This window comes from Acanthochromis polyacanthus, chromosome 15, assembly GCF_021347895.1.
Source record: "Acanthochromis polyacanthus isolate Apoly-LR-REF ecotype Palm Island chromosome 15, KAUST_Apoly_ChrSc, whole genome shotgun sequence".
NCBI lineage: Eukaryota > Metazoa > Chordata > Actinopteri > Pomacentridae > Acanthochromis > Acanthochromis polyacanthus.
In genome coordinates, this window is record NC_067127.1 from 15,292,972 (window position 1) to 15,364,859 (window position 71,888).

General features: G+C 42.0%; 3 protein-coding genes across 4 annotated transcripts; all 3 read right to left on the minus strand.

Annotated features, from left to right (window-relative positions):
* Window positions 1-17,647: 17,647 nt before the first annotated feature.
* ly6pge (lymphocyte antigen 6 family member pge) lies at window positions 17,648-22,689 on the minus strand. The gene is made up of 3 exons (XM_022192330.2): window positions 22,158-22,689; window positions 20,005-20,121; window positions 17,648-19,229 (listed from the first exon to the last, which is right to left on the minus strand). Exons 1-3 carry the CDS (start codon window positions 22,216-22,218, stop codon window positions 19,036-19,038), a joined length of 372 nt encoding a protein of 123 aa, XP_022048022.1. The 5' UTR covers window positions 22,219-22,689; the 3' UTR covers window positions 17,648-19,035.
* A 1,238-nt stretch (window positions 22,690-23,927) lies between these two features.
* Window positions 23,928-43,728, minus strand: tacc2 (transforming, acidic coiled-coil containing protein 2). 2 transcript variants are annotated; one of them, XM_051960429.1, is made up of 18 exons: window positions 42,925-43,728; window positions 37,346-37,452; window positions 35,461-36,895; window positions 35,228-35,263; window positions 33,831-33,888; window positions 33,526-33,733; window positions 33,099-33,148; window positions 32,843-32,952; window positions 32,432-32,585; window positions 31,881-32,027; window positions 31,432-31,524; window positions 28,395-28,541; window positions 28,225-28,301; window positions 27,091-27,134; window positions 25,593-25,753; window positions 25,364-25,470; window positions 24,944-25,064; window positions 23,928-24,855 (listed from the first exon to the last, which is right to left on the minus strand). In XM_051960429.1, the coding sequence occupies exons 1-18, from the start codon at window positions 42,981-42,983 to the stop codon at window positions 24,790-24,792; spliced, it is 3,180 nt and encodes a 1,059-aa protein (XP_051816389.1). In that variant the 5' UTR covers window positions 42,984-43,728; the 3' UTR covers window positions 23,928-24,789. The 2 variants fall into 2 exon arrangements, with proteins under 2 accessions (XP_051816389.1, XP_051816388.1); XM_051960428.1 differs by lacking the exon at window positions 42,925-43,728 and adding an exon at window positions 38,143-38,616.
* Window positions 43,729-43,855: 127 nt separating this feature from the next.
* Window positions 43,856-59,885, minus strand: LOC127537626 (microtubule-associated protein 1A-like). Its single transcript, XM_051960427.1, has 4 exons — window positions 55,246-59,885; window positions 53,916-54,539; window positions 49,476-49,766; window positions 43,856-44,632 (listed from the first exon to the last, which is right to left on the minus strand). The coding sequence occupies exons 1-4, from the start codon at window positions 59,610-59,612 to the stop codon at window positions 44,626-44,628; spliced, it is 5,289 nt and encodes a 1,762-aa protein (XP_051816387.1). The 5' UTR covers window positions 59,613-59,885; the 3' UTR covers window positions 43,856-44,625.
* Window positions 59,886-71,888: the final 12,003 nt, after the last annotated feature.

The window sequence follows — 71,888 nt, forward strand, 5'->3', positions numbered from 1 at the left end:
CATCCCTGCAGGAAATGTCCCTGCAATGTCAGTGAATAGAGTAAGACAAAAGCTGTGAATTACAAAATAACTACAAGGACTAGCTTAATAACTGCAAACTTCAGAGGGGAGTGCAGTCACTACAACATGCCGAGTTTATTATTTTAGTTTGATTGTTTTTAACACTGACTGTGTTATTATGTTGCAGGTTGTAAGACATTACCTACATTATAGCACTGATAAAAACAAGTGCACACTGGATGCTATCAAGGCACAGAGGATTACAGTGTACAGTGACTCATCTCTGCTCTCCTACCACCTCTGTGCTCCTTTTTTCTGTCTCCATAGAGCAGAAAGCATCTGCTGTTCAGCCACGCTCACACAGCGGATAGAACATCCGCCGAGTGTAGAGGTGGAAATGGAGCGATCAATTAGATTTTAACAAATGACTTTCTGAGTATTACCCAGCAGCTGTTAAATCGGTCAACCTTAGCACACTCCCCTCTCTGAGGGGACGGAGGAGAGGGCTTGTCTACACTGCGTGCTACATCATGGCAAACTGCAGAGAAAGTCAGCCTTGGCCTCGGGCAGGACTGTGCTACGTGCAGCGTGGCCGTGGACAGAGATGGAGTTAGGGAGGACGGAGGATGGAGGTGGGTCAGCTGGATCCCAGGGGCCCCTGGTGGAGATGATGCAGGGACTGAGGGCCAGGAGATGGGTTCACTACATATGGAGGTCCATAGTTACCTCAGGCAAAGGGCGGCCAGGCCATTTGTTCACTTCCTCTATTCTTAAATATATAAATAAATTGTATCCTGCTGTCTCTGCTACACATTTGTTCACTTACCACACACACAGGCATACCAAACACACACACATATATATGTATATATATATATAAATGTACACATACGTACATGAGTGCAAAGACAAGTGGGCATGCCGAAGCACAAACTCACTTCACAAAGGACAGACCCACTTTTAGTCCTACTGGGCAACCTCAGTCTTTAAGGGCACCAGCACAGCTCAGCGAGTCAGCTCCCTAAATGATGCAGTTTTATGGTGAAGTGCTACTAATGGCTCAGCAGAACATCTTAAAAGGCCACTTAAAAGCTAGCAGGCCCATAAACTGTGTGACACACAGCAGTGGGATCTGACCACACAATACTTTTTGGAGTGACTGAATGCATGGCAGCGGTTGTGGCGGCAGTGGTGCACGCGCATGTATGTGTGTGTGTGTGTGTGTGTGTGTGTGTGTGTGTGTGTGTGTGTGTGTGTGTGTGTGTGTGTGTGTGTGTGTGTGTGTGTGTGTCTGTGTCTGTGTGTATGTGTGCGCCTAGGAGATATGGAGGGTGAGAGACCGAGGCAGACAAGCTGTGTATAAGGTGTGAGTGCATTTGCAAGCACAGTTACACCATTTCACTTGTCTTGTATTGTCACCTCTGGTTCACTCAGGGTATATTTTCCAAAAGCTACCAGATTGGAAAAGGGTGCGAGCGCTTGGATGTGTTATGATGCAGAAGGACTTTATTCTCACCCTGGGTACATAGATAGATCCATAACACATCGGCCTTCTGACATACATGTCCCCATCTCAGGTTGGAGGACTCCATTTCCAGAAAAAACACAGCACTTAGAAAAAAGATTTTTTTTCTGGTACAATTTAGAGCTGTAGTCAATAGTTAAATCAGTAAAAAAGAACTATATCTTTGCAATTGCACATCACTGCACAGGCACTGTAATCACCGAGCACAATAGAGCAAAAAGCCTCCACTTATGGAAAGTACTGTATAATGGCAGAGAGGTTGGTGAAGTCTACCATTAAGTTTTGATAAGTTGGTTGCCATGTAACCCTTACAGAAGCAGGAATGAAAAAAATAAAAGCCATATATAGTTGAATTATTTTTCCTCATATTAGCTTATGTTATATATGCAATTAAATCACAAATTCAACCCCGCAAATTATGTGAGGGCACTGGGGGCATTTTGCTTAGTGCATTTAAAATTGTGCATTTTTGATGTACTTGAATTTACTGGAGTATTTCCAGGTTATAGATCTTACTACTTCTGCTCTATTTTGAAGGCAAACATTGCATTTTGTACCCCTTTATTTTAAAGCTTTAGTAACTAGTTATTGTGCAGATTTACAGCATTGATATATACCAATAAATGAATCTATATCATAGATGAAGCTATCCAGCAGGATAAGTGAGCTGCAGCTGCAACACTGAGGTGATGTACACAATAATGAATGAATAAATAGAACCCAACAATATGAAATATGTCATTTTAAAATGCGTTATCCGGCATAAAGAGTACTTTGACTTCAGGCACTTTAAACACATTTTGATGCCGATAGTTTTGTACTTTTGCTTGATTTGATTCTGAGATTTTGCATGCAGGACTTTCACCTGTAACCAAGTACCTTCACGACGTGATATTTCTGCTTTTACTTATGTGAAGTGTCTATCTTCCACCTCTGCGGAACAGTTTAAACATTTATCATCTTCTAGTGATCTTGAATGTTTATGAATTACAGCTGCATAAGTTAAGTGACATAAGCAAAGCAATCATTAAAATGTCCAATGTAATTTCTGCAAGATTGTCTTTGTAGTAAAGTGATGTCACAATTATTTCACCTCTCCCTAATATTCCTGCTTTTAATCACTTCGCAGGTATGTAAGGTAACAATTCTTTTTGAAAAATAAGCTTTCCAGGACCTTATAATTGAATTTGCTTCAGCTGAGATACAGATTAAAGCTGAGCAGCAAACATGGCAACAACTAAAAAGGGGGGAAGTTATTTGATCACACTGAAAAAGCAGTGGTTACAAGAAGATTTCCAAGACACTTCAAGTTCCATGAGACACAGCTGGCAGCATCACAAACACGTTTAAAACTCCTGGTTTCAGAGGCAAACCTCCCTGGGCTCGGAAGAAAGATGACGACTTCTCCTAGGAGAATCAGACATTTGAAAACAGCTGTGGAAAAAGCTTTATATTTTTTTTATTAAACAAGGACAGTTTGTGGCTGTACAGGAAAAAAAATACTAGTGAGCACGTGGAGCAGGCAGGCAAAAATTCCAAAAGAGACACGTTAGGAGCATTTGAGAAATTGTTAGAAGGATTTAGCAGAGGTCATAATGGTCAGAGGATGCTCAATAAAATTTAGATTTGGAGTAGGATAATTATTTTCATGAGCTTTGCCTTTGGTGAAAATTTAATCTATTTTATTGTAGCAATTTTATTGCTATATATATATAAATATGTGTATACAGAGACTTATGAGGATAATACCTTACAGAAGCTGGTGCCTGGAGGTTTTCTTAGCCTCCCAGTAACGACTAAATTTGATTTACTTTTTTTAAAAACAGCTGTAGTTAGAATTACCTGCTTGATGTTAAGCTTTTATAATGTCTCTGTGATGTGATTTGCTTCCTCTGGTTTTTGTGTATGTGTTTTTAGCGCTCGTAAACATTTTTTTTCCCAAGAATTGTTTGCTTTTCTGCGAATTCCATTAAATGCACACAACTGACTGACTGACTGACTGACTGAAATGAATTTTTATACCCCGGCATTTCAAAACCTTCAAATTAATAGCAAGCTTATAACAGATTGGATTCTGTCTGAAAGTCATTCTGCCCACAGAGTTGTAGCAGTGGAGAGGGGACATTCGCACAACAAACACTGCCGCTCTGACTCATACTGATAAAGCGAAATGTAATTTTGTTTATGATGAGAATTACTCTCCAAATTAATTTCCACAGCAATTAATCTTGATGCCTCACCTATAACATGCATTCTGCTCTTTGGGAGAGGTGATAAAATGCAAAATAATTGAATTGATTAATTTTATATTTTTGTAATGACCAAGCTGTAATGGTTTTCTCTTTTTAATGGATTTTTTTTTTTTTTCCATTATGAGTGGCCTATGTTGTCTGTCATGTTCAATAGCCTGAGGGCTCTCAGATACTTAATAAATATCCCTTTATTGTGCTTTATTCCATAGGTGAAGCTCAAGTATTGCCTCTCGTGTCTAAAGTGCCTTTCATATCCCCCTCACCCATTCAGCCACCAACCCCCAAGCCCCACAACCCCATAGAGGAGCCTGCCTTAATTAAACCTTTATTTATCCACTTGATTGGTATATCAGAAGGCACAGGGTTAAGTCTGAGATTCCCTCGCTCATATTGGGAGTCGAGTGGCCTCAGTCTTAAGGGAATATATCTTTATAATCTGAACATTGGGCTCACGAAGTTCTGTAGTTTGCATAGCTGTGAAAGAAAGGCACTTAATAAGAGAGAGGCAATGCAGCTAGTTGTCCTGTGGAGGGATGAAAATTAATGGCATGAGGTATGTAAAACACAGGGAGGAATAAAGATGGAGCGGAATGATGAACAAAAAAAGAGCAATTCACAGTTGATAAAGATTCTCATATTTTTACCTATAGGATGAAATAATGCAAAAATGCATCTGTCTGGGACTGAATCACAGCACCGTCAGACTAAAACACCGGGGAACAAAAGAAAGCCTTATTACTTTGGACATTTTATTTCAATGGCTGAGGGCAGAAAGCAATTACACTAACAGCAGTGAAGAACAAATCTTTGGAAGGTGAACAACACAGAATTTCAATATTGGAATACTCGTTCAGAACTTGGTAGCACTGATATGAGACCTTTATGTTTTTCCCCAATTAAAACTTGCAGCACTACTATGAAATATGCATCAAACATCAGCAGTTATTGGCTCAGATTTGTTGATGGGTTTCTACACAAAATTATGCCGACTGTCACTGGAGTGGACACATTGCTGCTCCCTAGTTTGCCAAATTTCAGCCTAATTTATATTTGCCTGACCAACGTGTTTGACCATCAGTGGTGGGTCACAGCTGGTCTGGATTTTACAAGAGTGAAAACTTTGCATAGAGGCTATCTAGACTGAATGCATAAACATTGAGCAAGCTAAATTAAGGGTCTGAATATTTATTTGAGTGACGGAGGTTTTATTTTTAAGACATTTCTAAAAACACATCTGTGGTCATTGTCATTTTAATGCAGGCAGAAATTGGCAATTGTATCCATTCAAAGTGAAATGTACAACCCAGAACAAAGTGCAAAACATGAAAGGGTGTGAATCCTGAATCCACGTTATGTTTGTATTCTTTTTGTCATGTTTGCGTGTGCTCTAAAACCTTATAGTAAATGGTTCATTCCAGAATTAGAGGACATTTGCTCTTCAAAAGTTGTAAAAATAAAAAGTAACCTTCTCTTTCATAATTTTCTACAACATATTCATCAATAGTTGGTCATAAACTAGCAAAAGCTTGACTGGCTCAGCTTACACATCAGCAGTAAAATCTTTCTTCCGTGTTTTTATTTGTTGTTTGCTAACCCTACTCTAATCACAGTAACAGCGTTGCTAATCCATGCTAATGTTAGCATTTTCTCTGAGTAGAAGCTAGATATTTAGCTAGCTGTTACTGCTGACCAAGAGCACAAACTTAGTGATGGAAAAAAGTAAAGAAAAAGGTAAGTAATAATTTGTCTTCTCCTGACAATATGCATAACAGAGAGGTAGCATGAGGTAGAGTGAGACATTCAATCAAGGCTGATAATATGAAAATCAGAAGAGAGGACAAAGCTTTGCTCTACCTATTCTTTTTTGATAATGTCAATTATCATGTGATTCATGTTTTTTTTCTACTTGCTAAAAAGGTTATGGTAGCAGGGTTGCGTGCATGTTGTGGAACACATATTCCATGCATAATAACTATTTGTAAAAAGTATTATGTTGATTAAAAAATGCTCTCACAATTACATGAGACATCAATGAAAAAGATAACACCAAAAAAGGATTTACATTTCGTTTTTAACAGTTTTATTTGGGATTCAGTTTAGTCATCTGGGGATGGGACAAGAGAAAATGGCATTTTAGGAGGAAATCCAGACTTATTGGTATTTCAAAAAATATTTTTCAAACATTCTTTTCTCATGTTTTGTTTTTTAGATATGGTGGAGTACATTTACACAACAACTACATGTTTTAGTATTTTGCTCATGGATTATTTGAACTTTGATGACCCATATACTACTTGGCTGTTCCATGGTTCTCCTCCAATCTCCTCCATCCATTCCTGCTTCTCATCGCTCCTTCCATAATCCACAAACTATAACATAGCACATCCACCGTTCTCCATCCATATTTCCCAAGAGAACATCACCTCATCATCCAAAAAGAACCCACAGTTGCCACACAAGCTGTTGCTCAGCAGTCAAGTCTTCGCCTCCAGCATGCTTTCAGGGACAAAACTATTCAATTCTACTGAAACGAAAATAACTTCTCAACTATCTATTTTTACCACTCAATCAGCCAGACACTCCAATCCTCCTGCACTTGCAAGTTTCCTACCAAAGCACCACGTCTACGCAGAAAGCAGCAGAGCTACACGAGGCTTTTTGAGCAGCCACTGGTGAGGGCCAGGTCGTAACACCTTAATGCCCACCCCCACATCTCAGTTGTTCAGTTTTCTTAACTGCAAGCCTAATATGCGCTCCTCTATCCCAGGATCCCTTTTTACACCAGCCACTACTACCATGCTCCATTTCTCACCCTTATCCGACCCCCACAGAGATCATAATAAACTGAGTTTGCATCCCCAGTGGCATGCTCTTTGATTTTGAAATCATTATTAAATTGCATTAATTGACTTTTTGGTCACTTGGGGAAAAGTGTAAACAAAACATGGCTATCAAGCTATGAAGCTGATATGGCTGATGGGGTTAACAATCAGTATTTGCAGTGACCATGATGGAATGAAGTCTAATTCACATCTGCAGTTTCTGTTTTGGTTTCCACAGACTCCTGAGGGAAATATCTGGTTCTGCAGCTTCACTATTGTAAATCCACCAGTTAGGTATTTTGTCTGTATGCCGTTTTGTGTTTCACGTATAGTGTATTAGAACTTTTCAGCAGACAGTGAACCAAAATATTACAGCTGCAGCTTAGCGGAACTGCAGAGAGTATATTTGTATGACCTATTGTTAATATAAAACTATTGACTGAGTGGCTTTAAAGCTGTACTCAAACCTGAAAATTACTGTAGCTATTGTAAAGTCTTCACAAAAATGGATGTGTTTTTGTCAGTTGATCAGTTATTTAGTCACAGCATGTCTCTCAAACTGGGTACCTAGCATTTTTTAGTCACTGTATTTTGGCTCCTTTACTGCAACCTCCAGTCTGAGCACACCGCAACACTACATCAGTGTCAGATGGAGAAAGAAATAACTCCAACTGGAGGGAGAGACTAATTTTCTTGGTGAGTAACTTAAAGGTTAAACTTTAAAGGTTAAGGCAACATTAAATCCCATATGGCAGAAATAGTTGCTGCACTGCTTTCTGTTGGTATAAACTTTTAAATGTGCTCCTGTCCTGACCTGTTTTGTCAGTTACAGCCGATGGGAAAAAAAACAAATACTGCTGTAACATCACTAATTGAAGTGTGGCTAGAGGTGTGCAACACTTTTCAAAATCTTTTTTATCACCTATGATACATGATGATAAAACCACGTGTCTTCTTTTCTTCAAATGCTGTTAATGATTTTTAGTCTTTAATGGTTCATAGCAGTTTTGTCTACCAATAATCTTGCTTTTGTGGAAGTTGTACAGCAGCATCACAACAGTGTTAAGCAGAGACCGAGATTTAACATGGCAGATAAGGGAATTAACCAGCAACTTTTCACTCACGCACGGCTTGTCTAACCTTTGCAGGACCGTTGCCCAAGAACAGAACACAATATTAACATTCTGTATACAAAAGTGTTGCTCTAGTGCAAAACCATTTGAATATTAAGCCCGAACATTGCAGATCTGCACTACTTTAGCTTCATTTAACTCATTTTTTTGGTGTCCTGTCAAAGGCTAAGGCTATGGTTTAGCTGCAATGTTCTGACCAATCACCAAATTTTTGAAAAGATAATTAATCTCAGGCAGGTTGACAGTATCCAGTGTGAGTCAGCCCAGGGAGAACTAGTGCATCGTGCAATGCAGCCAGTGTATTTTGTTCTTTTGTCCTTGCATGTGTTCTATGAATACACAAATGAATGCAATTTTCAAATTTAGTAAACTAACCGTATGGAATTAACACTGTCAACAATGTTAACAGTGCTGATTGGGACTAGATCATTTGAATACCGGCTGTGATTCACTGCATGCTACTTTCCCTATAAAAAACACATTAAAACACCATGAATGTCACAGGAACAATATGAACCTGATAAGTGTTGGAAGTAATCGGCTGCTGAGCTATTACCCTTATGTGCAGTGCCTGTATTTGATAGTTTGTGCTGAGCTCAGTGTAACTATTTGAAAGAGCAATACATTGAATGTACAACTGAATGAAAGACAATCATGTTTTACAGGTTTTATGTACTGAAGTTATTTTTAATGTGTTGTGCAAATGTGTTGCTCCTGGAAAAAAGTACATGAATTCATAACCAATCAAAGACTAGGAATTTTTGAACTGGACGTAATAAAGTGATTTCAATCAGCAAAATTATTCATGATGTCAACTAAATTCAGCAGTCTGTCGCAGGGCTACATATACAGAGAATCACACTCACATTCACACCTACAGGCAATTTAGAATAATCCATTAACCTCAGCATATTTCTGGACAGTGGGAGGAAGCCAGAGTACCCAGAGAAAACCCACGAATGCACAGAGAGAACATGCAAACTCCATGCAGAAAGATCCCGGGCTCAGGCCGGGACTCGAACCAGAGATCTTCTTGCTACAAGGCAAAAGTGCTAACCACTACTCCAATGTGCAGCTCCAAACAAAACATGCCTGCACAATTTCAGACAGGAATATTTAGGAATATTTTCAGCTGTAAAATGACCAAAATTAGACTCATATTTAGTCGTGAAATGCATCTGTTCACCATTCAGTTTAGCATACAAGTGGATAAGAATGCGTCATTTGACAAATCTGCTCAGCTGAAGAGGGCTTTTGATGTTTATCATTTTTGAGGCTGTTTAAATTTGTGTTGTTTTTGCTTTCAAGTTTTAAATATTGTGTGTTGAAAGACACAAACTGCAGCTTAAACATTTTTTACAACAACTAATTATTTTTCTTAAAAGCTGCTACCTGAATTTAAAAAAAACCATTTAAATAAACTAGAGAAAAAAATCTAATTGGAGCAAATTAATTTTTAAAATGCTTGTCAACTTAAAAAAATGCATTCATGATTGCAGCATTTAATGACACACAGGTATTCTGTTTCAATGATGTGGGGAAAACTAGCTGTATAACTTATATATTAGTAATCAACTCAAATACTTGTGTAATGCTACTAGTCATTCAGTAAGTGCAAATTAAAACTAGAAAAGCACTCAGAGAGTGCAGTACTCTGCCAAGGCTGCTCAGTTCTACACTGTTGCTGTCTAGCAAAGGATGTGTCTAAACTTAGAAGCACATATCGGGGACAGGCTCTTACGGTGAAGAAATGAGTGAAGGACAGAAAGGTGAATTTGTGTTCAAAATAAGGCTGACAGCTGAACATAAGTAAAGGCTTTGTGAAACATCAGGACCTTCACCATTGTCTGGCTGGGGTTTGCTACATTGTGTGACCTAAATATGTAGCGGGCGACAGGAATTGATGAGACTCAGAAACACCCCACAGTGTAATCATTTGTTCCTTGTATGATTTCCAACTGATAAATCATGATCATTTTGTAATAGCATCGCAATCATGTGATCATTAGCAGGTAACTGACACAGTGTTCATGCTTACAGCTACGCTGTGCCGGCAGCTATATCTCCCAATGGAAATCCTTAATAAATCTGTGGATCCAGACTATAAACCGCATCACTGCCAAAATCTAATCACTTGGTCCTTGTGTCATTTCTGACCTTCCCTGAAAATTTCATCCAAATCTGTTGGTCCATTTTTGAGCAATGTTTCACACAGACAGACAGATTCACAGATTTAAGGACAAATGTACGCCGATCGTCACATAACTGCTGTTCCTTGGTGGAGTAATTACCTTTGACTGCAGAGGAAAAGCTAAGTCGCCTAACTCAACATAGTTTGTCGGGTAAAGATATTTAAACTCAAAAAGTTTGATGCAAACTGCATCAGAACAAATGTAGTCCACCTATCCCTGTATTATATAGGAAAGGGCCCTGAGTTCTTTGGACAGTTATATTCTCATATGGAAGGTCTTACTTGACTCTCTTTAGCTTGTGGATCTATATAGCAATTTCAACACTTTCACACCTGAGCTAAATTATTCAGTAGAAGATGAAGAATAAATTAGTTTATTGGCCCTCTAAATAAATAACTGCACCAGAAATAGTCAAACTAAACAATCCCACTTTAATTAAACCCCAAATTTGTGGTAAATGTGCATAAACCAACATAGTCACAAGTCAAAGCTTCACAGTAACCCAACTTCATAGTAATAATTATAATAATGGTAAATAAAACTAAAGAAATCAGGTTAACAGTCTTTACCTTCTTTGAAATGTCCTTCTACTGATGGTGTGCACACCATTAATTAGTCTCTAAGCTACACTCACCAAAACACGACCCCAGTCAGTGATGATGCTGTGCTTTCCAAACACAGTCAGAGTTTTGTATCTGCTCAGCCCCTGGTGGCCAAAATGTGAACCTGCATTAAAACCTTAAAGTATATGTCAAGTAACCCCTTGTTCAACATTCCTCCATCCTGCCACAACCCTCCCAACTACTTACCCCAACTACCCTCCTCACCCCCCGCCGAGAACAGCTTAGGTCATTACAGTCTGCTGTCAAAACCTGTGACCGCTCCGCGTCGAAGCCGCCAGGATTAAGGGCTGTGAAAACAAGAACAAGGAGGGAAAGGAGGTGAAAGCTGACAGAGGGAGCAAGGCCTTAAATATTTTCTCTTTCGACCCTTCTTTTTTTCCTGACCGCGTGCTGATTCTTGCAGCTACTTTGTGGGGGACTGCACTAATGTGAAGCGATATGGAGTCACATGAAAAACACGGAGAAGGAGGCAGTGGGCAGCAAATGCTTCCTGACTACTGAATCAAAGCTTCTTACTTCATCCTAGTCTCACTATAAAGCTGAGGAAATGCCTCCTTAAGAAATTTTAATTCTCAGATTTGACTCTTAGTAATATCATTCTTATTTGCTGATGTGGGGCTTTTCAAAGAAACTTAATAGTCTTGGCTGTGATTGTATAAGAAACATATTGAGCTGTTCATAGCAGCCTGAGATGCTGACAAATCATTTCAAGTTATTCTTCTTACTTGCTTGGCATACTAAATGGATTCAGCCAATTAGTAGCAGAAGTATTTACTCGTTTGTTTTTGACCTACTACTTGTCTAAGAGTATGAGATTTGTTCAGGTTGCGTACACATCACAAAAATGGTAACGATTAAGAAACTTAGGTAAATTTTCAACTGAGATTTACAGGAATATGAAGCAGTAGCTTACGGAGGTGTATGTGCATGCATACCGGCGTGTGTGTATGTGTGCTTCTGTTTTATCTCTCATCCAGGAATTGTCAAAACTGACAACAACAGCAAATTGCATTCTGAGTCAAACTCTTAGGGGTTGAAGGGTTGAGGCAGCATTCCAGCTTCAGACCCATGTGTCTTTCTCTCCTGCTGTACTATATATGTGTGATGTTATCTGAAGACAGAGATCAAGCCATGCAGGTGTCAGCAGGCACTGGAAGAATATTTGACTTTATCTCAACCGTTTACTTCTGTGTTGACACCATCAGGAATTCAATTTCAGCTCAACAAAAGATCATCCTTCCTTGTCTTGCTGCAAGTACAGTATATATAACTGGATGCATTGCTTTCACGTTTCCGTTTTAAACCAGCTCCAGCAAATTGGACAGCATAAAGCCAGACCATGACTCCATTACCCTCCAACATTAATTTGAAATGAGTGTGAAATCATTTGTCTGTTTGGACCTGCTGTCCTGTGGAGTGGGCCTGTTTGGTGTTTCATTTACCGTCACCTCAATGCCCAGAACTCTGTTAATCCTCTGTTTGTGTTCAAACACCTTAGCTGGTTGCTCTGCGTCAGTCCGTCTCCATGCTGGCTGCTGTGAGCAGTCTGTCTAGTTGGCTGCCAGTGGAGCTGATCTGGCAGGCAGCCTGCTGTTGGGGACGATGCCTGATTTGAGAGATGTGTGACAGTGGATAGTCGATCAGTATTGTCTGTCTGCCCCGCTGCCTGCTTTTCTGTCTGTCTCTCTGAATATGTTTGTCTGTTTGAGGCACATCTTCGTTTCTGTCCCCTATTCTGTCTGCCTGCCTGTTGGTCTTTGAAATTTCAAAGACAACTTAAACATTTTCATCAAAAACCTCATTCATTGGGCAAACTTTTCTTAATTTAATTCATTCATGACTGAAAATGTACTTAATCAATACAAATCTCCATCTCCTGAAAGGCTTTGAAGACTCTTTTGACTGAAGATGATAGGAAATCTAATTCTTTCATATGGGAAAGATTACGCAGACCCTGAAATCTTCAACACAGCTTTCTCCTTTCCATAAATATGCTGCTCTGCTTTTCAACCTGTCGCCCCCTGTAGGCCGTAAATGTGAATCGAGCCTGTCCCATGGGCCCTTTGGGGTCATCAGCAGGCCCCATGTTCTGGCTTTGGTCCTTCCCCTCACCCCTCTCCTGAATGGTAGCCCTGATTATCTCATAGTTTTGCTGGATATTCCCTCATCTCCCCTTTAAAAGGACTGCATTACTTCCAGCTCCCCAAACTTGTCAAAACCAATTTGCTTTCCTATTATTCCCTCAACTGATTTCACCATGACCCCTCCTCACCGCCCTCCCTCCGCAAATCCTCGACCCTCTGCTTCCCTCAATCGAAACTCCCAACACGACCTGTGCAACCCCTAAACTCCCACCACCCCCGTCCTGTGGACTCCTGTGATTTTTTTTTTTTTTGAATCCACCCTCTTCTCTACCACTCTTAACTGTCTAAATGCCGCAGCCAGTTTTCTTTCAGCTCCTGGTGAACCTTTTAGAAGACACACAGCAAACAGCGGTGAATTAGCCCATCGTTTGCACACTAACAGGCATTTGTGCGGATGAAAGCAGACGGTGAGTCAGTGACTACTTTATAAAACCTGTCTAATAGAGATCGGTGAACCTGAAAAACTTTTCTGTTGCCAGCGTAGGCAGCACTTCCTCCATCATATCCTGCACAGCCCCACAGCCCCCTCCCTGCACCCACCTCACCATCCCTCTCCCATCAATTAGCGCCTCAATAGTGACAACACAGAGGATCTTCATTAGTGGAGAATGCTCAATTATATCAGTTGATATTCCTTTCCAAAACTAATTATCCCAGTTGCATGGTACGGCTGACTGAGCCTGCCCTCACCCCGGGGCGCAGTGGTTACTGATGTGATTTGGTTTTGGCTCCAAGGTTTGCTTTCCTCTCTTCTCTTTTGTTACCCTTTTCCCCCTACACTCATTCAACGCACTTCCAATCCCTCTCCACATTTCTCCATAATATAATTGACCCTCTTTGTTGTATTTTAATTGTACATGATGACTTGTCAAACTTGGATTATCCATTTTCCCACTAGAAAGGAACAACCTGTGTATATAGGTGCACGTCTTCTTTCTCCAGTAGGACACTTAGAATTAACTGAAGTGTGATAATTCTACAAAAAAAAAGCTCATCACAGGAAGGCTCTCTCTATATAATCCTGCTCCTTTGTTCATCCTGTGGGGGATAAACAAAAATAGACAGCCTCTACTAGAGCTATAGCTGAAACAGAAATGGTGCAAACACTGTCTTCTCATGAGAGGAGCTTGGGAAGGAGGTGAAAACTGCAGAGAACATATGGTGGAGGTGCTGTATGTTGGCTCAAAGCATGTTTACTTGGAATTAATCCACTAATGCCAAGCTAGACATGTGAAATGTGTTGTTTATGAGAAGAATTGGTCATGCTGCTCACAAAATCTTCAGGAAAGAATTATTCTATGTTCTATCATTTATTTATTGAAGCTCCAAAAAATTATCCCATACATCTTACTACTAGGTTAAACATAAGTCAGTGTTACAGAATGGGAAGTGAGTCAACTATTGCACAGACTTTAAAAGCAAAAAATAAGATACAAGGGGTTTATTTTAATAGAAAGGCTTACTTTTCTTTCATCTTTAACACATTGCTTCCACAATAATCACTTTGTTTCATATTTAAAAAAGAAAAAACTTTAATAGGCATCATCTTATCAAAAGCGTGCTGTACACTTTTTGGAGTCTTTGCACTATTTTCTGTCAGCTTCGGATTCTCCCAGTGGGCTCCTCGCTGCCGTCAATCCAGGGACCAGCCTCACGGAAGGTGGGCCATTTAGTCAGATTTCAAAGTAGCTCAGGCAGGAGAACACACTCATTATACCTAATTCTTCTTTTCCTCGTTCACTCGGCTCCCTCTATAGTCGCCGCACTCGGCCCCTCTCATTCTCTGTATCTTCCCTGTTTCAAAGAGTGAAACCTCTTATGGTTCTCTGTCCGGAGTCCGGAGGTAGATCACTTTAATTCTGCTTCACAGATCTTTTTCAAAAAGACCTGAGACCCGGAGACCTCAGAACCGGTGACCGTTGGGTGAACCCGGGCCGACCAGCCAAGACCCGGGCACTTGTAAACACAGCCATCGTCTCACACGCTCTCATTCCCCCCGAATGCTTTTGTTCCCTCCCCACAGTGGCGCAAGCATTTGATGTAGAGCGGTGTGTGTTCTTTCGGCTCAGATGTGTTTGTTTTAGCAACCATCATGTCCTCCAAGACAGTGATATTGTCTGTCACTTGACTGAGAGCAGCCGATCGATGATCTGAGGTAGGCTGCTGGTGCGGACACACAACTCATTAAGTCGGGGTTGTTTTTCACGTTATCTTGAGCAACTGCATCCAAATCTCAGTGCTTCCAACACAGTCAGACATGTCCTGGGTTAACTGAACACTGTCCTAGATGAACAGGTTTGCTTACATGGGCACGACCTGGATTCCACCAATGGTTCACAAGTTCATTTCATTGTTTGGGAGGAGCTTCAAACCAGACCATCTGCCTGATGTCATCAACCCAATTTATGTCGAAGCTATTTGAGCACAAGAAAAAAGTGATCATTACTGGAGAACACAATTGCCTTCCTAAAATGTTCTCTTTTTGTACCATTTGCACATTCGTATTGACTAATCTAATCAGTTCTGCTGCAGCCTGCTGTCGTTACAAACAGGTCACGCAATCAATGTACAAGGCAAATAAATACTGCAAGAAAAAAAAGCAAAGAAGGCCATAACTGACAATCTCACAGCAAAAATGTGGAAGCGTGACTGTTTGTGACAGCAGACGAGTTCCTCAGAAAGCTGTCAATCTTTCCAGGGCATGGCCAAATCAAAACATACCAATTGATAAATCCTCTCTGATAACAGCCAGACACACACAAACCCCCATATACACACACAAAAAATAATCACGGATATGTCAGTGTGTTGGACATTGAGTGGCATTCTCAAGGAGTGAAACCTGTCTGGTTTACTTTAGAAACCACTGTAGACACGACTTTTCTACAGCCTTGTTACTTTCGTACAGCCTCCCTTAAAGGGCAGCCGGCTCATCCTTTTGATGACTGACGGTGGGATTTGCAGTGATAATGTCTTCAGGTGCCAGAGGATTGGGATTAAACATACTCCAATTTAAACAGCAAAGTTGCCATGGCAATGACCTTCAGTTTTAGCTCAGACAGCGGTACATGTGGGGAATAGTGACTGGTGTTGTTGTCCAGAGACGCTCCAACTCAGCTGGGGCTTTGGCCATGATTGCACTTTCAATATCGCCATCAAATTAGAAACTCTGTCCTCCAGTCTGTCGGCTGGTGACAAGAGCAGGTGACATTTAGGTGACAGTCATGCAGCAAAGATACAACACAAACACTTCTAGTTGCCTGTAACACTGTTGAACATTCTGAATTGAACTATGGGCCCTTAAAGACAAACTTTAGACACCCTCCATGTGCACCTTGACCCACCACCAGGCCTTCACGTTTAAGCAAACCTTCACCACCCATCCTAATTAAAGTTAAAGTAAATGAAGCCTTTCAAATAAAGCTGATAAGGACTGACATGGGGCCACTCTTTAGGCCGTCTGCAGACATGACTAGCCAGAACATGCTCCAGCTGAACAATCCTGGAGACTCACGGTTTGGGGTCAGTGTCTATCCCCCTCCAGGGCAATCCGTTCACACTCTCACACCTGCCTGTCAAAGGAGAGAGCAGCAAGACATCACGAGAAAGAACAGAACCGAAAGAGAGAGGCTTTAAAAGCAAGAAGCAAAAGGAATAGGGTTTTTCACATAAAAAAGAAAAAACACAAACCCCAGCAGACAGCGATGAAGCGGTATAATAATTATCGCTATTGACTCAAGCCAATCTCAGCAGCACCCATGAGGTGTGGTTGGTCAATATGAACTGCAAGAGTCGTGTAAATTTGATGGAATCTGCTGAAGTCACAAGTGTGGTTGGACTGCCCCACAGTGGAAACAGGGAGAACTACAAGAGCAGACATAATCTGGGAAAGATGTTACTGTAGATGCAGGGAGCATTATATATATGTTACATTGCTAATCCAAACTCTCTGTTCACAGTTAGAAGATAAGCTGATCCTCATGTTATGCTTTACATTGCAAACTTTCCTTCTGCTATTTAATAAATAGTTCTCTCATATCTGTGTTTAATACATTTCTGGTTGTAGCATACTAAGTTCCCTACTGTTTACTGTTTAAATGATGTGTTTTATATGCATATCATTGATCTATCAGATGTCAGTCTTATATCTCCTTCATGCAAAATTATAATATATTTACATGGATCAGTCAGATAGCAGCAGTTGTTACCAACTGCTATATAATGGGGCTTGTAAATATTAGGATTGTGTTAATACACAGCTCATGGAAATTATATACTAGTTGTTCACTTTTGTTGTGGGCACATAAGCATATTCACATACAGCAAATAGTTTCAGACTTGCCCTGTGTTGCATTAGGTTGACTTGATCTTGCCCAATCACATACAGTAGTACTTTTCCTTTGTACTTTTTTGTTTTTATTGCCAAGTATGTCTCATTATTTAACACCATCAGTATTTTTTGCTTACTCACACTGGAGGTACCTCAGGTTTCCAGGACAGAGAAAAAGCAAAGCTTCCTCATACGACTTTGCTGGTATCCTGTTGAAACTATACTCCAATAATATCAAAGTACACACCTGTTTTCTCACAAGCATTCCTGATATAAATTATATATAAATAAAGGAAAGGAATTAAGCAAACCAAAGTAGAGATACTAATATTATAAACATTGCATGAAAACAATATAGTGTAACACTGTAGCTTAAAAATATAAAAATACCCTTTCGGAAGACTGAAATTTAAGTTTTAATAATTAGTTAGTAAGGTTGATTTTTTTATTAGCACATAAATGTTAACTTTTGCTCAAGTGCAACATTCATTGGTTCCTAAAAATGACAATAGAAAGCAAAAACCAAGTTCTTCAAACCAGCAAAAGGATTTATTTTTCTTAGAAATGAATTGTGCCAATGAAATTAGGTTAATCCACTTGATCCGAGTGCTGTTTGTTATGTTTAAAGAAGTTCAGACAATCTCTCACCCCTGACAGTCTTCATAATGCTGTGATTTTTACTAGTGAAAGAATTATATTCACACAGGGACAGACGCCAAAGGACTTTTATATTGGTTGCATTTACGTAGGATTATCATGAGTTAATCTATACATTCAATAAGAGTTTTACTGTGCGGCTCAGTAGTAGAATATGCGTCCATGCAATATATTATACACAGTTTAGAAAAGACAGTCGTGTTAGTTATTTTTTTTATCATGAAATTATGTTTTAATTTAAAAAAGTACTCATAATGAGAAATGTACACAAACCCAGTGTAAGAATGCAGCTAAAGTTAAAGTAAGACATTCTCAAACTTATTATAGTACAGTATAATGCAACTTCTCGCTCATTTAAATTATTGATAGAACTAAAATTGCACAAAGACACCAACGGCTGTGGGTTATGTATTTAATGTACATCACAACATGAATTCCAAACAAAATACTGCAAAAAGAATTACACTATAAACAGTGTGCAGTCACCCTCTGGGCATGTCTTGTGGTCTTTATGCACAGATATATATTTTTTAATATAGTTGCCTCCACTTTTATGAGTCATCCATCAGTGAAGTGTGTCTCTTTATAAACTTGGTAATTCTTTAAGTGACTTCAAACGCAGTGGATTAACCTCATCAGAGCACCACACCTGGCCACGGGCATGTTAAAGGATTATGTGGATTTACAGTGCATGAGAAGCAAGCATTTTTTTCCTCTGCCTTCCAAAATATCTCATAGAAGTCAGCTGTGTGGCAGACAGGTAGAAGGCTAATGATGTAACAACACTCCAGCTGAGTGGGGTCTCAGTGATAAATATAACCACAACGACATCTGCTGCAGCACAAGCCATGCTGAAATATTTGTGCGTATCAATATGTATGACAGGAAAGATGCAGTAAAATATATTTTGATGGGTGATCGTTAACAGTCTAGTTTCTATTATCGTGTAGCTTCACAAATTGTGTGATGAGCATCAAACCAGGACATGGAAGCTCTTCCTCTTATAAAATAATAAATGGTCTCCACCTGTTATTCCAGCGTTTCCCTCAGGATCTTCTACTTATTGGCTTAGTGAAATCCATTGAAAGACGCATCTACTTGAGTACTTCTTAATGGATTCAGTCCAACGTGGTTCATATAATCCACACAGTCACACCTTAAACCGTACTCTGCCATGTACGGTATCTCCATGATGTCTACGCTTGTGTTCGGATGCATAAAATAAATCAGAGTTAAGTGGAGTGGTAGTGAACAGGATGGCATGAAGTGTGAAATGAGGCAGGTGTTATTTGGCAAAGTCGTTGGCATTTATGTTACAGGTGGAAACTTGTTGGCGTGATTCAGCTGAGCTGTACGTCTACTTGAATAAGCAGTGGAACAACAACGGCAGGAGCAGTAGCGAGTAGTTGAGTCCGGGCAGGCGGGAGGCAAAGCCTGTGACGTTGCAGTCGTCACTGTAGCAGCAGTGAACTTTGACACCTGGAGCTCTGTAGCCCTGGCTGTTGGCCTGACTGCAGAACGATCTGTAGGAGCACGACTTCATCACGCCACCTATCAAACGGACAGAAATAGAAGCCAGTTACACCGATTTAGCAGCTGTCCTACATGGGTCAACCAATGTAAGATATTTGTTGCAAGAATGAACTGTCCTGGCTGACTAAGTCTTGAAATTTTTTTGTGATTTTATTGATTTATTCTTCATTATCTTAACTACTCTGTCCTCTGTCTAATTCAGTTTTGTTATTTTGGTGTGCAATAGCCTCTTAATCTATTTTTACCATCCTATGATTTGTCATTCACTTGCAAAGTGCTGGAATTGCATTTTATTTGCTTGGGAAGATTGATTGATTGATTTTTTTTGGATATATACTTTTTCTCTTTCATGGCTCATTGCAAATGAAAACCAACGGCCTAAAAAACTGCTACTGCAGGTTTTACCACAGTATTTGTATAAATAAATTCCCCTAAAGATCGTATATGTTGTAGGATTCTACCTTTCCTAAATTTAGCCCAAATTGCAAGTGAAATCAGTTAAATAGAAATATCATTACTACAGCTCAATACAAAATGAAATCTTGGCTGTGACTTAACAAATCTGTCTTGGTGCCATGAACACATGGCGTCCTAATTAAGGATGGTCACTGAGCAGAAGTAGAAAAGCTCTTCATTTACTTAAAAGCCTCAGACCCCCTGCTGACTGAGATGTGGCTCCAGACGGCAGCCTCTCCTCTATTTAACACAGTTTTATGTATTGTTGCTCAAAACTAAGGGGTAGAAAATAAACTGGTAAAAAGAAATGCTACTACACTGTCACTGTTGGACTCACTGTCATGGCCCACCACTACAGCGCAGGCATCAGAGTAGCTGGGACAAGCTTTGGAGCCTTGCCGGTTGCAGTCGGCGTTATTAGAGCCCATGCAGGTGTAACATCGCAAAGCATCAGCTGAATGAAACAGAAAAGAAAAAAAAGGCTTTACGTTCACAACAAGTCAAAGCATAGCATGTTGTTCTAAACAGTTTATTGATCTAGGAAGCACAGTTTTATCTTTGCAGTGTGTTCTTTAGAGATATGGTGCATCAATGATGGGAGAAGATGAAATTGTGATCACATAAAATACTAAAGATGAGAAACTGCACTCAAAGCAGTATCAGGAAAGCTGAACAGAGACAAACAAAGCTAGGCTGCTACAAGAGCACATTTAGGGGAAAATATAATAGTACTCTATTTAAATAGTAAGGCTCAGTCATTCTTGGACCGGCCAGATGTTACTGCTTGAGTTGATGAGAATTGTTTACAATGGTAATCTAGGATTTTCCAACAAATAACTCAGCGATGGGAAAAAAAAATGCATGTGTCAGCTGTATTCTAGATGTATTCTCCCCTTGAGGCACAACTAGTTTACTTATGGCTCAAGTATGCTGCAATGTTTGTCCTTTAAAATCCCATATTTAGACACTGGTGCAAGTGATTCTTATCAGCCATCTGCTCTCACACAGTGAAGTCTGCACTGTGGCATACTGAAGCTACGTCAGCCTCTTTTTATCATAACTTCAGCACCATTGTTAGTGAAGATCAAGAAAGATCTACAAGGGTCCAAGTCCTTTTCTCGACGCTTCAGTCATGGAGCAGATGCGTGAGTGAGCAAGGATCTAAACTCCTAATATTTTCATCCTTTATTTAAACAGGATCTATGGGATTGATGAACATGTACATGCAGGCCTTGTAAATTTCCGATGTGGGAGTTTGTTCTGCAGGCACAGAGAAGTGAAGAGACGGTGCTAATTAATCACTCTGTTCCCTCAAATCTTCCCAAACCAACCAAAGAGGTAAACCAGTGCTCTGATATTTTAAAAATGCATCGTTGTAAACTTCAGCTAATGCCTCAGGAGCCCACTTCAGCACATAAAACACATTTAAAATGGATTTCTAAAGCTCTCCCAAGGAAGGGGAACAGCTATTTGAGATCTAACTGACCTTTGAAATATTACTTTAACGCTTCCTTTTGAAACTCTCCATCCATCTCCTAAATTCCAGACTTTAATGCTGCCTCCTAAGAGGATCAGAGCAAAAGCCTCAAATATTCTTCACAGCAGCACATCTCTTGCGTTGGCCATCAAAATAACCTCCGTCAACCCCAAATGTGTCTGTCATCATTCTGTTGTGATGGCAGGAGGACAGAAAAAAAACGTAAAAATGCTGTTTCCGTGCAGATATAGACCAAAATTTCAAAACAAACCAGCAAATCAACACAAGCAGACAGAGTACTAAATTACTCATGTCAGATTTTGAGCTCTTTAACTGATAAAATGACAACTTTTAGAGCAAAATTTTAAAAACACTAAGAGAAAATACTTTGAAATTGTGTAATTGGCTACTTTTCTTTCCTGCTTATGCCCTCTTCTGTGTGTTGATATGTCATATAAATGCCCCCTACTGTTCGCTGTTGACCCCAATCTATCCCTACAGCCACTGCACACACATGCTAGGAGTATTAGCCTCAAGGCCTATTAAGAGATTAGCTGTTAGGATTGCATGGTAGTTACTGTAGAGGATGATGGACTGAAATGAAACAAAACTCAGAGCATCCCCACAGAAATGCACAGCAGTTTGCAAATATGGCCTAAATAAAGTGTCATTATAAGGTCTCAGTCTGTTCTAAAAACATGTCAGGCAATATCTGAGGAAATAACTGCAGCAGGGACAATGTTTACTCCTGGTGTCAGAAAGTAGAGCCATTTCTAACAGCTATTCACTCAACAGGTTCCTGCCTCTCAGACAAAGACAAAAAAAATACAGAAAAAACAATAACTGTGAAGGACTCTTGGAAATTCAAGTGTGCCGGGTGAGAGGAGTGTCTGAAGGAGGACTCAAGTCGAAGTGACAGGTGGACAGAAGGCTGAGGAGGGATCTAATGGGGGAAAAGGAGTAAAGGAGGATGGACAAAAGAGTGGTGTAGGGAAAGAAAACCAGGTTCTTACTGTGGGCTGACAGCAGGACCAGGGAAAGCAGGAGCAGCAGACAGTACTGGATAGCTCTCATGATGATGGTCCTCGCTCGTCCTGATCAAACACTGAAAAGCAGGTTGTTTGCTTCTCAAGCCCCCTGAGCTTAATCTGGGCTATCAGATGAGCTAATAACCTCTCCTGCACCAACCATGAGATTACCGGCCCTTACACCGGGGCCCAAGGCTCTGTACTGAGTGTCAGTAGTTATACTAGTAGTCAGACTAGGATCCAACCTAAACCTTTTACCTTACCTCTTTGCTTTGGCCACACCCATCCTGAGGCTGGCTCTTCCCTTTCATGTCCCTGTCTGGTCCAGCCTTTTATCATCCTACTGCACCTGGATTGGTCACCACAGGAAAATAACTTTACCTGGAAGTTTTCTCAGTGGCGGGGTCATGTGCCACAAGACTGATGATTGTTTTTCTATGATGTACATTCACCTGTGTGAGATCATTCAGCTGCATTTAGGTATATATTGCCATTATTACACCATAATCTTGATGCAAATGTTGTCACTTCTTCAGTTGGACGTGGAAAGAAATAACAGAAAGGGAACATTACAGTCACAAGAACTGTTCTAAATCATTTCAAGTAGGCTACCATCTGTCTCGATGACACTTCTGTTCTAAATATATTATTCCAGTCGCTGCCAAGATGCAGCATTTGTCAAAACTTTAACTCTGCAATGTGCTGAAGCTTTAGTTCCAAATGGTTTTTTTCGTGTAACGTACCCAACAGACCTGTCAGATCAAATCAGTTACATCTACAGTGATACCACTCATTGTGTTCTTTCAAACTGATTTTAAACTGAATGTTATTTCAGCACAGTTCACTAAATAAAAGCGATAAGAGAGAAAGTGATACTGGATTTGATATATGGGCCTGCTCTGGAATTCTGTATTCATAGTGTTACCACTCTGACTCTCAGTACCTTGCTGTTCAAGCATTTATCCCCAACTTCCAGTGTTCTTTTTCAACATCTGCTTGCTTTTTTAACAATTTTTTTTTTTTTACGACAACCGCGATTACCACAACAGATCAGCCTCACAGGGATTTTCAGTTCCACAGAAGATTTGTGTTTACTTTGCTCCTAAAAATGTGTGGATAAACATGTATATTTTGCTTTTTTCTTTCAAATTAGCATTTTCCCACATGCCCCCTAGCAAAAGCAAACGCTGTGCTGCACGTATCGTAATTAAAACTCACTCATTTAAAGTAGGTGGAAACAAGAAAATGACACCAAACAAAGGTCTAAAAAGCATCAGTGCATCATTTGCACACCAGCAATACACTCATGCCTGTATAATTTGTTGTTCTCACTTGAATCAGCTTCACTTGGAGCTAAGCCGTGTAATACTTTAACATACTCTCTAAATTTTTGTTTAATCTTGTCTGTACTTTCACTAAAGTCTACACCTTAATTTAGTTTATACTTTGTAATAAAGTCTTTTATTTTCACTTCTTTTATGTTGAATTTGAAAGTTTTAATGTTGTTTTTTATTAGAATGCACTACATAAAGTACTTTGAATTGCCTTTGTGCATAAAATGTGCGACACAAATAAACCTGCCTTGGCTTCCTCAGAGACCGACTGGAATCAGGATATTGTCAAATACCCACAGTCGCATCTTAATCCTGATTTATTATTCATGCCTGGTCCAAAATCACTTTCACTATATTCCAGGCAATGCAAATGCAATACCTCACCACGTGGAGGGAAAGAACCAGAGTAAACACGGTGAGCTGTATTGCCATCTTTTATTGCACTTTGTAAGCAGATGCTGTACAGTAGCTGTGCAGAGAAGTTATCCCTCAGTGTGACAAAGACCATTGCAGGACTAGGACATATCCATCCAAAATTAAATTACTCCTGGTCACAACTGAATACAGTCACAATTAGTTTGCTTTATATCAAAATAAAATCCAAAAAATAAAGTTCCACGATTTCATCCAAAAAAGCTATGACAAGTATGACAAATATCTACAAGGTTACGTGAGGGCAGCGGGCGGAGGGTGACAGAGTAACTATCAAAAATGCAGATGAGTCTTTTTCATACTTGGAATTTCCTACGGTATATACAAAGGTTAACATTAAAAGTTTTTCTTTCTCTCTCACATGCAAGGAGCTATTGTGATAGTTTGTGTTCTCTTAGTGCATCGACATTTTATGAATAAATCTAAGCATCTGGTCTATCTTTCTCTGGTATTAACAGGAGACAATAACAGGAGTGGGTAAACAGTCTTCTCCCTCAGTGGCTGTCATGGCAACATCATAATAGATAATTTAACCCACGAACAATGCTTGCACTTTCTCATTATCATACGCACATTCTCACACACGCGCGCACACACACTCATTAATGATATGATAAATTTTCTAAAACTTTAAACCAGACCCCCGATACAGCACGATACACTGACACATCAAAAATGTACAGATTAATAAGAGGAAGCCATTCCTGTGGATCCTGTATACACAAAGTCAGTAGGAAAGAAAAACCCCAAGACCACTTTGGCCTTAGAAGTCAGTCAGTTCTTGGACGAGTGATTCATTTGAAGAAACACTCTTTTTATCTGTGATATTTGGCAAGGATGTGGTGTGGCTGCTAACTCTTCCCCATCTTGGCGATGAGCTCATCACAGATCTTTGTCAGCTCCTCGATCTCTTTGTTCTGCAAAAGATGCGTTGGAAATGACAATTCAGACACTTTGATGTGTATGGATTTTTCTTCTGATGTATTCTTACATCCCACTGCTGACCTTTTGCTCCAAAGTGCGCTCCAGAGAGTCCACCTTCATCTGCTCCTTCCTCAAACTGGCCTGGTAGGCAGCTTGCTCCTGCTTGGCCTTGGCCCGCACCTGAGCTATCTCCGAATTGGCCCTGGAGAAATAAAAGTAACACAATGAGAATCAAGTCACCTCTGCATAACCCACATACCCATAGGTCTAATAAAACCTCACAGCGGCAAAGCCAATAAAGAATTCATCTTTAGAAATTCCAAGTAGGTACAATATAAGCGATCTAAAGAAGCAGCTAATTACATTGGCCAACATCCAAACATATTTCCTCTGGGCACTGAGTTATTGCACAGTTAGTGTATTGTGGTGTTCTTGCTTTGGGGAAAACAACACAGTCATTATGGAATCAGCGTGACATAATGAGAGTATGTATAGACTCACTTGTCTAATTTCTCCTCTGCATGAATCTTCAGGGCTTGATATCGCTGCTCCTCCTTGCGCACTCTGGACAGATACTCCTGAGCGCACTTCTTCAATACGTCTTCGTTCTGAGCGGGGTGAAAAACATTTTAATTACTTGCCACAAGGCTGTCAAGCAAAATCCGAGATGAAGTACAATGCGGTCATGCTGAAAAAAACTCATTAGTTGTGAATAATTTGTGTGTGTTACCTTGCGGAAGCCCTCCAGCACGTCTTTCATCTTCTCATAACGACGGAAGAGGTCGGCCAGAGACTTCTCCACGGAGTTGAGGTCAGCCAGGGCCTGGTCCTTCTCCATGATCAGCTGCTGGATGGTGTGGTGGGAGAGAGATTTCTCTTTCTGGTCATCCTCTGGTGGACACACACAAACACACTGTATATTATCACTATCCACTGAGGAGTCCACTGTAGTGGGCACATACACCATTTAACCAACACACAAACATATGTACAAACACTGTTTTGATATTTTTGACAATATATCAAAATGGATTTGTGGGTTAGTATGACATTTTTCACTACACTATATGAGTATTTCTGTTAAACCAGTGTAGCATGCAAACAAAAACACTGAACAATGAGGAAATTAAAAAGAGACCTGTTTACCAGAGAGGCAGAGCTGGTAGCTGGTTTGCTTTGAGTGGCTTCTAGACTCTTCAGTATTAAATGACAAAGCCCCTCATGGCATATTAGCCCCCTCCCAACTTTCTCCTTCCTTTCCTGTCACAAGCTTAGACCTGCTTATCTCTGTAAAGCTGCATGAAGGACTTTCGCAACCTTCTTCTGTCGTGGGCCAAGTCCAGATGTTTATGTAGAAGTTTCTAGCGTCTGATCAAATTTGTACAATATCGTACTTCGCATCAGCAACTGAAGGATTACAGAAAGGGCAGGTGAATAAAAAAAATGCCAAAAGATTCTAAAACTAAATGTCACAGCTTACAGGATGATATGCAACAAAATGGACAAACAAAATATCACTGGATGAGATGAAGAAAGTGAGCACATCTGCTCCCCTCTCTCTGACGGACGGATGGATCGATGCGAGCGGACGAAAACAAGTGAAGGACAATTACGCGTTACTCACCTGGCATGCCTGTCAGGGTTATCAAATAGTAAGGGGCAAAGATGGGAGCAGAACAGAAAAGAAGGGACTGTGTTAAGTCAAGCTGGGAGGGCAAGACACGTGAGAGAGCCGAGTGTTAGACATGAGCAGAGACAGATTGTTCCTTTTTGTGACAGTGCCTTAATGAGGGTAAGAAATGAAAATAGACTGCAGCAAAAAATCAAATCTTCAAGAATGTCCAGAGGTGACAAAGATGTAGGTGAGAGCAGGAATAATGCAGAAAGTGAGCCTGCAGTGAAATTTAATGAGTCCAGAGAAGTCGAACACGAGTGGGCAGAGGTGAATACCTCCCCCTCCATTGACACTAGGACTCGGTCCGTATCAATCAAAAGTATGAAAGCAAGCACATAGAAAGCTAAGTTGCTGCAGAGGATAAAAAAAATGCTCAACTGTCTGAAACCAGTGGATATGGTGGATAAGGGCTCACAAAGAACTTATACAATATATTATGCTGGAAATAAGCAAGTGTAAAAATAGTGGCATAGTAGCTGCTTTAAAATGTGCTCTGAAATCAATGCATGGGTTTTGTTATCAACTGGAAAAGGATATTTAACCATTAACTCACCTATCATCTGGGCAATCGTCTTCTCATACTCGGCAACAATTCTCCTATGAATGAGAAATTGTACATTTTCAGTAAATGGATGGGATTATATAGCACATTACCAGATATTTCTGAATGTGTTGTCTTATTTTTTGCAATTCATATAAGCATTTGTTTTGGCCAGCAAAAATAGACACATGGATGAAATCTGGATCTGAAGCTACCGCCAGACCGTTTCTATATTTGGCCAAAGCTTTGACATTGCTCCCATATGCTACTGCAAACATATGATATTTTCAAGTAGAAGTGGAAGTAAAAATTTCTGATATATTTCATTCTAATTTAAGTAGCTGAGAAAGGAACAGAAACTGCTATTCAGTGTACAACTTTTTAAAATGATTTTTTATGAGAAATGTCAGAGTTCCAAGTAGCCTGAAGTATGAGTATTATATTTCTACATATAACGTTGCTGCTCGAGGCAAAATAACATCAGGGCCTAATAGGAAGTTTTGTTTTCGTAAAAGCAGGTTGCCAGTAGTAAGAGGATTGATTAGCCGTGCCTCCACCTTAGCCTCTTAACCCCTCCTTATCCAGAGCCCAATCAGTCAAATGAATTAAGCTCTGTCTTAGCCACACTAACACAGCCGTGGCCAGCTGGACACACACCACCACCTGCTGTGAGAGAGAACAATGTTTCTATGCTGGATCTCTCTGTTTCCCTGAATCCTAATTAGTAACCATAAATAGAGTGATCATCTGTAAATGAGTGTAAATAAGTTTTGAGCTGCTGACAGGCTGTTCGTCATTTATAATGGCCACTTAAAACACATTTTGTCATTGACGAAAGACTCGTGTGTAACTGTAAAATCTACATATCAACCACACTTATTCTTCTCCGCTATACCTTGTGCTGATTTCAGACTCAGAGAGACGTCTTGTTCTGGTCTTAACTCATCAGTTAACTCTGCCTTTGTTTGACGGTTCAAGCGAGATAAACCAATTGGCAGGCTAAAAGGTGATAATGGGTGGAGTCTGGCAGCTCTAACTCTCCTTACACTGTTCGCCAATCCAGACAGGTGTTAAAACCATAGCTGTAGTGTTTGCATGGGCTCCATGGTAATGAAAGCGATAACAGCCCCCGGCCTCTCTTCTTACCTCATCTCCACCACTTCCTGCCGACTGTCTTCATACTTCTTCTGCCACTCCAGCACCTCCTTCTCCTTTGACACAATCTGAGGAGGGTGACATCAGTTGTTACAGTCTGAGATGATGGGTTAAAGCAACTTCACTATGGCTTAGAATTAAAGAGAAACATTTTAGGGCACCTCCTCTCGCGCAATTCCCAAAGAGTGGTCCAGTTCTCTGGGCAGGTGGGGACTCTCCCCTTCGATGTAGTTGGTGTTGGTGGTGTTCCGGGCGTACAGTGAATTCTTGGACACCGCGCTCTCTACTGAAGACGCCGCATCTCTGTGCTGCTTCCAGGAACCAAATAGGAGGGAAAGGAATGGAAACATACCCAGTTACAAACCAGATCAAGCTACCGACAGAAAACCCTCAACGTCGGGCTCACACACACATTCTCAACAGGATTCCTGAACCAAACCGCAAGGCAGCATCGAACTATATCAAAATGTACCACACAGCAAAATTAATATGTAAATGAGGGCAAGCTAATGATGTTTCTTGAAGACTTGGTCAGCCGCCACATGATTGGATGAAACAGTCTTCATTGCCACAGTATTAGCCATGTGATTGGCTGATGCTGGCCCCAGCTGAGCGGTCACGATCGCCCGCTGATTGCAGTAGCTTGAATGTGATTGGGTCCAGGCAAGACAGAGGGGAAGGAGGGCAGCAGCTGATCATATACAGGAAAGGAAGGATAGGGGAGCAGACTGGGCAGCAAGGGAAATATATGTTAGTCTCATGTTAATGTTACAACATTGTAAAGTGGTCTTACCTGTTGTGTCTACTATGGTTTACTTCAACCTTTTCACAAAGTTTACCCCGATCTTTGCACAATTACAAAGACAATGATGTGAGATGAACCAATTCTCAGGATACATAATTAGAGAGAGTTTAGTTACAATGTTGAGGTAGGGACACTCCAAGCCCAAACCCATATACATGTTTTCATGAGGCCTTCGCAAACTATTAAAATACGAACAGACAGAACTGAATAATTCCTCATATCATACATATTAAAATGCAAAACCCATCCTTGCTCGACTACTACTTTTGTTCCCCTAAAACTCTGCTCTGAGGGGGATTTAGTCATCCTTGGTAGACCTGGATTACAGGAGGATTTAAAGAAATGGTGGGGGTCCACGGGGAACAAGGAGACAGAGATCTGCTAATACGTGGTCTCACTGGAGCAGTAATTTGATTATTCGGCTGAATGTAAAGACTGGTCAAGTTAAGGTAACCAAGGGCATCTTTGTTTATACTGATTTGGCTTACCCTGCCAGTTCAGAGAGGTTTAAACTTAAATCCAAACCTGCCCTGCGGTGGTTTGACTCCTAGCAGCTTTGACTTTAAGCTCTGTGTTACAGAGAGAATCCCTTGTACCAAAAGTACCTTTACTAAATCATCCTGGATCACATGTCAGGTAAACTGTAAACAATTTAGTTCGTCGCTTGTAGGAGTACTATCGGGGACAATCGTAGACTTGAGGATAGACTATTTGAAGGTACCCTGTGAAGTGTTCTTTTTTGAGTAATAATAAGGAACAGTCTTCTTGTAGCACCCTTTATGATTGTCTTACGTAAACGCAGAAGGATACACAATTTCGCTTACATTTTTTTTAGGAAGAATCTGCTTTGCAAGTGTTTTCTGAGGAAGGAAGGACATTCATCACATTTGCAAGGATGCCCACGAGACAGATATATAACTTTTGCTTGCTTATTGGAATACTCCACAGGGTACACGGGTAGGTTTAGTATGAACAATAAAGTGGCATATCAAAGACACAAGTTAAAGCCACAAGACAAATACTAAGTCAAACACAGAAATAAACACTATCAGAAGTTATCAGAAGACTACAAGAGAGGTACTAAAGGTAACTGCAGAAAAAACAACTCGCTCATTGGTACAAAAAACAGGTTTTGTAGGGAAACCATAACAAAGTTATCGGACTCTCTGGATGTTGGATTTCTGGGACCTACTGGAGCTTGAGCATACAGTGCAGTTTGTAAGTATTTGGACGGTGACGTTGGCTCTGTACTCCAGCACTCAGAGGGTAAAGGTTTAATTTGAAGGCTTTCACATCAAACTTGGGTACTGTAAACGATGTCACCCTGTCATTTGTTGCACTGTCCAAAAATTGGAAGTGTTATGTGTCAAAGGGCTGGGATTCCACACTTTTAGCGAATGTAGATGCGAACACCTTAAATCACTGGTAAAGCTGATATTTCTAATTCAGTGTGCTGGAGTACTGAGTCAATGAAACAATGAAAAACAATTAAAAGCATGTTTTTGACCAAATTCTTTGTACTGCACTGTAGGTGTATTAGGACGAGGACGGATCACGGGGGTATCGGGTCGTCTTACTTTGAATAAGGGTGAACCGTTGATATTCCAACGCCGAGTGCTGGGTTTCTTGAGTCGAGACTGTAAAATGCGTGGGACAACAACATGAGACAAGAGGACTGGGAAGTGCCTACCCTGATCCGACTCTTCCATGGAACTTAACCAGCAAATTCCTAGGCCCTACCCTAACATACAATCTAAACTGAAGGCCGACACCTATCTGCTGTAGCTGTTTGTTAGTGCTGTTAGTCTGGGAAAAGGACCAAATCACAAAACAGGAATGTGACTGGGGATTCGGGGGCGATGATGGCAAACCATCAGTAATACATCCGGGAGCGTTATATCCATATTACTCCTCAGTTGAGGATATTTCATCTAGTGTGAGTCAATCCCAGTCATATTCATGCTGATGTAAGCCTCTCATGAACAGGCAACATGCATGTTGCCCAACATGCATAACAAAGGCAAGGGACTAAGAAGGCACAACACTCTGTTCCTGAGAAGTCAACCTGGAGGAGCTCGCTGATAGTCAGGGTGGGAACTGGACGCGTTAAGCCATGTTAGAGATTTTATATGCGGGGGGGCACAAGAGGTGGTGGGATTGTGGATGTAGTGGTACAGCCACCATGTTGAGAAGGCCATGGCGTCACAGTCACACTCGGAATGGCGTGTTTAAGGGGAGGGAGAGGCAGGCTGAGACACACTCATGCACACACACACCAGAGTCACGCACACCTGCTTTTCACTCATCCACCCTTTCAAGATGCGTCGTACAAACTCGCACACTCACCCACACACACTCGCATACAGCAGGTGCAGGCTGACTCAGCGCAGTACCTGGGGGGTTACAGTGGAGAGGGAGGGGCACTGAGAGATGTTTTTGGCTACCTGCAGAGCCTCTATCCTCAGGGCAGCAAGCACCAGCTCCTCCTTGGCCGCACACATGAGGGCCAAATTTCAGGGGTAAGAGAGGAGGGTGGCGGCCCAAGGATGAGAGAGCAAAGGGAAAACATATAGAAACTTGAGTTGAGCGCAAACACTTTCTACTGTCTACATATTTACGCACCATCATCTATTTTGCGCATCAAGCTACAAACTGAAACTCACGAAAGAGGAGGAAACAATGGGAAAATGAAAAAGGCATGATGTACGTAACATGGCGACACAATGGAAATAATGGTTGTACAAAACACACACACAGTCACATATCGAGGCCACAAATGGGCAACCAGAGCCAACACCTGTAAGGTTGATCAAGCAGGGTCATGTGTGATCTGTCAACACACCTGGAGTTTTTGGGCGAATGCAGTGGGGTTGGTCTCGGCCAGGTCGGGCTCCAGGTACTGCAGGGGGTCGTCACACTCAGACAGCCTGTCTAAGAGGGGCATGGCCAGGGCTGGAGCAGGGGCCTCCACCGGGCCCTGGCTATGGGGCTACAAAGGGCACCAGGAGTAGTAGGCAAAAGGGGAGGGAGGGGGCAGGGAACAGCATGGCAAAGCAAGCGCTGAGTGTTTGAGTGGCAGCATTGGGAGTTGATTCACTGAATTCAAGCAGGGAACCTTAGTGTGGCGGACTGGCTATCTGTTATCAGTGATGAAGCCTTAATGAGAATCCCTGTGAGTGATGGTGTTCATGTTGCAGGGCTGAGTCACAGCCTATGATAAAGCATACGCAGCAGTGGCACTCTGTCTCCCCCTTGTGGCTCAACAATAACACGGTGTAAATGTTTCAAAATCAAACGTGACAGATTCTCCTGACATGATGGCAACTAAACACAGAAATGATTTTTTCCCCCCTAGCATATGTGACACTTGTTAAAAAAGGCATTTTGGCTCACCTGCTCATCCCTTTCTGTGCTCTGCGTTCGGCTGAGGGCTTCGCTTTCTCTCTTCCTGCCCTTATCCCCAGCGGAGCCCTCGGGACCAGGACGTGGACTCAACACCGGCGTCTTCATACCAGCTGTTATCTGGGCCTCCATCTCCTCAAAGCTCCTGCATAGAATGAGAAAAACAGAGATAGCAGGGGGTGGAGGGAGGTATGACATGTAATGTACTGTCTATGATAGATGAGAGTGTAAATGAAAACATTGCTTAAGTATCTGAAATGAATGTGTTATGCAATCCAAATCACTACGGTTGACATTTAACATACTACAGAATAAGAAATGGGCTGGGCATTGCATTGTAAAACTTAATCTAAGAAGACAAAGATCACGTTGTAATGTTGCAATAAGTGGAGTATACTTTACCCTGTGCAGGGGGAGCTGGGCTCAGATCCATGTGCACATGAATTTTTGGTTAAGTTGTCAGATACTGAGTCCAACTTCAAGTACAAAGATGGCTTCTTCACGGACAGTGGCTACAAGACACACAACATGGAAACAGAAAAGTGTCCGATTCTCTTACTTTTTGTCAGCCAAAATCTTTATAAAATATGTACTAGCAATACACTAAATACCACAAACAGCAGACAAACAAAATCAGTGAATAACATCAAATACTCACTGGGGAAGAGGAGCCAATCTTCTCCATGTACTCAATTTCATAGTCTTGCACTGAGACAGACAGACAAAACAAAGTATTCAAAACAGAAGGCACAGACAGACACATCAACCAGTGTAGACCTCTGGTCTGATGGGATCAGGGGCTGAGGAAGGACTGTGTAGTTCATCTCTGACCCAGATGGGTTGAGCCAGACAGCCACTACAGGTCAGAGGGCAGTGGGCCAACAGGCTTATTTCACTGCCACAAGAATCAATAACATTGCTGTATGAGTAAAGAGTGGCTAGCTGCTGTACATGAGGATTTATCCAAACATAAGCTTTACATTTCTCTTTGAGCCCTGCCTGTCTGTGGTATGCTTTGATGTCTCTTAGCAGGTATTTGGAAACAGGTGGCCAAAGGTACAAAGATTCAGATAGTTATGTCTCACCTGGAGCCTCCTGAGGAAGACTGTTCTCATTAACAAAGGACGTAAGGTCGCATGGCTGAGGGAATTCTTGCTGGTCAGAGTTTAAATCTGCATCCATATCGTGCAGGGCGGCCCACTTGTGACTCGTGGAGGAGGCCAGCTTCTCCTCGTCCGTGGCATGGTCATCCTGTGTATGATGGGAGGAAGGTTCCTCTGTAGGCGTCGGATCCTGCAACACAAAAAATGAGGGAATTGGCAGAGTTGATGGAAGAAAGAGGGAAAAATACAGGCAGATAAAGTACCAATTCGGAGCATTGGATACATACCTGTGATGGGTCAGACATTGGTGATTTCTTTGGTGACCTCTTCACTCTGAAAGTATTACTGAGAAAAAAAAGAAAATCATCAAGATCCAGAAACACTCAGCACCCCAAATACGCAACTCTTCATTAGATCCAACACTCACATTGAGTGTTTGCTACATATTGAAATAGTGTGTATAGTCACAAATGCTAAACTGTTAAGCTGGATGGGTACATCTGCTTTTGCATAGAAGGAAAACAGAATTTGCATTGAGCAGCATTACCATATGTCAAACAGTACTACATACTGTGCAGCTGAAATGATTAAAACAATGAAACTCTTTGTGACTGTGGTTGAGTCTATAGTTAGTAACTGCACAGTGAAGAGTAATGACAAATGAATAACATGTTATGAATATTTTTACTTCAAATTTTACACTAATGAACAAATATCACGGGTCATAGAGAGGGAAGTGTTTGACAATGTAGCTGAGAGGTTAGGTTACGATGAAAATGTGATATTTTAATGTAGATTATTGTTAGTGACATGTTTTTACTTTTCTCATGTCAGTTCCTCGGTGTCAAATGTACAGATCCCAAAATATATAGGTTCTGAAAGAGTTTGTATAGAATTTTAAGCAGCTTTTAGCAACTTTCAAGATGAATCACCCTGCTTTAGTGTCTGTATTTAATGTAAGATAAATATCAGAGATAATTGGTTTGTTAAATTTCTGCAGTTGTTGCGGATGACGCACGTCTTCAGGCGAAGCGTTTCACTGTTGTAATACATCCTGAATTCCTTTGGAGCTTATATAAATGGGCAATGAACAAGATGAATTAGAAAACTATATATCCTTGTAAAAATATAATTATTTATATTTTTAGCTTTTTCAGCAATAGCCAACACTGAACACAAGAGGGAGCACAAGCGCCTTGGCTACAGATTTAAAAATGGACACCGTGGCATGTGGCATGTGGAAGAAACTGCATCAGCAATGGCGTCAGCATCAATAGAAAAAAAAAGACAGATTTACCATAGAATAGAATAGAATAGAATAGAATATTGCACATTGCATAGAATATTGGTAGTTACTCTAGAAAATTATGTTTAAATGCTTTAAAACATATTTTGCACTTATTTTAGTAATTACTGCCAGTATGGCTATTTTGACTGAACTATGATGTTCTTCAGCTGGCACATAAGTGAAATTGGAACATAAATAAGACAGGATTTAAAACAAAATTAAAAACAGGTATCCTCCAGTTGAACCGGGTTGGATTCCAAAAGTTTAAATGGATTTGTTTGATAAGGGATTGTGATGTTTCTGTTAATAGGAAGGGGACAACAGGGCAACATGCTGCTTTAAAAGGTGGAATTAAGGGTCAAAAGGGGTGGATGGTGGTGTTGTCCCTGTACTTACAACAGACAACATAGAGAGGACACACCCCTGGACTTCCTGTGACATATGAGAATACACAGACACAGGTGACAGAGAGACAGACAGACGACACTGGCATAATAAACTAGTGAACCACATACCAACACAGACTAGACTAAAATCCTCACAGAGGCACACATTCCTACACACAATCTGAAAGAAAGTGTGGGCTTTCCATAAATATGCAATCCTCTGGTAACACTGAGTCAACTTACGATTTGATGGGAGTTTTCTTCTTCTTGGTAGGTTTGTTCTGGTTTTGGTCCTCCAGTTCGCCAATGTTGTCATTGTCATTCTCATTATCATTATAGTCATTGGATGAGACCTCAAAGGAGGCTGATGCCTTAGGAGGGGAGTTGGCCATCTTGTTGGAGGATTTGAAAGGGTCTATGGAGTCATCAAAGTTGTTGGGGTCAAAGTCATAAGACGGCCTGGACAGTTTGGGGGAGTTGGCGATGCCTTTCTTTGAAGTAAACGGATTGAAGTTTGGATCCTCCCACTTATCAGGTTCAAAGTTGTAAGATACTTTAGGTGTAGGAATTTCATTCTCATTGCCGTTATGGGTTGCCGGAGGGTTGTTGTCCAGCTGCTCTGTCTGTGCTGGAGGTGCCTTTTTCAGGCCCAGCTTTGGTTTCCTCAGAGGCATCTTGGCACCTGGCTTCTTACCCACTTTCTTAAGTGGAGGAGAGGCTTGATGTGGTGCCTCACAGCTCTCCTCTGAGTAATCAAACTCCAGTCTTACTGGCTGACGTTTGGGTAGAATAGGTTGCTCCTCTGGGTTGGTGATTGGCTCTTTACGTGGAGCCGGGGGACTGGAGCAACGCGGTTCCACAGCAGGGAGAGGAGGACTATCTGGAGGGGCTGCAATGGGGACACAGACAGGATCTTTGCGACCCAGGACAGGGGAGTTGGCAATCTTACTACCTCCTGTCTTAAAAGGGTTAATATTATCAAAATTCTCTGGATCCCATTTGTATGAGGCACTAGGAGGAATAGGAGATTCGTCGTTGCCCGTTAGATTACCAGGGGGAGGGATCTCCTCCTGGCACAAAGATAAGGCAGGGACGACAATACTCTTCTCTTGGCTGGCTTGACTGATGCTACTGGTTTCCTCTGCCAGAGGTGGAGGAGTCTCCACACGGTTCTTTCTGGTTCTTCGGAGAGTTCCTCCAGGGCTTGGGGTGGCAGAGCCACCTTCAGTTTCCTCTTGGGCTTGGAGAGGGCTGGCAGTACGAGGCTTCGCCCGCTTCTTGATTTCTGGGGTGCTGTTGGATGAGGCAGGTCTTGGGCTCTCTGGGTTGGAGTTCTGTCTAAGGAGAGGTTTCTTCTTTACAGACCCAGGACGGACTTTCTTGGGCCTATGGAGTGTTCCTGGGGCACTCTCAGTGCCGATGCTGAAGGATTCAGAATGTGGACGGAATCCTCCCGACACTGATCCATCCAACAGACTAGAACTATCTAGTTCACCTCCCTGGAGGCTGAGGGAGCGGGTCAGTGCGTGACTCGTTGGCTCTGTAGCAAAATAGTCGATGTTGTAGGTACCACTGGCAGCAATGGGCTTGTTCTCATCAAAAGCAATGGATGGAGACCGAGATGGTGGACCAGCAGTCGGCAAGTCAGAGGCAGGATCACTGACTGAGGTGTCTGTGACTGCAAAGGAAGGAGAAATATGGAATATAACACAATGATTTCATTCAGAAAATAGCCAAAAATCCACACAGCATTTCAATATAACTAAATGAGCATCATCCTATATTTGAATTACTTTGTGGGTGAGATTCAGGTGATAATAAGAAAACCTGCATAGAGCTGTATGCTGCAGCTGGCATTGGACACATCCAATTACAGAGATGAATGTGGTAGAAAAGCATGAAAAAATAACCACATGAAAAAGAGACTGAAGAGACATGCATGTCCTTAGCAGATATCCCCCCAAAAATGGAGATTGTTTCAGCACAGTAAAAGCTGTGCTGAGACAACTTTATTCCACTAGATGGTGCAGTACTACTTCCGATAACAATCCATTTTTACTGTAGTGTAACAGAAGATGAATCTGTGTAGGAGCTAAGCACACATCTTAGAATAATTCTCTTGTTGTACCTTTGTCATCAGATGATAGTTGTTCTTTCTGAGGCTCAGTGGGAGAAGCAGCTTTTACTGGAGTTGTAGATTCTGGGGTTTCAAAAGCTCCATCAGAGTCTGAGCTCCTGTAACAAAGGATAAGGAAATATCAAGTCAGGGCTACTGTGAATCAGATTTTGTGTCAGGATCAATACAATAGCAGTGATTAATGTCAAGAACAACAGTAAATCACAAAAGACACAATTTTTTTTTCCAAACAAGCAACGCTGACATCATTCTTGAAGGCAATATATTGTGTAAATATGTAATAATACAGATTCACCAAAGACAAAATATTGCATGTGGAGCATTTTATCGAGTATGTAAGGCAGCAGTCGTGATTCCCTGTATTGGTAAAACAATAAGCTCCAGGACAATATGTGTTTCTGTTTTCATTTCCAGAGGAATTTAATGGCTACAATAAAAATGCTGAATCTGCAGTGAGGTGACAGATAATGACACACCTGAGACCCAGCATCACAACACACACACAGATTAACACTCACACACATCAGACCACCTCAAGGTCTTAAGATATCACAGTCATAAAATACACACAATCGACTGAAGGCAGCACCGAGCCAGAAACCCAGAAATGATCGATTTGTGCATGACAATCGGCTGCAAATAAAGTCAATATACATTGTCATTCCAAGTAAAAGCAATATTGATTGTTCTTTCTTATCTTGCATATACATATGACAACCAAGCTCCATGCTCTGATGGTCAGTGTATTATCTGGCGGTATGTGGCCCCTGTCTCCCATCCTGTCTCACCTCTGTCTGACCGGTTCACCGGCGGCCCTGATCAAACTGTCATGATGCGAGCCCCAAGAGAGACGCCGGAGGAGCCCCAGAGCTGGATCCGAGTCTGGGCTGTTCCCGTCTCCTGCCCCTCCCAGCAGCGTATCCCAGCCCCAGCGAGCCCACTGCAGTGGAGACAGAGCCTGCCACGCACTCACTGCCATGGCTGCTGGTGGGCTACACCTCTCCGCACCACGATGCTGCTGCCTGACACACAGTTAGACGCCCGCTGCCTCTCCTACGACGATGGCTAGGACCACCGGATCACACCTTTTCTCTGCCTTCTATCGTTTTCCTCTAATGTCCAGTGTCCAGATCTCTTTGTTTCCAATCTACAGTCCTTCCACGTTGCACCTCTTTGTCATCTGTAGCCATATCAGTGTGGCTCCACTCCTCCCCAGTAGGAAATGATGTCTCCCAATCTAAATGAGACTGCCTGCAGAAGCCCACCTCCTGCATTACTGTATTTTCTGGCAACCTCTCTCTCTCCTTCTATCTCTCTCTATGTCCCAGCCTTCCTCTCTCTATTTTCCTCCCTCCCTCTACCCCTCTTGCTCCTGAAAGACTCTGCTGTATCCACACAGAAAAGGTCTACTACCCACCAGCCGAACCACCTCTGAAAAAGCTCAGTCTCATTACTGACACTACCATTGCATCCACTACGTATACATATTACATATTATACCCCTTGAGCCTTATTCATTCATAGTGTCCATCTTAATTGTGGCAAAAAGCAACAAACAGTTTCGTCTTAAAGCAATGACACACCCCAGCCTTGCTCTACAAACCAGACTGATCTCGCTATTCCACTGCTGAGGGTATTCAGCATCATGTGGGGGTCATGCTTGGATCAAATAACGTGCTATGAAACACACAGGGGGTCTGAAACACCATCAGACCCTCAGTATGGCCAACATGAAGCAAACTAAGCACAAATTCTGAGCTGAGACATTCCAGATCATAGGAAAGGCAGGTAGAAAATGCCTTGCTGTCATTGTCAATGTGTCCTCTATCTCTGGGGTCACATCACAGCAGTAAAGGAGGTTCATCTAAACCAAAGAGTGACATATTTTATGTGCAATGCAATGTCCCCACTGACAAATCAAAACAATTCATCATGTTGCACTCATGTTAAAATCCCAACAAGGTATCAAATGATAAGAGGAGCTTATTTAATGTGTTTTGAAAATATATTAGCCCTGCAAAGGTGTTGTGATGCCAGATGAGACAGCATGTGGGCAGAGCAGTAATCTCTGTGAGGGCCCAGTGTGTCCCAGCAGGATAAGACTGGTCTGCCTAGACATCCATCTGGATCAGTCACTGGGAGCTGGGATCATATTGTCAGATGGTCAGACAGGCAGTGACGCAGACACCTCTGAAGACAAGACACATAAACAGAGAGTGTGCAAAGAACAAAGCCTGCACGACAACAAGTTGGATGCAGATTGGGAATTAAAACTCTTCTGCCAGTGCCTTTATGAAGAGAGATTTAGCTGCCTGTGAATAGCTGTGTTAAGAAACAGCACTTGGAAATCAGCTGCTTTTTTGAGAATGGATGCAAATAAAACAAGAAAGGGAAATAACAAAGTAATTAGGACTCATTACGGCTCTGTTTGTGTCCTTGCAGGGAACATTTTTTATGCGACTGCAAACACTGTGTTGCTATGGTAACTGGAGGTTATTCCCACCATATGTTCCACTACGGTGGATGAAAAAGGGGGAAAAAAAGGAGCAAGGCTGGATGCTGAATAGTCCAACAAGCACGCACACAAACACACATCACATGGTTCAGTAAAGTGTATTAAATGATAGAGAAGGCAATTAAGACGCATTACAGATATATGAGGCGAGCAGACTCTGCCAGAGTGACCAGTATTGATCATCGGTATTCAAACTGATACCAACGGCATCTAATAAACCTGAAATCAGACACTGAGAGCAATGCTGTAATTAACTGTAGATATGAACCAAATTAACTGGGTGAAAGGAAATAGCTTCTGTATTAATGCAGTCACACCATCTGCTGCTCCTGTGGTTGTAGAGTAGCAGACAAAATATAGAGAGAGGTAAAGCAGAGCGTGGGTAAGCAGTCAAGGTATGGGGGCGAATAGAAACAAAGAGGAGCAGCAGTTAATAGCTGCCTCTCGCAGGCTGAGATGACTGCCTGGAGACAGAGAGAGAGACTCTGCAGCGTGAAACAGGGAGACGATGCATTTCAGACAGCCAGACGTGTCTTTGCTTCAAGCCAAATCCAACTCCGTCTGTCTCAACAGCTTTCACCGTGCTGGAGGGACAGACTTCACCAGCCACTGGGGGAAAAAGAGAAGCAGGGCTGCACTGACACATAAACCAAAAAACCACCTCACTATCCTAAAATGAAGAAGATGAAAATTAAGACAGGCTAAATTTGACATCACCATTAATGACTGATATGAAGAGGTGACTGTGATTAGATGAAAGCTGATGGAAAAAAGAAGCAGAAGGGAGGGATAAATAGAGGCAGGCGGCTGGTCTCCAAGCAGCTGTGTGATTAGCCTCAATGGATTATCTGCCGCACGCTTACTCCATCATCTCTCCACTGTCATAGTCGTCTAAGCTCTCTCTGTCTGGATACCGACTATCATCAAGCTCTTTCCAACTCCCTGCTTCTTCTCACTCATTTTCTATACTTTTGTTATCTTCTCATGATCCAGTAATCTCTTCCCTCTCAGCTTTTAGTATCAGTTTTTTTTGTGATCTGCTGTTAGTATGTTGGTCATTGAACAGGGAAAGAGCAGCAGCTTAGTCAGGGATGGGCAGCATAAAGTGGCAGTTCAATAAACTGTAAGACTGATTAATGTTTTGCACTTGTAAATGTCAGTGACAAACATTAATCAGTCAAACAGTCAGTGTATAACTTGACTGTATGAAAATAAGGTTTCAATATCTGCTTCATTTTCTAGTATGAAGGTAAAATATGGAGTCATACGCATGGTCTATCCCATAAGATAGAATTGAAGAGAGGCCAACAGAGGGAGCTCCTGTGCTTTTATTTCCGTGATGAATGAGTGTCTGGATTTAAAGTATTACATCATAGCCGCTGAACACCACACACAGCCTATTTCCATTTTACAACAGCTTCTATGCAGATGTGATGTGGTCAGCAGGGAGCAGCAAACAGAGGCCAAGAACACAAAGCAGCTATGTCTTCTGCAAGTGATTCTTCAACCTCAGGAACCGAAGTCTTGCAGAGAATCATTGTGCACCCTCTACAGGACACATAAACAAAACCTGAATGAAAAGTGTTTTTCTCAGACAGCAGATGTAGTTCAGTCTCTCAATCTCTGTCCAGACTGACGTCAGCCTCAATCAGCAAAGATCTCTCCTCCTGTTTTCCAAGAAATCCTCGCACATCTCAAAACAAAGACACCATGAGGACAAAAGAGTGTCAGACTAAGATAATCTCTATGAGTAATACCTCATCTAGGCTAATCTGTGGTACTCACTGGAAGCAGATGGCACATTAAAAGACAAGAAGCCAGCAAGACCAAGTATCACCAAGAGGGAGGAGGGGTTCAAGTATCACCTTATTTGATTATGACATCAGATGTCAGGTTCGTTTAGATTGCTGTATGAAAGACATGGAGGGAGAGAACAACTCAACCTCCACTTGAATACAGAAAACAAATCTTGGACTTATGACGCTGGGAAAGAATTTCAAAAAAGAGCCCTGAGCGTAAACATAATTTGAACCATTTCCTAACACTTATCACTCACAGTGCCAGTGCTTTCGAAAGAGTTACACAGCGTACTAATGGTAGGCAAGGTGCTTCTTTTCTGCGCACCTGTATGGTATGTTAACTCCACCGTGCTGCAAAAAAAAGCCTCTGCTTAGTTTGTATAAAAGTATTTAGTCCTCTAAGGTCTCAACAGTGCCGAGCTTTGAGATTAAAAATGGCTCTTTTATGCCATAAATCATTCATACGGAACAAGCAGTCCCTTCCCCTCATTCCCCTCCTCTGTTCCTCCCCAGGTATTTCTTCCCTTGTGCAGTAGTGTGTCTGAGATATAAATAAAACAAAGTGGAGCACTCTTGCTCAGTCTCTAACTCCGACTCTCTCCACTCCTCCTCACACGGCGTGTTCTATTTCAACACGGTCACCAGCTCCTGCTCCCAGAGCGCCAGTCGCGTCCTCCTTCCCACAGAACAAAACATCACCCCACCAGCCTCCCAGCGGCGCCTACTGCACTGTATCCTGCTTCCCACAGGCTCAACCTGCAGCACTATTATGTTTCATCCATTCACAGTGTGCAGAGGTCCAAGCACCCTGATGCACATGTGTCCGTGCACGTGCTCCAGATTTCCCATCCTTATTTACATCACAAAAGCAACAAAAACAATGCTGACGTGCTCAGTTGGCTGTAATGGAGTGTTACAGTCTGGTGGTGGGTCTTATGGTAGTTTACATTCAGAGATGAAACAGGAGAAAATGTAAACAACAATGACTCACAGAGATTTTCTTCAGTTTTCATCTCTTAAAAAAATAACAACGGTGAGCCGTATGTACATTTGTACTGTATTACTCACAGGTGCAATCTGGATAATAATATCACCCAGCACCCTTTTCAGCACTTGTGTGACATGAAAGACCAATGCAAAGCCATGAATAAATAAAGACATCATATGCCAGTCCTCCATCTTTGGCATAAATTGCATCTCCTTTATTATCTTTTTGACACAACACTGAGCAGGAACGCAGATCAAGTCAAACTCACATGTGTTCTTGAGATGGACAGTGGCTCTGTCCTTGCTCCATGGACTCGTTGGCTCCCATCCTCAGCTAGCTCTGCCTCCCCTGCCCCCCCTGCCTGCTCCTGATCTCCAGCCACCCTCCACATCCACCTGCTACCCCCAAAACTCCTTCTCTTTATGGCTGTGATCCTCGCAGAGTGAAGGCAGGCAGCCTGCGTTAGAGGAGGCGAGCAGCGGCTGAGCTGGCTGTGCTGCAGTGCAGAGGATGAGCGAGTTCTGCTCGCATCAGGAGCAAAGCAGCGGATGATTAAGGGCTCCTCACTTTAGGCATCCCCGATCCTCTGCCCCTCTACAGACTGGGAATATTCCTGCTTCTCATCTGGTGATTCAGTGATGCTGCACCAGAAGGGATAAAATCTCCAAGAGCAAAATGCAAAAGAGGGAATAATCCAAAACAAAAAGAATTTAATAATGATAACAATAATAATCCTTCTTTCTTTCTGTCTTGCATGTGTGTCTGAGGTGCCTCTTCTCTGTTTGCCTTCTGATATCGCTGAGCTGTGTTGCTGCTCTCCCTGCCTCCTCCCCCCTCTTCCATCCACTCTCTCCCCCGACACCAACCTCCTGCGCCTTTAAAAAGACAAGCGGCTTTTTCTCGTCTGCTACTGCGACTATGCAGGAGAGCCAAACAATAGAAGACCCCCAAACCACTCTGGTTAACAGGCGCTTTCTCCGTCACTCCTCTTCTTCTTGCCTCCCACAGAGCGCGTACCTTATGAAATTGCCTGTTTCCTGCCAGGATCCCCCCCTCTCTCACCCAGTGAGTGGTAGAGTGAGGATTTCATTTTTGTGCCTCCTTTTCACACAATGGAAGCTTCCAACTCTCAGCTTAGCCAACCAGAGGGATGCCTGAGGTAAACAATAGGCTCTGAGAAACTAGTATGTGAGTGTGTGTGTTATTCAACTGTGACCCTATTTTATTCTCTTTCATTCAAGCCAGTCCACCAGCAATTCCGTAACAGCACATGTGAACAAAAAAGGCATTACAGAAAGAAAAGAAGGAAACTGAAAGAGCTGAGATTACAGATATCTCCCCCTTGCTTTACCATATATATTCTTTGCTCAAGAACAAAGATCTATGCTTCCTGACATATGAGCATCTAAATGTTATGCTAAACTGTCTCTGTGATGAGTCCTGGCAGCAGGCTGGGCCACTGATCTAATTTACTGCCACTCTCTCCAAACCTTCATCTGCATTAAAGACCGTAAAGTCTAGCCATGTCTTCCAGTTTCTCTTTTTTTAGTCATCTGCGTGTGAAAGACACATAGAATATGTCCTGCGGGGCAGAAACAAGAGCAGAAACAGGTTCAACAATTTTCCCATTGATTGTCAAGGCAATGGGAAAGAGACACTTTGGAAATATGAGAAGAATAAATCCATTGTGCACTCATGGGAAAGTCAAGAATTGAGGGCTCAGTACAAAAACTCGAGCCTGCAGGACTTGTAGTCGCACAAAGTTGCCGTATTGAGGTTTCAGGTGTCGTATCTGTGCCTGTCAGGGCAGAAAATGACTCAAAGAACTCTGCAAAACACAAAATCTGGTGTTCATGTACAAACCTAACACCACATTTGAAAAAGGGGTGCGTTTGCATGTAAACATAAAGTCCATTAACTGATGAACATTGATGGGATTCTGGTCTCAAATGGGTTGTTGGTCGATGTTTCAAGACCTGAGGGGACAAGTAAAAAAAAAAATCACTGCCCACTCCCAACTCCCAACAGAGACCCCTGTTAAAGCAAAAATATTGATTCCTACGTCCATACAGACCCCTTCCCCCATACAAGTTCACATGTATCTAGGGCAGAAATACATGTATGAAGTACATGTTCCTGCTCTACTGAATGGCTGACATAAACATCCTCTCTTTGTTGCAGCTATAAGAGTGTGGCCGTGTACTTTGGCTTCAGCTGCAGAAAACGCAGAAATAAAAAATTCAACAAACTCATGCACTGGAAGATATGGTTGTGGCAGTTTTTTCTGAAAGATTCATAACTCAGAAATAGAACTGAAGGAGAATCAGGGTCATCGCGATCCATAATCTGCTCGAGGGTTTAAAGGTAATAGTATATCGTTTGACTGTGAAGGCGCAGAATACTTGGTGTTTTAGGGAGTATGGGTTGAAAATTGCTTTTACTTATGAGCATAGCAGCAGAAATATAACCTCTTTGTACTTCTGAAGCAGAGTTTAGTTGTATAACACACCGCGTTTAAATATGATTAGTGTGAATTTGGGGCTGGAATTTCAGATGCTGGAAATTTATCAACGAAATTTAACACGATGCAAAAAGGAAAAAATTCTGATTGCACACGCAGTTCAAGCTAATATGTGCACCGAAATCTCGTGTTCAGTCTTGCAAACTTGCACAGACTCAAAGCAAGCAATGCAAACAAACAATATGGCCCTTAAATTGTCACAGAAAAGTCAAAGAAACAAGATTACCCAAACAACCACGAGCTAGAAAAGAAAAGACCACAAACAGGGTACTCTCCCCTACAGCAAATTACAGGCACTGAGTAAGTATGTGATAACACAAAAACCAATAAAAATACACAGTGACAGTGTATCAGATCAGATCACCATGTCTGTAAAGCGAATATATATAAACAGAAATATACATGCAGTGCAACATAAAAATGCTGCTATAATCAGCGAAACATCACTGGTGACACAGTTGTGACAAAGTGGGACACTAACTGTAAATATAGAGGATTGATGTTTGTTGTTGTGAGTAAAATTGCTCACATACACAGTGAGATGGAAATAAATGCATTTTTATGTGTTCTTGAACACAATGAAACGTATGTTTTGGGGAATCCTGGTTTCAGATGATGACACTGATTGCTGATGTGCGCCTCTAATCCTCCTTCTGAAGAACTGCTGACCGGACAGGATAAGGGCTTTAATTTTTCTATGCCAAGAAAAGGCTGCATTGCTCTCATCCGCAATCACTAATGGGGAAGATTTCCTGAGTCTGCAGTTACCGTACGTCTCGTTAAAACATAGGTTGAGAGTCAGTGGCGTTCTGTCTTTGTGGTTTAGCAAATTAAATGATAGAGCAGGGGAGTAATCAGGGCACCTCAAAAAGAAAGAAATGAAGGCTTGGACATCCACAATAATGGTGAGAACACATTTGTCATGAATATATAAGTATATGAGGAGTATAAATACCATTATCTCTCAAATGAAGTTCCTTTATGAGGCCTTCTCTACAGTCTTGACTAGAAAATGTGAGGACCATTAGAATATTTGCAAATTATTCTAATGTGGCAGCAGGAGAAGATTGGTTTTAGCGTTTTCAGGGGAATCCAGGAAAACAAATAAATCAAAGCAATCCTCACTGTTTCGCTGCCGGGGACTGTCTTCACAACACAAAGCATGTGTATAAAACGTGTGGGAGTACTGACAGATTAATTATTTTGAATGATTATTTGGTAAGAAAAGGCAGGCTGCTTTGTTTTTTATCAGCGAAGGATGCAATTATTACTCATGCAACTCAATGAATCATTCAGAGGGGGAAAAAAAAGAACATTAACATGAGTGTTTTTAGATTACTAACATTTTCATTGTGTCACAGTGAATGTAGCTGTTTACATGTCAACTATTAATCACCAACTATTTTGAGAATGAATTAATCAGTTTGAGCAATTGTTAGAAAATAAAATCTAAATTCTCTGACTTAAGCTTCTGATGTTTAATTATTTTCTGGTTTCTTTAATCCTATATGACAGTAAACTTCATATGTTTTAGGTTGAGGACAAAACAAAACATTTGATGACGCTATCTTTGGAAAACAGTGACAACATTTTTCATCATTTTGTGACATTTTAAACACCAAATTGGAAAATAATCGGAAGAGAGACGTTCAAGTCCTTGTGTAGGCAAAGCATTTGTCCAGCTAATATGCCTTTGAGCCAAATAATAAACGTCGAGAAGCTCTGAAGGAGCTGCTAAGTCACTACAGGGACTGACACATTCCTACTGTATTGCATCAAATAATGTATATTTGAGTGTGTTTTGTATTGCACATGAACTAATGTAATAGACTCAAAGCAAAGTACAGACCTACACATATGTTGGCACAGATATTGTGAGCCTTTGGGCAAACAGGACGATCTCTAATGTCTAATCAGAATATTCCGTCCACGTTGCTTGGCTGGTTCTCTGCTCCTCTCCAGTGCTATCTAGCAAGCCTGTCAGATGTCATAAATAATGTAACGACACTATACCAGCCTGGAAGTCTCAAAAATGTCACTTTTCAGAGAGAGGGGTGTGTTTATAAAGCGAGACAGGAACACAGTTGACATTATCCTGAAAAAAATGTATATATCCACGCAGAAAACATCTGATTGTGTCTTTATCCATCTGCACACTGGTTCATACTGAGCGGGAGTATCTGTCTGTGTTCATTCATGTGTGCTTCAGGTGACTGCAGCAGTCAGACAGCAGAGTGCAGACGCAGGCTGGCAATAAAACATGAGGATGGACTGTGCAAAGGAAAAACCACCCTCTGCTGGTTGTAAATAAAGCTGCACTGTGAAAGCGGCTGAGTCATTCCCTCTAATAAAATAAACTCTATGGAATAAATTGCAAACCCAAAAGGGACTGCGGAGGAATGTTTGGTGCTTTCAGTGGGGAAACTTTGCTGATTGTGAAATAATGATCATCATTTAAATGCAATCAGCATGAAATGAAAATCTCGGTGTCCTGGTTTGAAGCAGCAGCTGTGAGTGATCACTATGGGAAGAACCGAGCCATAATACGTCAAGTGGTTATGATGGGGCAGATTGTGCAACGGTGAAAAGGCGCAGTGTGTTTAAAATATCTATGTATACACATTTAGTCCTTTTGCTATGTTCGCCATTAACAAGCCACAATTACACAGTATGCATTTAAGTTTCCACAACCGCTAAGTTCACATTAGCAAATCCTGTTTCCTTTGAGCTCATGTGGTAGGCGTGCATTGCAGTGCCATACTGTAATTTGCGAGGGTGGTAATAAGACATAGCAGACAAAATTAGCTTAAGATTTCACTTAGAAAAGTGCAATAATTCTGTATATATTTTATCTATGTATGGCCAGCACTGACAAGAGTTATATTACACAGTTATTTAGAATAACAGTTCGTTTTCAAGCAAATACACTTAAACGAAGTCTTGCTGAACATTAGATAAGAGTGATGCCACTTTCATGGTAAACATGACAGCAAAAATCAGGTTTTTACCTTGTTATCATATGTTGTTTTTTATATCCTAGAAGACATATCATGAGCAAAATCAGCTGTCAGCACCCTAACTGATCATTTCCACCTTCAAAAACACAGATTCAGACAGTCAAAGTTTTATAACAAACCTAAAGAGACAGCATAATGGAACTTTTTGTATAATTATTCCTCCTCAGACTTGGTTTCTGGTTTGAACATGTGTTGCTGAATTACTTTAATATTACAACTTGTCATTGTGTAGCACAAAGTAGTTCTACAGAGAGTGGGGAGGGGTGAGCAGAAATAGAGACAGGGACTTCATACACTTTCATAATTTAAAGAAAGCAACCATGCAGAATTACAACTGAGCTATTTAGAGCAGGAAGAGATTATTTTAATAGCAAAAAAAAAAAAACTATACAGAGTTTAGGGTGCACTGAAACTTAGCCCCAAGACTGGAGGGAAGCAACAGATTTCACCTACCCGCATCACCAAAGCCAACTAATTAACACATGTACAAAGTGACATTATGTCTTTTTTATGTGAAATATGAGCTGTACTATTTTTTAATGTGAGGAGATACTGCACCTATGGGGGTAAAAAACAGTTCAACACTTAAAGATGTAGACAGATAGTTGGACATTTAGCTGCTACCCTTATTTAAGTCTGTATGGTGAGATATGATTGTTCTTTTAAGCTGGAAAAGTTTACAGATATACATATATATATATAAGAATTTAAATAACATTTAAATCAAGATCAAGCTTGATAGTGTGTTATACTATCATAGAATTGCAAAAATGCTGCAAGTTATCAATGTTAGGGATCAAACATTAGCGACATGAATCAATTATAACATGTATATCCAAATGTATCTGCTTCAAAATCCCATAAAGGGCAACCGTCTGCTGTTTGAATGTGAAAATAATCTTAAATCTTCACATTTTACTCTCAGCAAGCAACAGAAAATGCATCTTCCCTAAAATGTGACCATTTTCCTTTAAGTTGGGATCAGGAAATCGTGCAAATTCCTCTTGTTGAGCTCTAGGAAATCAGGATCAACAAGACAGTTCAGTGTGCCAGATGTCAATCTAATGCTGTAATTTGACTTGAACTGTGCAGCTGAAAGGATAAGGACAAGCTACTTCTCAGGAGGCGGGTTAAGGTGGCTGATGTCAGTACAGGACAAATCTATTGCAAGGTCTAACTAAAGGACAAAAATTCACATCAGGTTTTGTTGAGTTCATGATAATAAACTTTACCTTGAAATAATAAATGACCTCATGAGCGGATTGAGGAACATGTTCATACCTTATAGGGACAGGGCAGGGTGCAGGAGCAGGGTGAAGGTCCTCACAGGGGTGAGTAGGAGGTGCAGGAGGGGATGCAGAAACTGGAGGAGGAAGGCTGGGGGATGCAGGTGGGGTCGGTAGAGCTTCAGAGGTGTCTCTCTCCGGAGGGGTGGAAGAAAGAGTAGGGATCTCTGAAGTATCTTGGAGGTGAGAAGGCAGGGCGGGCAGGATGTGGTGGTCAAAGGTAGGAGGTGGGGGAGAGGCGGGATGGACAGGGTGACCTCTCTGTGCCTGCTCAGCGAGGGAGGGCCTGCAGGGGAGGGGACACAAAACATCAACACACAGACCAAAACACTTAGTCCACTGATGCCGATTTGGAGTCCGCATTCCACTAAATTCCTGTACAAATGATCCATGAAGTGAACTTACCTGAAAGCAGAGTAAGACGGAACACTCTGCTCGGCGCTGTGACCTAAACCTAGCAGTGACTTGAAAAATAAAAGGCTCACTCCAACCATCCTAAGAACGCTTTGTCATTTAAATCACATGAAAGTGTCACTCCACTCATCAGTCCCCTTTCATGGCAGTCCATGCTTGTTCTACTTGCCCTCTGCACTGAAGTAGCCTGTTTGAGGCAGTCTGGCTCTGTCATCATTGGCCACCTGGTGGAGTGGATTTGGCCCTGATCCAGGCCCGTCTTATCAGGAGTGGTAGGAACTCTAATCTGACAGGCAATGCGATGGACGCCCATGCAGCTGTTCCCCACTTGGGGCATGCCTCCTGTTTAGCTCTAAAAATATCCCAGTAGCCTCTTCTGCAAAATAGAGCTTCACAATGCCTCCATCAACCAAAGCATATATACTCAGGCATCAAGTCAACCGTCTGCTGAGCTGCACTAATGTCTCCTCCAGCTCATTTCAGACTGAAACACTGCCCAGTTACTCGCCAGCTTTCTCCAGTAAAGTCAGAACTTAATAGCATTTAATGAGCGTGTGTGCTTTTCTTATGGCCGTAGCAAGTCCAGGTTAACATTTGAACACTGATGTGGTTCAATCGCTCCATTATAAAAGCACTGAATTTTCAAACTGGTGCAGGACGGTTGCATACAAGAGGAAACATCCTCAAATTTCATATATGATTTTTTTATTTGGCTCCACTGCCCTATTTACAAATCCATAGTCAGAAACTTACACCCGCAGGCCAAAGCTATACATGTGTCAGCGTCTGTGGCCAACTTGGCACATGCTGCCTGGAAATAGAAACAACCAAGTCACAACATAGTTTGAACAAACTGTCATAGGACTTGCTGCTGTCACCAGAGACGGACAAAAACAGTTTTGGGGCAGATAGAAAAAAAATCTAAATAAAGTCAGTTATCAAATCTAATTGAGAAGAGATAATTGAAAGAAAATAAAATTATTCTATTTACGAGATTCAACTATTTCCTAATTCAGTGACGTTTTTCCAGAGATAATGTCAGCTGACTCACTCTGGTTAGCTGCTGGAGACTTCCAACTAAAGTGCGGCCTCCAGAAATGATGTACAAGAAGTAGCAGAAGCTTTCTGTCTTAAACAGCATGAATGTTACAAATTAGATGGAGCACATGTGCTCTGTTACGGCAAGACCTCCAACAGTTTCACATCACTTTAGTTTTACTGTTGGCATTAGCACCTGGAAGCTGTCCAACACTGTTTTTATTGTTCCTAATTCACCTGTGTGAAGTGAACACCTCAGTTAGTTCAAAGCAGAAACAGAGAAGACACTTCATTCTCTAACCTCCACTTCGACAAATTAGGACTGAAGCTGCTTTCCGTGTGCTTTACTCAAGCCATACGCACACAAAATTCATACCACCTACATGAAACAGCTGGATTCAAGTAGAAGCAGAGTGTTTCACAGAGATCTGTAAATAAAACCAGCTGAATGTACAGAGAAACATGTCTTTTAATGCTGTAATAATGGGAGGACCATTTCTGTCCAGAAGCCAACAGCTAGCTCATACCGTTCTCTCTCTCTCTCACACACACACACACACACACACACACACACACACACACACACACACACACACACACACACACACACACACACACACCCTCCACATTCAAGAACACACTATATGTATATATTGCAAATACATACTTCATAAATCACTGAATTCTGCTCTGCCACTATTGAGATAAAACACTATTCACAAGCAGGTTTGTGTGCTTCAATAAATGACTGACACGAGTTTATGCTCTTCACTTGTGCCGGCAAAAGGAAAGTGAACCTAAAATCACCATGGCAACTAGTCTATTTACAGTACAATGTGGGCTCCTTTTCACTCCAAAAACGAGGATGAGAAAGATCCTACATACTACAATCCACTTTTATGCCATATGTGAGCAAAACAGTCAGCGGCCCTTTATGTTTCCTGGAAGATTCAAAAACATTCATTAGCTTGCATGCTTATGTTAAACGTCTGTCATTCTGACCAGAGCTTTGGAAAACTCAGAGACAGGAGTTAATCATTATCTTGACAACTACTGAGGAAGTTTCCTGCCAGTCAGAGAAGGCAGCACAACATGCTGTAACCTGTAAAAGTTTCCTATAAATGGGAGGAGGTACATTGTTGTTCATTTCGCAACTTAGTTCCAGAGAAGCCTACTATCAGTTCCTTCGTCTTTCCATTTGTCCCTTCCCTCCACCCATCTGGTGAGGTCAGCAGAGGCAGGGCGTAATTAGCGCTAGTTACCTACAAACCATCTGCTGCATCCACCTGGTGGGATTTAAACACAAACACTTACTGTAGACGCACACACAGACAGAGAAGCACGACAACAACTTTCTGTCAACTCACCCAGATTTCAGCTGCGGATAAATCCATCGCACAACATCAGAGGTAACTACAGCAAGCGATGGAAATGACTTCAGATGGAAATGACAGCAAAGCCACTGACTGTACGTCCCAGTGCGCCTCTCCTCTGTCTGTGACTGACTCTGTCATACACACTCCACACCGCAGCACATGCTCGAGTGTTTCTCTGAACCCTGGCTTTTGTTCCACTCTGTCTGGTCTGTGCAAATGACTTCAGTGGGGCTGAGTGCCTGCCCAAATTCCTCCCACTACAGGCTTCAGTTCACAAAGCCGCACAGACTGAGCAGGACTGACAGCTAGGACAGCCTCTGGGGGCGGAGGAAAAAAACACATGCACACACACTCACACACACATGTCATCGGCCATGCAGACACATTTCTGTGTCTGCCACATGTATGCAAGTGTAACTTTATCTTTTGATGAAACCAAAGGGAAATATCACTGTCACTCTTCCTCTTTCCAAATCTGAACAAAGCGCTGTGTCTCCAACAGCAGTGATGGGACAAGTGTTGAGACTCACAGGCAGCAAGTGCTACTCCGGTATGTGGGATGGCTCCTCGGCATGCAGCGGGAGAAAGTGACAAAAAATGAAGATAACAAGGAGGCAAAAATAAAAATAAATAATCTGTAATGATTTGAGTTATTTTAAATATACCAAAAGAGACAAATCAAACAATAAATCCAACACAGTGCCTTCATAACCTCCTTAAATGCACTATGGATAGGTGATTTTTTTGAGTAAAACAATAAACTATGTGGGAAGTTAGTCATGCTGGAGCTGTTAAAACGCTTGAATAAATACTGAATGCCAGCATCGAGGTCGACTCAACAACACACTGCTTTACTGTGTATATTTAACTCAGTCAGAAATTTTCACAGCATGAAGGGTTTCGCTGCCGTCACATCAACCAGTGCGGATCTGTGAGACTCCAGCTCATTCGTCCAGTCAGACACTGTTAAACCGCTGCAGACAGAAACAACCTAGCAGACGCCCTCTGAGTGTCTGAAAGCCAAACAAAGCCACCAACGGGACTCTCCGGGCGCATGGAAATCCATTTCAAATGTGTGACAGGCAGGGCAGTGTGTGAGCTGCTAAGCTGTAAAGCACATGTTCCCCTGAGAATCCCCATTTTACACATCGGTTAGCTGCAATAAAATGTCTCTACGGCATCGCTTACATGACAAAGAAAAAGTTATGAGAACTTTCAGAAAACGTATCTGGTCCAAAATTATCCTGATATGGGGCTCCCTGTTGGAAAATCAACTAATAACCAAACAAAACTTCAGATATTAGCAAATTAGGGATTATAAGGACACATTTTGTTTAAACCCAAAAAACAGTCTGCTGGTTGCAGCCATCTAGGGAAACATTACTTTGCGGTTTACTCAGACATGTAAAGCAGACTTTTACTGGAAACCGTAGACATAAATTCATAGTGCAGGCTATATGAAACACACAGTAAAAAGTGATTTGTCATGTTCATTAAACAACAAAAGTAATAAGAGAATAGACATGTCATTATGAGATGTAAAGATACTCAAAAAACTCATCGTCGTGGATTGTGCATCAGTCTTTTGGTTGTTTAAAGGCACTTACCCACTGTCTTGTAGCTCCTCAGCAGGCTCTTGGATTGTTTCTGTCACTGTGGTTTTCTCAGCTGGGACTGTAAATGTCTCCACAGGTGGGATCTCTACTGGTTTTTCCACTTGTTCCTCTGTCAGCTCACTGATCAGCTCCTGCTCTGGTTGAATGGTCTCTGTTGCTGGTTCTGGTTCCTCATCCTTTGCCGGCTCTAGAAATTCTACCTCATTTTTCACTGGTTCTGGGATCTGCTCTGGTATTTTTGTTGGTGTGAAGATCTCAGCTGCTTCCTCCAGAGAAGTTACTGGCTTCTTTTCTTCTGGAAACTCATCTGGAGGCTCCTCTTCTTTCTTGGCTGGTTCTGGGAGCTCTCCGTTTTTGGGTTCTTCTGCAAACTCTGCTTTTATGCTCTGTGTTGGTTTGTAAAGTTCTGCTGTCTGTTTTGTTGGCTCTGGAGGATCTGTTGTCTTTTTTAGAGGTTCAGGAAGGTCAGTTGGCTTCTTCAGGAGACATTGGATCTCTGTTGTCTTCTCTGCTGCTTGCTCTGGTGGTGGGATCTCCTCTTGTCTCAGAGGAGCAGCTACCTCCTCAGTTGGAGTCAGAAACTCCAGTTGAGGAGACTCCAGAGATGGGAGGGGTCTGGAAAAAAACAATACAAGAAGAGGGTGTTGGGGGATTTGTTGTTTAGTTTACAGCACATGCTCAAGGAATGACTGACAAATCACAAGTGTTTTGTGTGAGGGCATGTGTCCTTGTAAGAGGGTGGAGTGTATGCACAAGTTCTCTCGGTATGTTTGTGTTGTTATATTGTGTTGAGCAGTAGGTTTTGCACGAGAAAAGGCTCATTCTTGCACTGGAGACCAGGCACGATGTCACAGCTGATGTCACCCTTTGAATATAAAGGACTGCATTACTTCCATTAGGCTTCAACAGGCACAGTCATCTGACCCGAGCTCAAGCTAATACAAAGTGCAGCTCTGTGTTTACCTCCTCATTCATATTCATTGTCACACTGCTCTCCGCAATATCAGTCCAAACAAGGCCTAAACATGGTGTTACTGGAATGCTAAGTTGAAAAAAAAAAAAAAAGACAGAAATCTATGGTAACAGACTGAACATCACAGGTTTACAACTCAGGGGAATATAAATATGAATTAAATCAAAATTCTTTTCATCCTTTCTCTTTGTGATGTACTAGAGCAGATGATATGTGACAGCACGCTAACATGCACGCATTAAGGGTGAGGGGGCATCACGACCTCTTGTGACCTTTAACATATTTTTTATCCTCTAATCTCTGGTTCTTACACACACGCATATACAACACACACACACACGTGTTTACCTTGAGGCATCCACTGTGTTCACTTGCTCCCTCTGAGAGAGGGAAGCAGCTTCTTTTAGTGCTTTTATCCAGCTTGTCTCTGGCTCCTGGGCTGTTAGTCCAGTGGGAGGACTCCCTGACACTTGTTCAACAGGAGAAGCGCAGGCAGGATGTATTTCGAGTGATTTTTCTTCACAATGAGAAGCAGCAACAGTGGGGTGTACTATAATATCATCCTCGGGCTTTGAATCTGACACCTGCTCAGTGGGTTTTTCTGACTGGGTAGGGGCTACAAGGGGGTCAGATGGAGCTACGGTAATATCAGCAGTCATTTTCTCTTTTATATCACTGTCACTTTCTGCTGCCTTAGAAAATCCAACGCTCCCCTCTGAGTGAACCATCTCTGTGCTGCTGTGTGACACCTCACTTTGAAAGTAGCCTGACACTTTCATTGATTCTGACCCACTGTCTTTAGCGCTCCCAGTTAAATTTACAACCCCCTGCTTTTCTATTGCTTCATTGTCTATTACTTTTATCTCACTTTGTTCTTTCTCCTCCTGGCTGCTAACTTTCTCTTCATCCAAAGCAGCTTTATCTTCTTTTGTGATCTCCTCTACATCGGGGCCTTTTATGGGTGTTTGTACTACTGAGCTGCTTTGTGTGGCTGAAGTTTTATTGGAGCCTTGGAGCTCTAGAGGCCTGCACACTGTATCCTGAATTTCACACTCCCCGGTTTCACTGCTGTTGCTTTTCACAGTCGTTGCAGCACTGAAATCCTTTTCCACAGTTTCCAGTTGCCCAGCAGGATCCGGCAGAGTGCTGAATAACTTTGTAGGAATTTCTTCAGTCTGGTTTGAGCTTGGAATAATGTCTGTTTGAATGTCATAGCTATCTGTGCTGACCTTTGATGAAACAGAAATGGGGACAGGTGAAATCTCATGTCGCTGTGAAGCTGGCTCAACAGATGCAGCAGTGCTCTTTGACACCTCAGGTTTTCTATATTGATCTTGACAGGCAGCTGATAGATTGCTTTTTTGCTGACCTTTTCCTTCCAGATCACTCATAAATTCAGTGTCTGGCATTAAATCTGTATCTGACCCACCTACCACTGAACCAGGGCTTTTACTCCCATCTATCCCCTCTCTCGTCTCACCTACATGAGGGCAATCTATTGCCGTTCCTGTGTCGGCTGAGGCATTTTTCTCAGCACTCCTTCCACTCTCATTTAAATCACTAGCAAGGTGAGACGGCACATGTACCCCATCAACTACTAAAGCTTGCAGTCCCTCGCCTTTCTCCTGAACTACTGTGCCTTCATTGCCACTGCCATTATCACCTGTCAACTTATCCTTGCTTCCTGATTGACGCAAATCCCCAACAGAGTCGCCTCCTTCCTCTGCTGCCCTTTTTACTCCTGTATGTTCGGTCGTTTCTCCCCCCTGTAGACAGACACCTGACAGTTCCTCTGTGGGACGTCTGGATCCCAGACTCTGTTGCTGTTGCTCTTGTTGCTGCGCAAAACAGTTTGGATCTGGTGTGGACTGTGATTGGCCAAGAGCTGCACACAAATCTGGTGCAGTGTCGGTGTAAGAGCTGCATTCCAGTGTTGCTGTTAGAGTTTGGCACAAAGTCTGGTCATAAACAGCCTGAGGTTCGCTACTAGATTCTACCTCAGCGTGTAGCATGTCCTCAGATGACCCTAAAGATCTGCTGGGAGATAAGGAACAACTTTCTGGCTCGCTTTTAGATGCAAAACCCCTCCTCCTTTCTTCTTCCTTCTTTATATCCCCTAATGGTGACTCAGTCTTTTGTACTTTATGCTTATGTGGTGGCTGCGGGGCTCCAATTTCCTCTACAGCCTCTTTATCTGGTCCATTACTCTGTGTTGGTGTTGTGCCTGTCTTTCCTGTCTGCAGTTCACTGTTGTCCGCTGCTTCCTTCTGATTGTCCACTGTTGCTTCTTCAACATGTTTCTTTTTCTCTTCAAACAATGCGGAGGTCTGATCTCCCATTTTTTGTTTTTCTTTCATATTGTCTTGTTTAATTTCATCATAAGTCTCATCGGTAGGCAGATCAGGGCCGAGTGAGCAGCTGACATTTATGAGGTCATCCCTAATGGATGCTGCACAAATAACAGGTTCAATTGATTCTGGCTCTGTGTGAGTGAGAGAAATTATATTATCAGATTCACCCTTTGCCTGTGCACCAACTGCACCAGAAGGTTCGGTGGGACGAGGCAAGTTTTCCTCTTGTGAAAACTGGATATTTACATCATTGGTACCAAAACTCTCAAGTTCAGCAGCAGACTCTGTAGCATCGTTTCTATCCACCCGGTATGAATAAAGTTCATCTGTGTTAACAATGACGTCACTGTACTCCGGATCCTGTGCTGAAGACGTTTGGGTCATTTCCCTGCTCTTATTCCCATCCACCCCTCTGGAGACGTCGATGCTGTCACCATCACCATCTGTCTGCTCAGGAAGAAATATATCACAGTCAGTAATGAACTCCAAGTGACTCAACATTGGGCCAGGAGGTTGCAGCACAAAAGTAGGATTACTGGCACGTTGTCCAACAACAGGACTCGACGGGAAAGAGGCTGTCGCTTCTGAAGTCACTGATTCATCCTTAGTCAGATCAGCAGAGTCAGTTGTGGCATTAGGCCGATCACTAGCCTTTATGAGATCTGTGTTAGCAAGTCCACTGAGAGGTGTTTCAACTAATTGGGTGGGAGTCTGATAACTGGGATCACTTGCTGTCGTCTGAAGAGAGGCTGCACAGGTCAAGGTCACATCGTCACACTTTGAGCTACAGCTTAGATCAGCATGAAGCTGCTCGACAGGGGGTTCGGTGGAGACATCACTTAATGGCTCGCAGGTAACATCGTCCGCTGGAAGCACAAAACTTGAGGAAACAGGATGCTCTTTAACTTCTTTTTCTTCAGAGACAGTAACATCACTTGCTAAAGGCTGGTCAGTCTTAATAGAGGCTATAGATTCAGCTTGTAACTTCTTAATCTCTTCTTCCTTTGACAAACATACTGCACCTTTCTTTTCTTCCACCTCTTCTTGCTCTGTCACATTTACTGTCACCTGCTCCACTCTTAGATGATCAGACTCAGAAACAGCTTTTCCTGCTTCATCAGCGGTCTGATTCTTCTCAGTAGGACATACAAGCTGTTTTAACGAAGCCTCAGTAACCGACTGTAAATCTGCAGAGTCTGTCTCCATGTTGTCATTACCTGAGCGAGCTACGGTAATGTTCTCCTTGGTATCTTTAGTCTCCACATCTCCTTTCTTGAACCGGACATGCTTCTGTGGCTTTGGATAGTCAGCTGACCTCTGTATTGCTGCTTCATCCTTAGTAGGAGCTGGTATTGTGGGGATTTCTGGCTTTTTTGAGCAGAGAAAATCTGGGAAGGTGTAGCTGACCTCAACAACAGGATGATGCAAACTCTCGTGAACAGTCAATGGAGGCAAAGAGGCGCAGTCCAAAGTCGACACTGACATGCTGATGAGATCCACATTGTCGGCAAAGTGAACTCTGTTGTTACCTCCACTGCTGCCACGTAAACACACACCCTCTCCAGACATAGCAGGGCTACCACTGTTGCTCTGGGTACAGACTTGGACTTGGAAGGTCGCTGCACTTTCGGCTGCTGTCACTTCTGTTGTGCTACTAGGCTGGACCTGTTGATTGCTGCTTGCTTGTTGCTTGTCTGGGATTTGTTGCGAAGTAGTCAAAGGCTGAGGTGAGACTAAAGGCAGGAAGACTTGGCCGGAGTTTGTCTCTGTGATGGATGACTCCTCATAAGTGAGTCCCGAAGACAGTGCTTCCTCCAAAATCAAATTCTGCTTGAGATCAGACCTCACCACTCCATTAGTATTGCTGGAGCTCTGTTCAACGTGAGAGGGGAGAGGTGAAATTGCTGCGCCACGGTGCTCCTGGCAGGGGTGAAAGAGACGCTCCTGTTCAGTGCAGATGCTCTCGGTGATGGTAGCAATCGGCTCACTCCAGCTCTGTGACTTCAGCTGTGACTCGGCAACATCGGTGGGCGGACACGTTTCAGTCTCGGCTGATGACACCCCACTAGCAGAGCCTTCTGGCTGGCTGAATGAACTGTGCTCTCTAGCCAGCCCTCCTTTCTCTCCCACCTCCTCACCTCCTCCTCCTCCTCTCTCTCCTACTCTCGCCGATCCCGCAGCTCTGTGATCCTGACAGTCAGAACCGGTGAGCAGTCCAACGGGAGAGGTATTGATGAAGGCTTCTAACTGGGGTACCTCCTTTTCCGCGCCTCCCTCTTCAGCTGGCGAGATCTCTGTGTCTGAACTACGAACGGCCGTCTCCCTCTGTCCCTTAATTTCAGTCTCGGCCGAGTTGTGTGGCATTTTGCTGCTGCAGCTTTCCTCAGATGCAGCCTGTCCCTCTTTGGCTGAGAATGCAAGTGAGCATTTTCCCTGTGAACAGATTAGTGAGAGCTGAGGAGGGCTGTCCACGAGTTTGTCTCCCTCTCCGTCTGCAGAGCCGAGGCACTCTTCTGTTCCTCTCACTGCTGTTTCTCCTTCTCCTTCCTCACTCTCTGCAACTGCTACAGTAGCTACTCTCCCCAGTAAATCACTCCTCACGCTTTCTCCCTCTCCCTTGCTTTCTATCACTTCTGGCAATGTGGGTGTTGTCAGTGGCAACGCAGTTACCACCACTTCAAGGGCACTCTCCACGCAACTCTCTCCCACACACGTTTGGCTGTTGGAGAGTGGGTTCTGATTCTCCTGTGTGAGTATTTTTGCTTCTGAAACTGTAGCCGCCTGTGTTTGTACATCTGATCTCTTATAACTCGAGGCAGCTGGGTTGATAGCTGCAGTTTGGACATGTGTCATGGGTGTATTTTGGTTACTGGCTTCACCTCTGGTTACTTGTTGCTCCCTCTGTGGGTTGTCATTGGAGCTGTGATTCATGTTGCTTCGGATGTCCATATGGTTGTGGTTATCTGACTGATAGGGCCTCGGCGAAAGAGCCTCAGTGGAAGCAGGTGAACAGGCTGATGCAGTAAGATGATCCTCCCGGCTATGAGAGGATGATAGCGGGGGGCTGGATAAGAGTTTTCCCTCAGGACTCAGCTGCTGCTTATAATCAAACCTATTATCAGGCTGTTCCCCACAAATTGCAGTCTGAACGTCTGCCTCTGACACTGATACTACATTTTCAGGGGAATCTGTGCAATTGACAGCATCCTGTGCTTCATTTTCAGACTGTACTACTGTCTTTGCTTTCTGTTCATACCCTGTGCTCTTCTCCATCTTTTTCTTTTTCCTGTTTTTCCTTTTCTTTGCTTCTTTGTTCTGCCCAGCCTGTTTGTCACTTGCTGAACTCGTCTGTTTTTCTGCATCTGACTCTTCAATGCACTTGTCTGTTCCTGCCTGTGCTTCTGGCTGCAACTCTGATAATGTAGCTTTATCCTTTAAATGAGTGCTAGACTCTGATGTTTCCTCAGCTGAATTATCTGTCTTTGTTTCAACTACAGAAACAATATAAGGCTCATCACTATAATTTTCTTTCGTTGTGCTAGCTGTCTCTGTCATTAATTTTATGCCTTTCACTCTTTCACAGTCTAGAGTGCTTTTTCCTCAGTAACTGCATTAGAATCAGCATGTTCCTCTCTTAAATCATCACTCTGCTCACTGAACACAGCATGTTTCGCAGGGTCTTCAACTGAATCTGCTGCTGCTTCTAATTGTAGATGCGGAGGTGTTTCCGTCTGTTCATCTATATCTGTTTCTTTTTCTGTCTTAATCTCTAAACATTTATCCAGGCTCTGAGTTGCTGTAATTTCACTCTCCATCTCTGCTGCTCCACTATTACTCTCACTGCCCAATATGTAATTCCTGAAACTAAACACAACTGTGTCCTTCTGACTGTTTGCTGCCTCACTGTTTCCATCTGTATTCCTGTTTCCATGGGCCCCGTTGCTACGTCCTTGCTGGACTACGATTGGAGGCGGTGACGATGACTCACTGGATTTATTAACCATCACTTCCCCAGTTGTCTTCCCAGCATCATTAACCGTCTCAGGCATTGTGCTGGGGGGCTCTGTGGGAGTGAGTATGCCCAGTGACGCCATTTGCTCTTCACATTCCTGGAAGGCCTCTTGGAGTTCTCGGTCTAAGAACAAGGACGTGGAAGGGGTCAGGGGTCTGCTGCCAGGGTAAGGTGTGGCAGCTTGCTGAGGCGCAGGATGGACATCTGTGATATCTGGGTCACAGCCATGAGGCCTGAGGCGAGGGTAATGTGACAGAGTTAGGACGAGGTAGGCAGACGGCTGCTCATTCCACGATGCCACAGCAGCACTGCTATTGGCAGAAGCCCATGCTCACGCACAACACCACAAAACAGACACACAACTGCACTCAGGATGTCTGATCTGAGATATACACTCCTTTACAAGAAACAATACCAGCTCTTTCTAACCATAAGGGTGTTAATGAACATGCAGGCATTTATTTAGTTCAGACACTACGCAGCATTTATGCCATTTTCCAAAATTATTGCATCTCCTACCACAGCAAGCCTTCAGTTAGTCCACAATTTTACTGTATTATATGGATGCCTGAAAAATTAAATTGTGCCAAAAGCTTGACAATAAACTGCAGTTTCATTTAAAGCTTTGGATTTGCTGCTGACATACCGGCTATGATTCACTGATTTTATTCCAGTAAGGCTGTACTTTAATCAGAAAAATGCAAATAATCCATCATCCTGATTGTGGTGGTGAATACTTTTTTGGTTAATCATAAAAACAGTTTTCATGTCAAGAACAGTGATTATTAAATTGAACCTGTAAATGCTGCATAGGACATGTTATACAAGTCATTATAGATTACTTACTTACTATTCCCTTTGGAAATAAGGGATGATAAGTCAGGTCAGTGCTTAAAAAGCAACCTTTTAGATGTTCATAATTGTACAATCAAACCAATACTGCCTTAAAATATCAAATAAAGTGTGAGACTGTTGTGCAAAACACTCCCTAAACTGCACAGTTAATATCATCTTGCCATCCAGTTGTAACAGCTGAGTCACTGACTTCACTGAGAAATGCAGTGGAGACGTTTTAATCTTAAGGATGTCTGAGTGTATAGATCCACCATCATTATTTAGTAATAAGACGACCTACACTCCTTATCTTGTCATCAACTGGTACTTTGAAATCTGTCCAACATATCTGCCTTTCATGTTCACTTTTCTAAAAACATAAAGCAGCCACTATGATGTCATTATTCAACTTCAGATATACATTAATAAAGTGAGAATTCACATCTCTACATGTGATTGGTTGATACACTCTTATAAATGCTTGGTAAAGGCTCCAGCAATTCTTTGTCAACACGACTTCCACCTTCACGCCATGCCGTTACTTCACCGACCTGCCACTCAAACCCTACATTTCAGTCACTTGGCACACCCTGCTAAAGGGCGGAACAGCAAAATAGACTAAAGCGTTTGCAGCTGGCAAGTTCTGCTATAAAACAAGCTGCCGCCTGCCTCTACCTGACGCAGAATAGACCAGATGTTTCTCTGTGGTGTTCATTAAAACTGTATGGTCCAGTTTCTCTACAGTGGAAAGCCTAGAAAGTAAAAACTTTATCTTTTTTTCTTTGTCCTTTCTGCTATTTAAACAGTTTAGGCTGTACCATAAAAGCCTGCAGAGTACTTATTTTGAATTTATCGGTTACCATATCAAGCAATAGCAAATATACTACAGCAAAGTGTCAGGCTGTCAGGATCATAGACTGCACGGTGTATGGTCAGGACACATTAAATCCTCAGACAAATTAGTGCAATTCAGCACAGCACTCAAACATAAACAAAATGCCAGGCAACACTTGAGGCATAAAATAAAATGCCTGCAGATATTTCACCTGAGCATGAAAAACCAAATTAGCACGTCACGCCAAGTCTGCTTCGACAAGCCACACTCAAGCAGTGACATCCATCACACCCATCCACAAGTTAGAAACTTTACATCATCCTGTCATCTCCATGTTCCACTCCATGCTCTCTGGTTTTACTTCTAATCATCCACTGCCGATCACACTCCCACAGCAGACGCCCCGCTGCCCCCCGTCATGCTGAGTCTGTGGGGTACCTTTTGTCTAGAACCACCAGAGGCCGACTGACTTCCATGTGATTCTGCAGAGCAGCCAGCAGAGGGTTCACCTGCTCACATTTCTGCTCACCTGAGCTAGTGTGAGTTCTGCTAACACACATTCACACATGCAGCAAATCAATATCAGATTAGCTTTGACCTTGACTGAATAATAGATACAAATGTGTTTCCTTCATGGCCATGAATCAAGCAAACTCAATACTCAATACATCATTATGCAGCAATATTCTGTATATTACAAAATTAATGTGATACTTTATTGATCATAAACCTGCATCTTCCAGTAAATCACTGCAGTATATCCATTTACATTCATTTGCATTGGTAATATAAGCATTAACTATGATGCTTATCATCAAAAGAATACTACAGTGTGTCAGCATGTCTGAAGCTGAAACAAAACCAGTCACAGGAGCAATAACATTGTCTGTATGTATGTTAGCCCTGCAATATATAGGAGCCCATTTCTTTTCCTGCCACCCAATGCATGCTGGGATTGGCTCAAGCCCTGCAATGACCCTTAAAGATGTAGAAAATAGACTGCAGATTAGAAAAACTGCAGATGTGTCAGGAAATATGTTGGTCTGACAGGATAGATTTCTGACATATTTCCCTCTAACACATATTCTTAAACAAAATTACAGGAAAAAAAATCAAAACTTATTATTTATTAAGACCATAAATCAGCTTTATTAGGACTATGTGGTTGCAGTTTCACAGCTCTGCCAACATGAGCAAATGACCTCACAAGCACCATTAAATTTTGTGGTTTTTTTTCACAAATTAGTGCTGAATTTGTCTCACATCTGACCTGAATCCCTTCTATGACGAGGATGCTTCAGAAAATACTTTTTGGAGGCCTTCAGAACTACTTGTGTGTCACATTTCCAAGAAAAAGTAGATTGTGAGGCCAATTAAATATGCGTCAAATGCAAAGAAACTGCAATTTTACTTTTGTCAAGAAGTAGACAACTCGATACACATTTCCTCAGTGCTCTGACTAAAAGCCAAAAAAAATAATCTTTCTTCTTTCTGTGACATTCAGTCATGTTTCAGCTTGACATTAAAAGACAAAGTGTGAGTGAGTCACGTCAGATGTGGTGACCTTTCTGTGGAATGCTTTTAAAATTGTCACACCTTAACAGGGCTCTATCTGCTCCTTAACTCACACGAGAAACAGTCCATATCACAACACTATAGCTGTCGATCCTACTGCTTTCCTGCCAATTGTAACAAATCAAACAAAAAGCTTTTCTAAATATAATGTGGGGCAACAGATTGACCGGTATGTGTTTTTTTCCACGTTTGCTGAAGAAAACAACTTAGTTCCACTCCTTGATTCTATTACAGCTGATAATCATCAGCTGATTCATCATAATACTTGAGAATATTTTGGGTTATCCCAAAAATAACCCCTGAAAATATTAAGTTAACAAGAATTTGTGACTCAAAAGGAAAAACATCAGATTTCCATAAACTGGCAAATTGTGAAAATGTCTTTTGTAACCAACCGAAAAGGGCTGTGGTAACACAATATAGTACATAAATCTGTTACACAGTGTCAGTATGAGGACTCACCTCTTTTCAGTGGGCAAAAAATAAGCTCTAGTTATATAAATCATAAAATTTTAGGGTGAAGATGTGGTTTAAGATTAGGGTAAGTGTTCGGATTTAGCAAATAGTGATTCTGATGAGGGTTATGGTCTGTAGCCAGGAAAATAATGTAAGTCAGTGTAATGTCTTGTGATGTGGAAACACAGTTGTGCTTGTATGTGTGAGTGTGGCCCTTCGACTTACCCCAGTGAGGACTCCCAGATGTTGAGCTCACTGCTGAAGTCTAAACTAGGCAGCAGGTCATGAGGAAACTCGAGCTCCTCCTTGTCCTCCTGGTCGGACGCTGCACCTCTGCTCTCCTCCACTCCGGTGATGACTGGGACGTCTGGGAACACTGGTTGAGACAGCAGACTGTGCTGGCTGGCGGAGGATTCAGTCAGCAGGGCTCTGTCGTCCCTCTGGGTCAAACTCTCAGCGTGAGCTTCAGTCTGTGGAACAGTGAATCATAATCGCAGTCAGCGACACGCTGGAGTCTCTGCTGCACAACACACGAGTGTGTACTTCAACAAGTGTGAGCATGTTGCAGGCAAACACAGGAACACCCACGGATTAAAGCTCCAAGCTAAACACCACGTGGACGCATAACTCCACCCATGTGTTAAATTATTAAGCAAACTGTTGTTTGTACAGTAATGCACTGATCATACTGGCTGAAGTACATCCTTCCATTCAGACTCCGTATCTTAGCCTGTTATTATGCTCACAGCATGGGCTTAATCTCTGCAGCTTTGTTTACACTCTGCTCTTGAGGATCACATCATTACTGATCAGAATGGGAAAAAAACAGCAAATTAATTAAGTGTATAACCATTATAGTCTGGTGTTTTCCACCTGACACGCCTCATGAGGAAGTCAACCGCAGTTTTTTTTTTCCCCAGGGCTTCATAAAAGTGAGTAAGAATAACCATTAATGACAAACCAGTCCTGCTGGATGGTGACACCAGACATGCAGTTTAATCACAGTCTAGATTCAAGATATCTTAGATTGCATCACTTCTTTGCTTTATCCGGTAAATAATTAAGATGTCCTTTGATTTCAGCCAGTTGCTTTCTTACACAATGTGAAACAAATAAATTCAAAATGTTAATCTGGAGTCTCATTTGTTTTCCTTTCCATCTGTCTGACTGTCAGATGGACAAACTGAGTCCAGCCACAGCTTTTCACCGCAACACTTGGCCGTGGCATCATGTTGCAGCAACGTTGGCCTCACAGCAAATAACACTCAACTGTCAGCTCACCATGTGATGGAATTTCTCCCGCATGTGCAGCTCGGTTAGCAGACGTGGAAAGTTTTCATTTGTTTCACCCACACAGACATAAACAGAGGTTTGCAGGTGTGGGCAAACAAAAGTGCACTTGGACAAACACATGCAAAAGTGTGCAGCCTTTTGACACTCAGTGTTGCTGGAATACGAATGCATGAGCTGTTTCTGAGGTAGAGATTGTGAGTTTAGTGCACTGGGCTCTGAGTTGCTTCAACGTGTGGGTTTGGATACAACAGGACTGTGGTAATGGTGCTCTCTGAGGATCTGCTGAGATTCAGAATTGAAGAGCTTCATTTATTATTAATGAAGCAGTAGTAGACAGCGTGCCTGCACACAAGTAGGGGTGAATATCATGCCAAGCAAAAACAAATCAATGCTTTAAAACTCATTTTTAGTAAAAGATGTGAGCACAGTTATTATTTATCTGGTGTACACATGCTTTACTGTTTGTATTAACCTCCTGTTGTCTTCATTTACGAGCACCAAAAAAAATATAGCTTCCTTGTCTGAAAAAAATCCAAAAATTCAGGAAAAAAATTCTCCAAATTTCTGAAAATTTGCAAATCCTTCAGGAAGAAAATTCCAATAATTCCTTAAAAGTTGCCCTTAAAAGTTTTATTCTAAAAAATCCTCCAAATTTGACAAGAAAATTCTAGTAAATACTTTCAAAAAATGAATACAAAACATCTTAAGTGATTACATATATATCAGTAAAACTTCTAATATTCTCTTAAGAACATTCACAAAAAATATGAGCAAAATTCGCTGGTTTTTGGTTGATTTTTTTGTGAATGTTCTTAAGAAATCATTTAACATTTCTTTTTTCTACCAAAAAATGTTCAAAGATTTCCCAAAAATGTTAAAAATGTGGACATCAGAGGTTTCACAGTGAAAATATTTTTTTCCCCCCCACATCTTCAAACTTTAAAATGGGTCAATTATGACCCGCAGGACAACACAAGGGTTAATTCAAGATATTCAAACTTTAATTGAGCGATCAATTTAAAAAAAAAAATTGTTACACTGACTGAATAAAAATAATCAAATGTGTTACTTCTCTGTCAAGAGGAACGACAAAAAGGCCACCTCCTTCTCTAGTTTCACTTCAGTGGTGTACTGACTGAATGTGGATACTGGAGACAGATTAAGTAAAGCTGTGTGTGCTGAGGAGGCTCTGAGTCATTGGCCTCACCTGCTGTCACCACTACAAAGAGCCTCCTTTGTGTGACACATTCAGCCCAGATGGAGGATCTCCTCTCATGCACACAAATGTTGCTCACATGAACCAAAAGCAAAAGAGACCAAATACTGAATCTACTAATCCTTTTAAATGTCATTCACAAGAACGGTGTCATGCAGTATTAGGCTATTTTTAAATGTTCAAATTTAGACTATCCAGTTATGCTCTTTTAAAAAAATACACTGGGGTACACATTTGATTTCAGAAAAACATGAGAGAACATAAAACATTAAAGAACCACAGAGTGAAAGAAACTGAACCCAAAAAAGCACTGCTGCTGGTAAAACTGTCACTCTGAAAGCCTCCGCTCTGCTCTTACTTTCTATTCAAATCAGATTAAAAAACACTTCCTCCACACCTTTGCAGTCATGTATGCAGAGATGAACACAGTTTTGTCATGAGATGCTGTATGTCGACATGTCTTGGGTTTCCTGTTTCCTGTCTGAAATCTCTCACCTTTTTACGCAAAGCAGGAAAAGTCAGAGTGGAAACTGTGAATGTGAAATATAGAAAATAACACAACATGCGTCCTCTCTGTTGGTATGAGGTCAGAAATGTTTAGACAAAATGACAAGAAAGAGCATCAGTCAGCAACTTTAGTGCCACCATCTTACTGGGCCTTTAAAGGGTCATTACTGGGGTCATGTATGTCCATATGGAAGCCAAGTGAGGTGGAAAATCACAGCCATTGTTTCAGTTAGTTTGACCTCCACACAAAAGCAATGTCTGTTATTAATTAACCCACAGGAACACAACAGAAAGCAAGAACAGGTTGCCTGCAAACCACTACTTGTCCAACAGCCAAGTATGTAATATTTACTGTTCATACAATGTGTCAGTGTCCGTGTGCTAACAAAACTCTAATGCTTTACACATGAGTGTTGTAAACAAGAGAGCGGACAGTGCTAAAACAAGAGCAGGCCTTTTCTGTGAGTCACAAGCTGAAACAAGAAACAGATTCAACACGTCCACTCTATCCTGTGTAAAACACTACACCTATCTCCTTTGATTACACACCCTACAAGTTCCATCCCACCATCCCTGCGTTGCACTTACCCAGCAGTGCTGAAGGTGACTCTACAGTGCAGTGCAGCTCCTCTGCTACCCTTGCACCACCATGCTCAGTGAACAGGCAGCCTCTGCAGGGCTCTGTGTTTTGAAGGGAGCAGACGACGACACAAACATGCTGCAACACATGCTGCTGACGCTCCCACTCCTCTCCTGTACTGACTCAGCTAACTTCCTCCTCCTCCTGTCCTCTCCACACTCCGGCCCTCTCCTCAGTCGATGACGCTCCCCTGTTAAATTTCCATGAGCTGTTCCTTGCAGTGTGTGTGTGGACACCAGAAACACTACACTGCCATGCACTGACAAACACACTGCTGCTGCTGCTCGCTGCAGGGACTCCCTGACTTGACTGGGCTGGCTACAGGGAAGTGCTGAGCATTCTCCTCCCCCTCTACTGTAAACTCTTTCCACTCAGCTCTCTGTCTATCCCCTCCTCCTCCTCCTCCATTGCCTTTCCCTGTTTTCTTTCTTCCGTCCTTCCCCATCCACCTCTGCTCTGGCCTCCTCCCCTCCCTCTCCTCCTGCTGCTGTGGGTGTTCAGGCTTGTTGCACTGACTGACTGATAGTGCCTCTGCAGGTGAATGCTGGGAATTAGGCCAAGGGTCGGGCCTGCAGTGACCCCATGAGAGAGAATCAAGTTGCACTCTTAAGAACAAAGCTATGGTTACATACATACAACAAAACATACATGGAGGGACCTATAAAGTCCTCCTTCATTAAAGAAGCTCCTTCCTCTTTTCAACTTTGACCTCTCAGTGAAGCAAAGGTGCAGCATCACTGCCATCGTCCGCACTAACCCTACACACATCAGCAGTCTAAATCAGAATATATTCATCCTTTTTGCTTATAGTTTGACTGGATATTAGGTTAATTAAAAGACATATTAACTAATATTGCATTTTTGGACCGATTATATTTCACTACACACTAAAAAAATCACTGCACAAATGGAGAAACTGCAGAATTAAGTCACAAAATCACACAAAGGCAGTGAATAGTGTTGCAGGGGATCACAAGCTTCAGGAGGATGCAGTTTCCAGTGTCATGCACATTTAACTATGATATCAAAAGGAAACAAAAATAGCATCTAACTGGCAGATTGCACATCTGCACAGTCAAACAGATGTGTCACCTGCAGTGGCATTGACATATATATCATGTGTGCTACCACAACAGCTAGAACTGATGATGATAATTAAAGCTACTGTTAACTTGAATTGTAACGGCCAGAGCAGTCACCCATGTCAGTGCTCTTTTCAGATTAAGCATTTTAGGACACCACCTGTAAATAAAAGAGACTAGCACACATGAGCTCATATAAGAATTCCACACACATTTGCATTCACAAATATTGTACCTGTCGGGAGTCATTTTGATTTTCCTGTGGTGGAAACAGAACAACATTTTCTGGAGCGCCCTCTTCTGGCTGTAATGGGGAATGACATAGTTCAAGAAAGTATATTCTTAAAAGCAACACTTACTTCACAGTATACAGAAGCAGTATTAAGCATCAGTGCCCTGAAAGCAAATCAGCAACGCTTTTTGTGGGAAAATACGGCAATGTTAGCCCCATAAGCAGTTAGTTTAGGGTGTATGGTTTATGGAACTTATAGCTCATGAGACAAATGTTTATGTTAATCCTATTAAGATAATCCTGAATTCCAGTGCTGAAGTCCTCCAGTCACATGTGGAAATCACTGGTTTTCTATAGATGTCTCTCAAAATAAAGCACTGAATTAACACCTCTAGATGCAAACCAGAGGCATGCATAGCAGAATATCACTCACTATAGGGATGAGCTGTAGGACAACAAGCTTGGAGACATCAGGTTGTGTGCTAGTAAACACATTGCACATCTAATATTTAACTTTGCTTTATGACAGTTAAACACATAACAGAACAAGGCATGTTATCTTATCTAAATGCTCATTAGACAAGCCTTAGTTAATCAAAGTCTGCAGCTCCATGTGTTCTAGTTAGTAATTGTGCAGTGTTAGTTTCGTTAGTCCTCCGTGCTTTGAAGAATTAATGTAAGTATAATAGCACGTGGCAGCAAATAGCAATCCCAGCCATCCAAAGTCAGCGAGCTCACCCTTACCAACGCCTCAGTGGTGCTGCTCTCGTTCCCCATGGCTCAGCCAGCTGCAGGGCCACAACTGCCCAGACCAACAGCCTCTCACATCAGCTGGCTGAAAGACACTGGCAACAGAAAGACCATCAGCGTACACGACTATTCCAGGGCTGAACAGTGAGACAGAGTGAACAGGGTCCCTCGGTAGTTACAGACTCACGCTCCACAGGATTAGAGGTCTTTGGTATGAGGTTGAACCAGCGTGGAGTGAGTTAGAATGGTAAGTGAGTGTTGTTTTAGAGATTAGGGACCTCTGATGCAAGACCTACCACAAGACCAAAGTGCAGGTTTTTACCTGATGAGGGCTTAAAAGCAGGAAAACAGCATCCTCACTGACAGAATGATGATCATGTAAATGTAAAAATATCTTCAGGAGATTTTTTGAAGGAGACTTTAGTCAAATTTAGTTAGTATTATCAGCAGGTCCCCTCTGCTCTAAAATACTTAAAACAAATGTCTCTGACTCCTGGAATAAGGACATCTACACATGCAGACTGACAGTGCCTGTGACTGAATGATACTGAGGTTGGGCAACCCTGTAAAATAATCCTCCTGCGGTAAAGAACAGATTGTGGTGTCTCTTGGCTTCCAGCAGTTTTCAGTCTGTCGCAAAAGGTGTGGTCAAAATTCTTCAGGAGCATCTCTAATCCACTCTAAATATTCTGTACCTTTTGAAATTACTTAAAGTTCAGGATTGCATGTTAATATAGTGTAACCATGCGATGATTTATGATTTAATATCAAATGCATAAACATATTAAAGATGCTCTCTGACAGCCAGCTTTATTTGTTGTATGCGCTGCGGCTGAGCAGTAAACGCGTGCCATCGAAAGGTTGTTTGTGCATTCCTATTATGACTGCAGGGACTGTATTGTTTAGTCAGAAAGCACTGACCTCAATATGCAAGACTTTATAAATAGAGTTCTGCACTGTTCACTGCTGTTAGACTTTATTCCAGTCTTGTGCACAATTTGTCATGCACACTTCTTCTCCAAACAAGTTCAGAGGCTGCATAGTCCAGCTGTGGATGCAAATCATTAGTTCTATTTTTCACTCTAAATTCTTTCTCCCACATGTTTCCGATGATTATCCTACAGGATAATTAATATCTTCTCCCCGCATCTTAATTCTCACTTATTTTGTGGTGTAGCAGTTTGTCCACCAGGCCTGCCTGCTTGCTA

Coding starts and splice junctions, on each gene's coding strand:
- ly6pge (XM_022192330.2), bottom strand. CDS start 22,218: ATGAGAGCTATCCAGTACTGTCTGCTGCTCCTGCTTTCCCTGGTCCTG. Junction 20,122..22,157: donor GGTCCTGCTGTCAGCCCACA/GTAAGAACCTGG, acceptor TGTTTCATTCAG/CTGATGCTTTGCGATGTTAC. Junction 19,230..20,004: donor TGTAGTGGTGGGCCATGACA/GTGAGTCCAACA, acceptor TCCGTTTGATAG/GTGGCGTGATGAAGTCGTGC.
- tacc2 (XM_051960428.1), bottom strand. CDS start 38,333: ATGGCAGTGAGTGCGTGGCAGGCTCTGTCTCCACTGCAGTGGGCTCGC. Junction 36,896..37,345: donor ACTATCATCTGATGACAAAG/GTACAACAAGAG, acceptor CTTCCTTTGCAG/TCACAGACACCTCAGTCAGT. Junction 25,065..25,363: donor GCAGAGGAGAAATTAGACAA/GTGAGTCTATAC, acceptor TTATTTCTCCAG/GGCCAATTCGGAGATAGCTC.
- LOC127537626 (XM_051960427.1), bottom strand. CDS start 59,612: ATGCCACACAACTCGGCCGAGACTGAAATTAAGGGACAGAGGGAGACG. Junction 54,540..55,245: donor AACACAGTGGATGCCTCAAG/GTAAACACGTGT, acceptor GTTTTTTTCCAG/ACCCCTCCCATCTCTGGAGT. Junction 49,767..53,915: donor GAGGAGCTACAAGACAGTGG/GTAAGTGCCTTT, acceptor CCTCCCCTGCAG/GCCCTCCCTCGCTGAGCAGG.